Below are 72089 nucleotides of genomic sequence, written 5' to 3'. Positions count from 1 at the left end.
ATGGAACACTCTCACACACTAAAACACCAAAAAGAGAGAGAGAGAGAGAGAGAGAGAGAGAGAGAGAGAGAGAGAGAGAGAGAGAGAGAGATATGGTGTACAACTTAGCTTCAACTTTATATTTTGCACAAAAAGCAACTTAGAGCTTGCGGAATCAAGTGACAAGATTTGGTTATAGCATCACTAGCACATTGTCTTAGGGTTATGGGAGCCCTCTCACCATCCACCCTCTTACAATGGTAGCCAAACAATAGCCAATGAATCACAAGCAACAAAACAACAACCTTCAATGAAACAAGTCACCTTATGAAAATGAATGAGTTTGCCAAGCCAAATTGGAGGAGAAGCGTGAGCCTTTGGACATGAATTGCACCCAAAACTACCAATTCATTGATGTTGGGGTAGATACAACAATGGTAGGAATAATATCTTCTACTCGCACTCACTCAAACTAGCTCAAGCTTTTCTATGCACCAAGGTGATGGTGAATAGAAAGCTTACTCTCTCTTTACAACCATGATAGAACTGGCGTGTGGTACGCTCAATTTAGTGTGCAATGGTATAGTGATGTCTTTTACAAGGAGGAATGGGTTCTATTTATAGGTTTTAGAAGCCTTGATTAGGATTAAGCCTAATCAATTTTATTAGGAAAGATCAAGGATTATGAATTTTTATGAATTTCAAATGAGAATGGGGTCTCTCTTTTCTCTTGAGTCACATGGATGTGGGATCAAGTAAGAGAATTATTGATGTGGTGAAAGGAGAGAAACTTCCATGAGAGTGAGTGAATTTGGTTTACTTGTGCGGTTGCCTACTCCATATGTTGATAGTGTGGGTGCATTTTTACAAGAGAAGTTAGTTGTTAGTGGTAATAATCACTAGAATTGTTAGTGATACATTTACAATGGGTAGGATGAGTTGATTTGATGAAGGAAGAGGGGTAAATTAAAAGAGAATCATTGAGATGGTGAAGCTTTGAAGAAGCTTGAACTCACCCTTGTGTAGATTGTGGAAAAAATGACCGCTGGTCTTCTTCTTCTTCTTCGCTTCTTTACGCCGCCGCCACGGTTGACCACCACGATGAAAAGAGGATTTGTTGATAAAAAATCCTCAATTTTCAGAAGTTATCATGGTTAAGATGCTGAATTTTAGATATTTTTAGGAGAGGTAAATGAAATTGTAACATAGAAGCAATAGAGAGAGACATGGAGAAGGTGTATGTATGTAGAGGTTCATAAAAGAACTATAGGGATGAGAGAGAAGGGTAATGGTGAAGAGGGTGGGAGAAGCCATGGAAATTGCAGGTTTGAGTGAGGGAAGGAGAGGGAGGGATGTGTAAGAGTGAGTAGGTGTGTGGAAGGGTGAGAGAAGACTAAAAGCTACTTGTGAGAAAAGTGGGCAGACTGGGGTCCACTCAAAAAATCATAGCTCACCGTTGGTAGCTCCAAAAATCATGAAAAAATTTAAGGTGATTATTCAGAGCGTGGGCTACATTTTCTCTTTTGACCACCGCTCCAAATTCGGAGTGGAAATAGGTGCCAAAATTCTCACCAAAAAGCCTGTTTTTTATGCCTGCAAAAGTCTTTTAGTGGCCCCCTCCTTTGTCATATTATAATACAAAGCATCCAAGTTTCCCTTGACCCATGCATGGAGGAGGTTTATTGGTGAATAAAAAAATATATACATGGTGGGACTAGTGTATGGACTATTCATGGACTTTAGCTCAATGAGCACATGGTGTTAGAATAATGAGTAAAAATAATAATAAAAATATGTGATGCATGGTTTTTAGGACCCCTTCTGAAGATGCAATAAAGGCACAGTCAGTTGTTGGGGAGATGAGGATACTCTAGTCCAAGGGATCTCGAAAGAGAAGAAAAATCTACTTCACAAGCACCAAAGAGTAAAAAGTGCCATGGACAGAAGATACGTGGGAACGAGCTCTTATGCATGCCTACAACCTATATCTTACAGAATAGCCCATTCTAGGTGTGAATTTCTAGTGAAATTTACACGAGGATGTTCGTGTGGACTCACAGCACAGCATACTCCGTTTTCACTTTTTTACCACAGTAAATATTTTTTACCACAGTAAATATTTTTCACCTACATGGTAAATACAAATCACTTTTTACCTACAGTAACTTTTTTTACCCATGGTAAATATTTTTTACTGCACCATAAGTATTTGGTAGGTAACAGTTCACTGTTACTAGAAGCAGTGATTGGGCATCAACAATGCAGTTACAGGAGGAGAAAAGGGGAAAATCTTATGGTAAAGGTGAGTCAACAGGGATAAAGACTTTCGAGTTGAAAAGAGACATGCTGATTTTTTCAAAGAACACATGTCAAAAGAGGCCATGTTTGAGGATTTTTTTAGAATTTGATATTCAGGAGGACCCAGCTGCCACCTCCCCCCCGCAGGTCCCCCCCTGACATGTGCAGAACCTCCAGTTTCAGCAGCCACCTTACCTGCTCTTAAATGCTGGTCAAGGCCTTATCCCCATGTGTCACAATCAGAAAAATCAGCATTTACCCTCCCCTCTCACATCACTCTAGAGAATATCTTGATGGTGACATATCAGGTGACCTCAATCTGTTGACCACCCTAAGCAAAAAGTAACCCCAATCAGCGGATTTAAGCATGTTTATCCCTAATCCTAAACCCTCTCGGAAACCTATATAAGGAGGCCTTCTCTCACTCAAAACCAACACTTCACCCACTTCACCAAGCAACGAAGCTATGACGACATTGCTCACAACGAGGAGCTATGGATGGAGCTCTACTCTCTCTCCCTCTCCCTCTAGTATGCTACATTACTAGCCCTAAAACCTAAATAAGGAGTCTTCTCTCATGCTCCATGGCCACCATCCTCGCCATCATTCTCTAAGGTATTGATGTGTTGCTAGTAGGATCATACCTACTTGCTGGGTTGATTGTTTTTGACAAGGGATTATGCCATCCTTGGCTTGCTTCTCTATATCCTTGTTATGTATGATCAGATGCCCTTGTATTGTTAAGCTGATGTCTTGTGTATATATATGCTCCATAAGGTCCCTAAGCTTCGTTTCTATGTGTTTTTGCCATATGTTTTGATGCCATCATAATGCCAGAAGTCTCACTTGCCTATGTGCACTATGTGTGAGGTCCCTAAACCTCTTAATTTAGGGTGGTGCCCCCTTTGTTTTGTTCTTTGCTTGTTTGCATGACGCGTGGTTTGTGGAGTGTGCACGAGTACAGAGGCCACCCGATTGCACTGCTCTTTTTCCCGCTATCAATATGGAGGAGTTATGGATATGGAAAGATATTGGAATCATATGATATGGTCCCTCCTTGAATTATTTTGGGTGAAAGAGGAAAAGGTATGCAAGTAAATAATATAATAAACGTAACCAATGAGTAGAAATCAATTTTTTGTTTTCACGAGGGTGAGGGTGAAAATGTGGGAGTGATTTGTATAAAGGAAAAATATGAAGTTAGAGTATGTACATATTGGCAAAAAATATAATTATGGTGTAAGAGGATGAAAGAAGGTGTACATAGGTTTAATAAAACACACACCTAAGTAGAAATATTTAAGTAAAATACCAAAATAATTATAAAAAATCCATATATTTAGGCCATATATACAATGAAATATTTACACACAAAGAGGCCATAATATACCTTTTTTTTTTTTTTTTTTGGTTCAACTAGCCCAGTGACTAGCTAGCTGAGGGTTTTTAAGAAGATATGGGAAAAGCCCCCTAACTCACACACGCCTATTTACAGTGAAATGGTAGGGATAGCTATAGCGTTTGGGTGAATTTGGTAGGGTGGAGTAACTTACTATGGCAATTATGGAGAGCCGAAAAATGGCTATCAGTAGCCCCACCGACTTCCTTCCGCTTGTGGATGCGATTATAGAGAAGTCGATGCAAGTACAAGTCTACATAGACAGTGGAGCGCAGGTTTGTGTCATGACGGAAGCAGCCATGAAAGAGACGGGAGTCAAGGCAGTAGTCAAGTCAAATGTGTGTATGAGGATGGACAACCATACCAAAGCCAGGTGTTTGGGTGTGGCTCAGGATGTGAAGGTCAAGGGGGATGGGCATAGAGTGCCTGCTAGACTTTTTCATGATGAAGGCAGGGGATAATGCTTATCCAATTATTTTGGGTAGGCCATGGCTTTTGGCGATAGGAGCAAAGCAAGATTGGGAGAGCAAAGTGTTCACTTTGCCTGACAAAGAGAAAGGCAGACATGTTTTGCTTGATTTGAAGACCAAAGAGAGCAGTTCTTGTCATATGGCAGTTAAAGGTGAGGGTGACAAGATGAGCTATGAGTATGAGACAGAGACGGGCTATGATGAAGGCTATACTAGCATAGAGGAAGAGGAGAGCGAGAATGACATGTTGAAGATAGATGCAAACTTATTCGGAGTCACCATAGATGACTCCCCGCCTAAAGAAGAAGGTAGGCAACCTCAAGCTCATGGTTTAAGCATAGAGGAGGTTTCAAGCATGATAAGTGAAGACTTAACCAAAAGGGAAAGAAGGTTATGTTCAACGGTGTGAGTCCTATCCAAATCTGTTTGCAATGGAGTACAAGTATTTGCAAGGTGCAAAAGGGGTGGAGCACAAGATTGTTCTTAATGAGGGACATAAGCCTAAAGCACAAAAGCTAAGAAGACTAGGGGAAATCCAAAAAAAGGACCTTTGGCAAGAGATCAATAAGCTACTGGATGCAGGCATCATATTTCCTGTGAAAGAGTCAGAGTGGGTCTCGCCAGTGGTCATAACCCCTAAGAAGAATGGAAATTGGAGAGTGTGTGTCGACTACAAGCCACTAAATGCCGCGATCAAGAGGAATCACTATCCCTTGCCATTTCAAGACAAAATCCTAAACCAGGTGGCTGGGCATGAAAGATACTCAATTATGGATGGATTTTTAGGGTACTTCCAGATAGGGATTGCGCTTGAAGACCAGTTCATATCTCCATGGGGTTGCTTCGCTTATCGTAGGAGGCCATTCAGCTTAGTAATGCATATGCCACCTTTCAAGGCTGGATGAATAGGGTATTTGGTCCATACCTAGGCCGTTTTATTAGGGTCTTCATGGATGATATTGGCTGCTATAGTTCAAGGTTGGAGCACCTATCGAAGCTCCAGTTATGCTTTCAGAGGCTTGATGAAGAAGGAGGTCAGTTAAACCCCAAGAAGTGTAAGGTAGCACAGCCTCGAGCGCAGCTGTTAGGTCATGTGGTGGCGCAAAACGATATAGAGGCTGATCACGAGAAGGTGAAGACATTGGTGTTGATGGAGCCGCCATTAGATGCTCAAGGTTTAGCTTCATTTATTCATAAGTTGAAGTATTTATCACGTTTCTTTTGGATGTTGTTGCAATATGTGCATCCTCTTCAAAAGAGGGCTCAACAAGTGCATGGTTATGAGTGGAATGGGGAAGCTCAGGAGGATTTTGATAGAGTCAAAGAGATTTTGTGTCAATTTCCAGCAGTATGTCCTCCCAATCAACAGGATGACTTCTATGTATCTATGACAGTGGGCACGGTTGCTATTGGAGTGGTTCTACTACAAAAGGTAGGGAGAAGCTACAAGCCGATATACTTTGAGAGCAGGGTGATTAGCCCAAGAGAGGCTACCTACAGCGAAGTAGAGCAATGGGTGATGGCTTTGGTCTTCGCTTGCGGGAATTTCAAAGTCCATTTGATTGTGCGTAATTTTTTTGTGTTGACGGCTAATAAACTATTGCCAAAGGTAGTGCTACATTTGAAGCCAGGAAGGAGGATTATGAAGTGGGTGTTGGAGCTACAAGAGTTCGAGTTCGAGTTCGAGTTCAAGGTAGATCACACGAGTCGGTCTCACCTGGCAGACATTCTTGTCAGCAAGGCCATCGATTTGCCGGACTATCCAAGAGTGGTGCAAGATGAATCTAAGGAGGAACCTGACTTGGAGGATGCTTTTACGATGTGGTTCGATGGAGCGTATTGTAGGGAAGTACAGAAGGCAAGAGGAGGTGTGGTGATACACGACCCACACGGAAAAGCTATATTCTCGAAGGCGTATGATCTGGAGGATGTTCACACCAATAATGAGGCGGAGTATCTCACTATGCATTTGGGTCTTAAGTAGTGCATAGAATTTGGCATTTCAAGGTTGATAGTGAAGGGAGATGCATTGCTAGTCATCAAGCAAGTGTTAGGCCAATGGCAGGTAAAGCACGATTCTTTGAAGCATTGGTTTTTTTCCATAGAAAAGATGTTGAAGTATTTTGAAGAAGTCTAATTCAAGCATGTGAGAAGAGAGCAGAATCAAGAGGTGGATCAGCTAGCTAGAAGCAAAGTATAGGTGCATGTTGCAGGTTTGTATGTGGCCCCAACCACTTATGCAGGCAGGGAGACTCTCAAGGAGATTGAAGGCTTTTTGGGTATAGGGCAATGTTCAGAAGGTTTATCCAAGCTGCAAAAGAGAAGAGTGGTGCAAGAGGCCCGCAAATTCACACTGGTAGGTGAGGGTCTCATGAACTATGAGTGTGCAGAGTGCTTAGAAGGGTGTTGTACAAAGAAGAAATAGGAATGGTGTTGGAGCAATGCCATGAAGAGAGCGGACACCAAGGCAAAGACCACGTTCTGTTTTGAGTGCTTAGAGCAGGCTTTTGGTGGCCTTCCATTGTGAAGGACGTGCATTACTGGTGCAAGACGTGCCATGAGTGTCAGACTATAGGTGAAAGACGACTGGTAGCGGAGTCACAAGGCACCATCATCGCATAAAGTGCTTTCGAGAAGTGGGGTCTGGATGCTATAGGCCTCTCCCACAGTCTACAAGTGGTAAGAAGTACGTGGTGGTAGCCATTAACTACCTTACAAGGTGGGTCGAGGCCAAATCAATGAAGGAAGTAAATGCTAATGTGGTGGCTCAATTTGTGTTTGATGACATCTGTTGCCGTTTTGGTGTTCCATGGGTGCTAGTTTCTGATAGGGGTCAAGGGTTGAGAAGCAAGCTCATCAGCACATTAGTGAAAAAGTTAAAGATTCAGCATCGGTTTTCCTCATTTCGTCACCCTCAATGCAATGGTTTAGTGGAGAGTGCTAATGGTCAAATCATCAAGATGTTAACGAAGTATGTGTACAAGCAAGAAGTTAAGTGGGAAGCAAATCTAGAGAAGTGTTTGTGGGCATATAGGATATCCTATAAGGTGGCTACAAACTTCACTCCATTTGAGCTAGTCTATGGTAAGGAGGCCGTATTACCAGTACATGTACAGCTAGGTGCGTTGAAGGGTATGTGGTGTGTCAATGCCACTCAGCAAGGGGTTCTACAGGATCAGATAGCCAGTTTGGAGGCTTTGTAGATGGACAGAGAGGCAACAGCAGACTACTACATGAAGCAGTGGGAGAAGCGAGTTACCAAGTTCAATCAGAATCTGTCGGACAAGAATATAGAGGAAGGAGACCTGGTCATGAATTACAAAAGGTACTTGGATTTCACATTCCAGAAGAAGTTCAAGAAGAAGTGGACGGGTCCGTATAATGTGTGGAAGGCCTTTTCGAATGGGAACTATTAGCTGGTAAGAGCAACAGGCAAGCTTCTTAGAAACAGGGTAAATGGTGTGCGGCTTAAACTCTATTTTGAGAGGGATCTAGTGCCTGAAGTGCAGTAAATTGTAGTCAAGGGGGGTGGGCAACCCACCTAGAGCATGCAGTGCACGAGAAAAAGGAGATAAAGCTTTTGTGCATAGTCTGTAAATACAATTATGGTTTTGCGAGTTCTTTTCATCATCAGTTTGGTGTGCCAGTTTCAAAGTTTTGTACATATGCTTTTGGTTGAACATAAATGTTTGATGAGGGGGCTGGACAATGATGGTGCAACCAAAGTTGGTCAAAGCTAGGAGATGGTCTATGCTAGGCAGACGTAGCAGTTGAGTGTAGTGCAGAAGGCTAGGGCAGGTGCCAAGGCCCTTGGCAGCCAAAGGATAGCGGGACTGTGTGCTTAAAGCAGTTTTTTAGGCCAAAGTGTTGCGAGATGGTCCGGATGGGATGGCAAGTGAAGGTGTCCAAAATTCCAGTCAGTGTCCTAGAATGTAGTGTTCAGTGTGCTCTAGAAGCCGGTCCAGACGGCACGTCAAACGGAGCCCCGGTGAGCAAGATACTGAAGTTTAAAGCGGGAGTGTGTAGCAGATCCCGACGGATAGGGCAGCTGGGGACAAGTGACCCAGGCGGGTGTCAGTATATACATGTGTGGTGCTCGAGTTGTGGAGCATGCCTATATTTTTGGATTCCGAATCGAAGCTTTGGATAGCAAATTATGGCCGTTAGAACATTTTTCGGGGCCAGGTTTGAGCCCACTTGGTTGCAGTGGAGGGTGTGCCATCTCACGTCTTTTGGGCCTCGCCAATGTTCTCGATGGTAGTGTGCATCATGTGGAGCTAGCACGAATTGGCGGTGCATCAATTGGATACTCGACCGGCTAGATGCGGCAGGACGAAGTCGGAAGGTAATGCCGAGAGAAGAATTGGCAGATGTCTTTCATCATTTTTGTGGCCTCGAATAGCACACTTTAAAGGATCCAAAGGCGGCAAGGTTTTTATGGGCTGGGATCGGCACAACAAAGATTCGGCATGGCTCGACGACACGAAGTTCCAGACCGCGGGCAAGATATGGGGACCGGGTAAAGGAAGGCCAAAAAAAGCTTTTTTTAAAGTTAAAATGGGGATTTTTTTTCAATTTTTCAAAGATCTTGAAGGCCATGGGCCAATAGCAGCCACGTGGCGCTAACAAAGGCCCACATGCATAGAGCAGCATGAAAAAACCTTAGGATATAGCTTCAGGCGCAAGCCCTTGTATTACCGTCTGTGGAATGGGAGCTCCCCTTGATCGCGGATATGGTGGCCCACCAGGGGTGCTGCGTGGGGTTGCACGATGGCGCACTAGGTGGTTTTGGATGAGGAGACTGGCAGAGGCTCCATGCGCCGGTGGCGCGCTGGCGAAGGAGGCGGCACTATTTGATGACATGGCAAGCCCGGTAAGGGGAAATTCCCACGGCCTAGTTGGGCTCTCCAATCTTTTGAAGCAACAAGAGGAGGGCAATAGCAACCTCGCTATTGCCCCCCCCTTGCATGACAGAGGTCGGTCCCACAAAGGTGAAGCTACGGCCGCGTTGGCCAAGGGGTTAGGTGCAAAGGGAGAAGTTCCCATGGCATGGGAGGGGGGCATAGAGAGAGCGAGGATGAACTCAATGGCAGCCAAATGGGCCAAGCTAAGAGCATAAGGTGAAGGAAAAGCCGAGCAAGGCCAATTGGGACCAAGCCAAGGGCTATCCAAGCAAAGTGAAGGCCAAATGGACCAAAGAGCAAAAGGAGCAAAGGAGTCGCATAGAGAGAGGGAAAAAAGTCAAAATCAAGTAGTGCAAGGTTGAGGCCAAAAAGGTGTAAAAAATTAAAGATAAATTTTTTTTAAAAATCTAAGGGGCAATAGCGACACCGCTAAAGCCCCCCACCCCAAGTGCAAAAGAGAGAAGAAGAGAGCAGGTAGAGCAAGGCGGTCCCCCCTTTCCCAAAAATGCCAATTCAAGGTGCCAAGTGGACCAATTAAATTGTAAATTCCCAAATTAAAGACCCCCCCTATAAAAGTAAAAAATGGATCAAATTAAGGGCTTTTTCTTGGCCTTTTGAGTGCCATTTGAAGCCTGCAAAGTGGAGTTCTCTAGCAAGCTATCCCCTTTGTAACTTTTGCTTGAAAATGGCCATGGTGATGGCAGTGCAAGCCAGTGTATATGTTTTTTGAAGTGCAATCAAGCCACAGTTACCTCCTGTGCTGTTGTTTCCCCTCCCCCCTTCTCTTTCTCCTGCTTTCATGTTTCCTCTTGGTGCTGGCTGTGTGGATGTGTGTGCCCCCTCGGACCGACTGTGTCTTGAGTAAGAGAGTGAGATTGAGTGGTTGTGGGTGCGTCTAAGGGTGGAGACAGGCAGTGGTAGCAGGTGTGTTTTATGTGATGGATTTGTGGTGTGTGTAAGCAGTGAAAATTGAGCAGGCGGTGGTCTGCTAGTGTAGAGTGTTTCTTTGAAGGTGTTTTCTGAGAGGATAGGGGTTTTGTGGATACCCTGAGCTATAGAGAGGCCTTTGTGTTGGTGTCGGGTGTGTTCCCCATTCCCCCTCTCCAACGCTCCCTGGCTACCACATTAGTAAGAGCAAGAGACAAGTGATGTCTATGCTATCCTTAAGTGGTGGAGCTCAAAAGAAACATGTCTGTCACACTCTGTAAGGATAAGGATGCAAGATTTTGATTTCCTACATTTTTTGCAGGTTGCTATAACTTTATTTCAATATGAAAGATCTTGGCTTGGATGATGAAGGGAATCAATTTTGATGCTCAAACAATAAGACATACTCTATTGCATCATATCATCAAGCCAAAGGAGTTGGTGGAGCTATTGGATGATCCATCCAATGCTGGCATTGCTAATGTTTTGTGCCAGAAGAATTTCAATGAGCTAAAGAGCATTGTGTTGCCTCAAGAGATGATGGAGATGTGTAGCAACACAGAAATAAGTTTCAAGGCATAAAAATATTTTTACAAAATTATCATATTAGGTCATAGGGCAAAAGTTATGTTTAGGTTGTTGCCAACACCAAGTAGCTACAAATTTCACTCCATTCGAGCTAGTCTAGAGTAAGGAGGTTGTGTTGTCAGTGCATGCATAATTAGGTTCTTTAAAGGGTATGTGGCATGTCAATGCATTTAGGTTCCTAGCCTTTCCAAGGTTCATTTTTACCAAACACGTAAAGGTTTATTTTTTTGTAAGACCAGCGGGTAGATAGGCATGCGAATAACCTCCCAACCATCCTATATATAGGCCCCTGGCCCTCTTCCATATATAGACCCCTTTACTGCATGTGTGTTTGGTACATTTACCGGGCCGTGCCCGTCTAGTCCTACCCTTGGCATGACATTACTCCCCCCTTGGAGAAGCGTTTTCGCCCTCGAAAACACAAGTGGTGGTATCTTCATAAGAACACTAATGTTTTCCACCGTGGCAACCCTCATGGATCCAACGGTTCATTGAATCGGAACCCGGTTCATTGGGAGGTTCAATGAAATCAAGAGTAACATCTTGATTTTCTACATTGTTGTCCCTGTGCAACCATTTTGGTTAACCGACTCATAATCAAACGAGCATGAAGGCTCCATTTAGAACTCACTTGAGAATGCTAAACAAGTTATCACAACTAAGAGGTGTTTAAATGCATACCCAGGGTTTAGACTTTCTGAAGGTACTGGAATGTGCAATATAACCTCGGCTCATCTTTTCATAAAAGTACTATGCTAACCTACTCATCATCAGCAACCAAGTCCTTGACTTGCGGTGGTTTCTTGCCAATAGTCAACCTCATCCAAACTGATGATTAAGGTTGATAACTTGAGAATAACAGGCAGAGACTAGAACTAGCTGTAACATGCCTTTCATCATATGAAGCAAACTCCAAACCAGAAAGGTAACCAATCTACTTGTTTCACTTCTTGCTAACTTATGCACTTAGCATGTCCGTTAGCGTGCTTTACTAACGTATGCACTTTGCATATCCTTTAGTACTAAATAGAAATCTTGTAAGCTGCCCATCCTACGCGGGATGAATAGCCACAGTAAGAGTGAGGTGCTTTCCCCCAACCACTTACAGACAGTCGCCCACAACTGACGACAAACTATGACTCAATCATCGAGTATCTGGCATATACTCGATATGGAATGGAGACAACCAACTAGGTTGAAAGTAGATTGGAGTTTCAAACAGCTAGTCACGGACACCCATACTTAGCCATCACCTTGTAGGGTAGGGTGTAAACTCATACTAAGTCTGCAAGAGAGGTTGCACTGGCATTGCAAAAAATTGCAGAAACAATAATGTCTATGAATTTGCATGCCGCTCCGAATAAACTTGTGGTAAACACTAGGGCCCATAACACCTAGTGTGCATGCATTTAACACAAACATATCCGAACGGCAATTCCATGACGAGACTTTCCACGATACGTACGTGAAAGTTTTGCAACAAATTTGGACCATAATAGAATGTGACAACCCGATCACACAAAGGTACCAACCATGAGACATTCTCATGTACATAGCATACTTAGCTATATGTAGAAATGACCCTCCGTTAAGGTGGTTTCACAGCACTTGGAATCATAACAAGTTTGTACTTAGTACCCGACAATTTCTAGCCACTAAAATTGCTCCTGATACTGTGTGCTTAAAATGGTCGAACCAATGGATGTGACCAGCACCTAGGGACTTCGTCACGACACATTGGTAAAAAGTTGGCGCCAGTGTCAGTCCAAGAGACTCATATTCTCCACAAGTGGAATATGTCTCAAACAAGGATATCAAGAAAAGCGACATCCATCAAGTACGAGCTAGTACTTGTGTGTGGAGGTAACTGCATACACTCCACGACAAGAGTGAGAGGGACCCTCATTATCATGCTCCACACTGGCTAAACTGAACTCCTTGAGTTCCTAGACCATGTTGTATCCCATGTGACAACATGTGCCAAATCGAACCCTACAACTAGGTTCATAACAGCATAAGGTATAGTGAACACTACGGTCCAAAATACTCTGTTCACGTACCCGTAGTCAAATGGAGAGGAGCTTGTCTCCTACCTGAAAAAGCAAACATCATTGCACTGGAAACCGTGGGTGTTGCCTGCGCAATCCAGCCCCTTTGGTTAACATCTACATAGTCAAACCCCTTGGTAAGACCCTCTGTAGAAATTGCTCAACTAGCAGGCAACGGTAACCAACATAGTTAACCATGTACATAATGATTGGAATCAACTCGAAAAGTTGAATTCGTCCCCTACCGGGTGGTAGATTGCGGAATTCTTTCCTTGAAAGTTTAAATGGAAGAGATCAAACTGTGATCCTCAATGCCTATGGGGTGATTTAGCAGTCACCCTCCGGGCCGTTGTCGAGAAATTTGCGGTCTTGCCAGGAAAGACCGGGCTTATGGCTATGAGAGTTTGTGAGAGAACTCAACAAAAACTATATGAAGGAGTTAAACCATAGATGCCATGAAGACTAGGGTTTGGAAAGAAGTGCAATCAAAGAAGACTCACTCTTTCTCTCTTGCATTCACACACACAAAGAAAGAACGCAAAAGAGAATGTCAAAACAATACGAAGATGAAAACATCAAGGCTATGGTCATATCGTATCATGGGTAATATGAAAGGGTTAATAGATGAGTTAATGGCATTCAATCTTGGCTGACCAAATAGGCTACGAATTCTTCTTTGGAATTGTAGCTTTGTGCTTACCATAATACATATATTTTGTCTAGTGATTGGGATTAATTGTGTATACAAATCCTCTTGGTTCATAGCAAGACAACTATGCTTATGTCAAAAGAAAAGTTATAGTCTATGAGAGGTACTATACTGGGATCCGGTGATAGAAGTATTTCATTGAGCCTTTCTGGGCCAAAGAAAAACACTATACGTTTTTGAAAGTGTATTTTACAGCTAATCCATACGTTAATTCTAATAGATCGTACAAAGTGAAAGCGATAGAAATTATCATCATGTGGATTATTCATCTAGGATAATATGTGAGAAATGTAGATATGAGAGAAGTGAAGAGATGAGAAGTTTCCCTCCCAAGCCCTATTCTTGCCCGTAGGCAATAAGGATACTGCGGGGAGAGATGTACCTGTATAGCAAGGAGAACCTAAAATTTGTAGAGAGGATGAATTACAAAGAATAAGAGAGATAGGTTTGGTTAAGGAGATGAGATCAGATACACAAATGTGTATATATATATATATATATATATATGTCGGATTAGAGATGAAAAAGAAAACAACAAGAAATCAAGAAAACATCAATGTAGAATACATCTTACTTGAAACCCTTCGGCACCATTATTGATGGGAGAGAGAAGAAGAGTGGATAATTCCACTTTGATTGATACACCAAGTGCAATACCTTCTTTGACTAGAGTTGATCTTCCAAGGTTAGCTTGTTGCAAGAATGGCTAGTCTCCCTCTAGGAGAAAGTGTAGGCTTGGGCTTATGTTAATGGGGCTAAGTACAATTAGGCATTACTACTCACTCCCTCGAGAATTCCTCTCATCAATGGCTTGAATGCTTGAGTTCCTTCCAAGGAAGAAGAGGTCCTCTTTTATAGGTGAAGGGAACCCACAAGGGTTTACACAAGAAGAGAGGAGCCAGTGTGAACAGGAATTGGAAAAGTTGGAAATGAGCTGTCCCTGCATGATGTGGGTAGACTGGGGTCCAGTATTTTGATCATATCTCCTAAACCGTGGCTCCAAATAAAAAAGTAAAAATATGGACAAAAACTTCAGCTCATTAGCTACGATTTTCATTTTAAAATTGTTTTCCAATTCGGATTGGAACCTTGTGTAAAAATTTCATCAAAATAGGGTCCATTTATGGCAGCAAAAGTCTTCATGTGGTCCCCTTAGCTTAGACTTTCATTTGATTCCAAAGGACACCTCATGCCATATGAAAGCATGACATTGCTCCTTGACAAAGTTTTGTAGTCATACTTGCAATAATGCATTAAAATAAGTGTATCTTTGAAATCATGCCACCTAGTGTCCCACTAGGATATGATTCCCTCCTAGTAGCTATTTAAAAAGAAATATAAGAAAAATATGAAAAATACATAGAATATATATATATTGGAGTTTACCCTAGATATAGGATCTAGCTATGGTGTGAGATGATAATGAGATAGTAGAAATAAAGAATGAATGCCTTTTGCCCCAAGTTAAAGAGGCGGAGCTATTGATGCTTTTCCCATAGTATTTTCTGATGGTAAAGTAAAAATAGGTTACCCTTGAGAAAAATAATAGGATGAGATAGAAGTCTTATTATTATACTTAAATATGCATATGTACATTATAGGAAAGATAATTATGTATCTAAAAAATTACAAGATAACTCTTGTAGCATGCGTTCCCACTATGTACTTGTCACAGCATGACACCGTGCCCCAAACAATATGTCCATAGACACTCCGTAGTGCTATAGAGAGAGCAAGAAATCCACACAAGTGAATTGCCTAGCTCTTGTGGACAGCCATGTTGTCTCAACTGATTGCTGCATCTATACTTTTGTGTAGAGATCAGCTGCTGTGAGTTGAAGATTTATCAAAACTCAACTTGAATGTCGCACTGAAAACATGTAGTGCAAAAATGACATTGTAAACAGCCTGAATGACAAGACCCTTTCTTGTCCCTTAACGTCGATGTATACTTCCCTGGGTAGATCTGTTCACTCTTGAAAAAAATCACCCAAAGAATGCCAATAGTTGGGTCTTACCCTTGGCCTGACAATGGCTCTTAGCATGTGTGGCTCATAGCCCTTGTGCGAATAAGTGTTCAATGGACGAACCGATGAAGACTAATCTGAGTAGCATCTTAGCTACGTGTTAGTTGAGAGTTAGAGCACCTTGGCTCAAGCTGACTCACGAGAAAAACACGTATCAAAAGCTTCTCATAAGATTTTTCATTTCATTTTTCCCTTAAAGAGAGAGAGAACGAGAGAAGAAGAGCATGCTGGGCTGAGGAACTAACCTTAAGTGTTTAGAGTGGGTGCCCAAGCTGTGTGCTCTTACGCATCGTATGCCTGACGTGCAGCTTATCCTATAAGCATTCCACAGTGTTCTGGTATGACGCTCTCATCGAGAGAGGTAACAGAAACACAAAACTCACTCCAACCCACCTACCTTGTAGGGGTCGTGAGTGTATAAGTACGACTGAGCTATGGCACATTGCCCATAAAATAAGTCCTAGATTGAGGTTCCTTTTAGTGTTGTTGTGTATTAATAGCAACCAACAATCATGTTAAACAATCCTGTGAAACAATCCATCACGTATTCTAACAGAGTGACGAGTGTGATAGTGGAACCGTAATCCATGATGGGGTGGAGGTGAGTCCACCTGGCTAACATGCCTTGCATGCAAGCTTGTAAGGCCGTGGCTACTATGACGGCCTCAAGCGTGAGAGCTGAAACCAAAAGTGCCTTGCACAAACTGCAGGTCGTACCAATTCTCCAAACTTGCGTGCCAATACCCTTGATGCCAAAGCAATGGGCAGTAGCATGGCACGCAGGAGAAGCCTTGCTTCATGTCGATTTATCAAAGCATTGTGTTTTCCGCAACAAACAACATGTTCCAAAGTAACCATGAAAACATGCAAAATAAACAAATTTAAAATTTGGCTAACCTGGTTATCCTGCTAGAACCGGTTTTCCTGAACGCGTGATGGAGAAACTCATTCCCATCAGGCTCGTAGCCTATGCTGCTGTACGAGAGAGAGTTGGCATGTGTATCATATACACCTTTTGTGCATGTAATGAAATAACAATGCAAGGAAATTGGTAAATCCTTCCCTAGTTTGTATGCTCTTAGCAAATGCTAAATGTGGGGAGTCTCAATGCAAGATGCATAAATAGAAGCCTTGCTTCACTTAAGGTCATCAAATGGATGAGACAAGAATGTAACCTGAAAGCTCATAGCTAACAGATGCTCTTGGTGACACACATATGTCCGAGCAGAAAAAGATTGACCTTGTCAAAATTGCGTAGAGAATTGGCCTTGCCAAATGTTGCTACTGATTGAGAATCATAAGATTGCTCGGCAGTGAGAGAGATATCAGCTACAACGGAACTATCCATTGTCAGCGACTGTCCAATACTGCTTGATCAAGGCAACCTTTGCTTGACAAGTTGGCAGTGTGAAAATTCATATGGTGGTCAACGTTGCATCTCGCTCCTAGCAGTGAATGTCAATGCTTGTTCTACGATGCTTCATGTACCCATATTGCCTGCTCCTAGCAAGCTGATTAGCGCTATGAATGATAACCGTGATCCTTCATTCCATTGTATACGAGAATTATCAAGCACTTTCTTCAATAATTACTCTACTTGATGTTGTCAAGGGCCTTGCCCAATTCGCAACCAATTTGGAATCTTGTGAGCAACTTCAATGCTCCAGTGGTGGTACACAAAGTGTGCACCGATCATGCCGAGCTCTGTGCACCTTGAACAAGAGCGTTGCTACTGGTCGGCCTTGCCAAATATTGTATTAGGATATGGCACAGGCCCTGCCTTAGTTTCTTTTGTATCAACCTTCAATCTCCGACGAACAGTATACTCAAGCCGTGCTTGATGTTGATCCCGCAACCCAACAGTTGGTCATTGCAAACAAAGCAGGCAACAAAAGTAGAATATGTACCGAGCTGTCACAAGCCGTGCTTGTGCCTGCATGCAATAGCTACATAGCATGTTTGAAAACGTCAGCAAACCCAAAACAAAAACTATTGCATACCTGGTTAATCATGCGATTCGACCCGTGAGTCACTGTGTCCATGGACCTTAGACCGCAACCGAAACTGCAGCCGAGATTACGGAGAAGCCTTTCAGCACCTATCTAGGTTGCAACTCGCCCTAGACTACACCCTTGCCGAGTTCGAGTTGTGTATGCCATTGGCTTCTGTGGTCACGGGATTCAGTCGCTCTTTCTGCCGTGTTGTGGGAAGTTTTCTCCATGGGAGAGAGAGCTCTCGTTCAACGGCTATGGACTCCAAAGCACTGGGCGCTGTGGGCACTTATGGAAGCATTGCTTGGAGGTTTTCTCCATGGGATGGGCCCCTAGGGTTGCCCCTTGGGCACCCTTGGGCGCCCAATTAACTTTGGTATGAAAATAAAAAAGCCTACATAAGGCTATGGCGGGTTGCCGACCTGCGCAAGCAAAGATAACGCCATGCTAGGTGCCTGCGTTGCTGGACACAATGCGCTCATGAAGCGAGCTTTGCTCCTCAGCCCGGCACGCTCCCATCAGGCCAAACAGCACTCGATTCCAAGAAGGTCGACGGATTCCCCAATTCCATGCAAGGTCGGCTTCACACGTGGCCTCCTCGGCTCTGGAGGGACTGCATCCCATAGCCCTGCTTGTTGTCATGTCTCTCATGGTGACCGTTTCTGTCATGCAACTTGATGCACGACCTTACCCTCCTTTGCATGGATTTTCATGAGACCTGAATTTCGCCAAGGCTGTGAGAGAGATCGAGAGATCGAGAGAGAGAGAGAGAGAGAGAGAGAGAGAGAGAGAGAGAGAGAGAGAGAGAATGCATCGAAGTAAAGCTTCCTCCTCCTCCGCAAGGCTTCCTCCTCTCCATAGCTCCTCTCTGCCCCTGAGCTCTGATACCAGTGTAAGACCAGCGGGTAGACAGACATGCGAATAACCTCCCAACCATCCTATATATAGGCCCCTCGCCCTCTTCCATATATAGACCCCTTTACTGCATGTGTGTCTGGCACATTGCCCGGGCCGTGCCCGTCTAGTCCTACCCTTGGCATGACATTAGGCCCCTGGCCCTCTTCCATATATAAACCCCTTTACTACATGTGTGTCTGGAACATTGCCCGGGCCGTGCCCGTCTAGTCCTACCCTTGGCATGACATTTTTACCCCTGTCGGCGTCGCTATGTTACGAATAAATTAGCGACGCCGTGAATTTTCACTTTTAAGCGTCGCACTGCGATCATCGCTAATGTGAAGTACCTCTTGTAGTGTGAAACAATCAAACATTGAAAACACTTGATCCAAAAAACAAGAGCCTTGTAACACAAAAATATATATTGTAATACTCAAATTGTGGGGATCACAAGTGCGTTTTGCCAATGGCTTTTCCATTATCGTAAGATTCCAAGTACTCTACTGCCTCTTCGCCTAGACTTTTCCCACCCTAGTCCTTGATGCTCGCCACACTGCATGTCGTACTGGACCTTGTGAGTATATCAAGCGCTTTGAGGAACAAGCATGGGCTAGTCAACCGGATTATTTTTCCAAGCGTGATGACCTAACACATTCAATTGACACTTTGCATACAAAAGTGGTACGGTAAAACCAATTGAAAATTTTTCGAAGATAGCATGATCACATTGAACCCCCTTCATGTCTTGTATTCTTGAATTAGAAACCCTTGGCATGATAGTGTGACTTCTCTATACCTTGCGTGCTCCAAATGTCCAATGAACCATAAATGTTCATAAAGTATGCACCATGTGCATAGAGGATATGTTTCCCATAAAGCCGCAACACATCAATTATCAAAATTAAAGCATAGAACAAACAAGATATAATGGCAAGCACTCACCATATAGTGTGTAATGTTTGTTTCACCCCATGTTGTGATGACGAATGTCTTTGCGACTCCAGTACCAAAATTTGGAATTATTGTTGTTGCTCATTGGTTGTGCTTGCAAGCCGTAGTATCTCCATCACCTTGTCAAATACCACCCAAACTTGTTGTCGGCTAAGCACAACACTTGCATTGCTATCATTGTCCATTGTATACATGAAAAGATACTTCCACAAGTCCCATCCACCTTCAAATGTTGATGATCTTGCATGTGCACTACTTTCCTTGGGCAAACCCCTCTTCAAAAAATGCATTGTCTTTAGTCCACTCATGGATACTAGTGTTACCACTATATACATGTGGTAGTGATGTGTGTGAACACACTAGGACCTCCCGGGCATTTTTTCCCTCTTTTGGAGGTTTTTTCCCCCGTGCATTGCATATACGCCCATCACTCTAGGGCTATCTATCTTTCCATTGCACACTAAGTAATACACTCTCTATTGTGTGCCTTGAGCTTCCTTCATCTTCTCCAAGCTGTGTGAGTTTCTCTGCAACCCTAATTCCAACAATTGGTATCAGAGCAGGTTACGTCCTCCCGGACTCAGTCACTAGCTGCTCCAGCACACGCCTGCTCACTTTCTCCGATTACAGTGAGGTTTGGGGAGCGTTCATAGCTCAAACTGCTCAGATTTCTGATTCGGGCTCATTTCAGCCTCCATTTCCACTACAGGCAGGTCTGCACATTTTGTCGAGAGATAGGTGTTTCAGTTGGACGGTCCCACATCGTTGTCACTACTCATAGTGAATGTAAAAACCTTATAACCTGAACATAAATTCAATCTTCTATTGGCATCCTCCATCTTCTCTCTCTCTCTCTCTCTCTCTCTCTCTCTCTCTCTCTCTCTCTCTCTCTCTCTCTCAAATCACATTGTAAACTACCTCACATTCTCTAGCCATGTCCAATCCCTGCACACCTCGGTCTAGAGGTGCGTGGAGATCAGAACCATTGGGTTATAATCTTGTCTTTATTGGTCAATGCCTATAGTTGTGGGTACGAGAAATCTACACAACCACGTCTATACGACAATGCATGTAGTGGACAAAACCCCTTTGCCTCTTCTTTAGCTGTAACAAATCACAGCAGCTTAACATCTCTTTACAATAGCTCCTTGTTCGATGGATTATTGTGCACATTACATGTCTGCCTCCAGTCTAAGTATCATGCCGTTGAAAGCTTTCCAACTTAATTCCGCCTCCGTGGAGAGGAAGAGAGGGATCACCATAAACCTAACTCTAAATTTAAATCGTATTCCTGAAGATAAACTTTAATATAAAAACTAAATTCAAAATCTAATCTTAAATCTAGCATAGATCTAACTTAATCTCAAATCTATCCGAAATCTAAATCTAACAGAAACCTAAATCTAATCTAATCTTAAATCTAACCTAATCTTAAATCTAACATAAACCTAAATCTAACATAATCTTAAGTCTAACCTAACCTTAAATCTAACCTAATCTTAAATCTAACTTAGATGTAATCTAACTTAGATGTAATCTAACTTAGATGTAATCTAACTTAGATGTAATCTAACTTAAATCTTAATCTAACCTAATCTTAAATCTAACTTAAATGTAATCTTAAATCTAGAACCTAAACCTAAATCTTAATATAACATTTCATTTCATATTTTCTTTACTTTTCTATATTTTTTCTCTCTCTCTCTCTCTCTCTCTCTCTCTTTGTTTTCTCCCCTCATCTCTCTCTCTCGCTCTCTCTTTGCTTTCTCCCCCCCTCTCTCTCTTTCTCTCTTTGTATTCTCTCTCTCTCTCTCTCTCTCTCTCTCTCTCTCTCTCTCTCTCTCTCTCTGCTTCATATCTCTCTCTCATTCTTTGTTTTTTATATCTCTCTCTCTCTCTTCCTCTCTCAATGTGTATGTGTATGCATTCTTTGTTTATGTATGTGTGTGTACATTCTTTATACATTCAATGTGTGTGTATGTATTTTTTGTTTATGCATGTGTGTACTCTCGCTCTCTCTCTCTCTCTCTCTCTCTCTCTCTCTCTCTCTCTCTCTCTCTCTCTCTCTCTCTGTCTCTGTCTCAAAGACACAATGCGTGTGTGTGTGAGAGAGAGAGAGAGGGAGGGAGAAAGAGAAAGAGGGAAAGGGAACATGAGAGGGAGGAGTGGGAAGGAGCATACCTGGCTCCCCTTCCTCTCCTCGTGTGTGTGTGTGTGGGGGGGGGGGGGGGGGGGGGGGGTAGGGGGAGAGAGAGAGAGAGAGAGAGAGAGAGAGAGAGATGCGGGTATACCTATTTTGCTAGAGCACCAAAACTCAGATCTGAGATCTGAGTTTTTGGTGCTCTCATTTTATTTTTTTACCATGTCAACGTCGCTATGATCATTGCTATGAGCGTCGCTATGCAACAAATAGTATAGTGACAATCATAGCGATGTCGTGGATTTTCACATTTGAGCGTTGCACTGCTAGCATCGCTATTATGAAGAACCTTTTGTAGTGATGCTCAACATTTTGGATCTGCATGTTGCTAAAAATATATTTATTGTGTCTGGAATTTAAATCAATGAAATTTTAAAAGTGAATAGTGCATCTTTGAAAATTTGGGACTTAAGGGATGGAATGCATGTACAAGAGTGTGCAAATGCATAGCCATAGTCAGAGTTTTCAAGAAGTTAGTCATCAACATCTGTGAAAGAAAATTGCAATTTTCTTTTATAGATCTGAACTAGAGACATTTTTGTGCTTAAGAATCCACCTATGTGTTTAACTTGCTTGATTAAGCACATGTATGAATTTTTATTGCAAGTTGATCTTGCAAGTTGATCAATAGAATGTGATAAAGAGCAATCGTAGCAGTGTCAAGAGGACTAACTACTTATTGACTCCAACCTACAAGGCTAAAACAAGTTACAAGCTAGTAGTTTTGATTAGAAGAGAGGTATAAAGACTATACATCTAGAAAAAGGCAAAAAAAGTGCATTCCTATGAGAATCCTAGGGAAAATTGCGATTTTTTCTCTTTTTTCAAATCTGAAGCTCAGAACCTTGCAAGATTGAGGTCGTGCATTCACCTTAGTCCAAAAAGGCCACCCATATGAGTTTAAGCATCAAGAGTGAGTGTAGAGCCAAAAGTTTGCTTTTGGACTTGAAAAAGTGCTAAAAGTGAGATTGAGGTTAAATGAGTTGTCCAAGTAGGGTAAAAATTGGTAAATGTACGCTTGAAGGAGGATAGGACACTTGGGGATTGACCAAAGTTTGAAAAAAGTGGACAATAGCAGGAATGAGAGAAAAAATTGCGATATTCTCTTGAGTTTCTGCTAGAAAGGGAATTTTGGGGTAAGTTTTGTATCAAGATTTTATCTTAAGACAAGAGTGACACCCACTGTGTGAAAATTGAAATTGTGCATTTTTTCAGTCACGATGACAGAAAATGAATTTCCTCTTGTTATTCTACTTGCACCATAGGAAGAACTCAATGCAAGGAACAAACCCATAAAGTCAAATCTTGACTTAAGTTGGTGTGCATGAGATTCAACCAATTCATAGTCGTAAAGTGGACCAAAAGTGTGTTAAGTGGCCACCTTATACCATCAAAAGAGTCCCTTAGAATTGTTGTAGGCTTGAGTTTTTTGGAGTGTGTTGTGTGCCTATCAGAGTGTAGGAGTGAAAAGTATCTCAAAAGCCTCTAGAGAGGAGAAAATCATGATTTTCTCCCACATAGTGCAAAGAACACAAATTTTTGACTAATTTTGGTTCCATCCACTGAAAAGAGACCTATATAACATTAGTAGGCACTGAGATCAAGAAAATTGTGCAATAAGTCTTGTGGTTTGCTAAATTTGTGTAAAGACCATTTGCTATCTTGACATAACTCCATTAGTTCTCTAGTTTGTGTTGAGTCTTGTAAAGGCAAGGAGATTGGCGCATGAGGGGAGTTGAAGCACGGTACAAGTTCCAAGGGATCCAAAGAATTCCAGGTAATAGGTCAGGTTTCAAACTCCCATATTGTTAATGTTCTTGAGATTGGGAGCTTGTTACATGTTAGGTGGTGTCAGACTGCCGAGAGATAAAGTAATTCATGGGTCTACTGATGAAGAGAGTTTCAACCAGGTTAAGTTAGAACACTTATTAGAAGTTCAAGAAGAGGTAGTCTGTAACACTGATTTTGAACAAGCTTTCACTATCCTTATGGCTAAGAGAACACCAGAGGTGAGCTATCATAGTGAGGGTAATGGAGTTGGTACTTCATGGAAGCCAGAGATTCCACCGACCGTGAAGTTGTACTACCATTACACTAATGCTAAGGGAGAAATAATATATGTAGACATATATTATAAGTGCTATTTTTGTGAATACTTGGGAAACCCTGAGTTTTGAGAGCAAGTTGAGTTGTTGACAATGGAGACCAATACACTGACGAGAGAGGGGTTTCCTATCTTAGGATTGATAATCATGATCATGCAGATGCAATGGGTATGACCAGGACTAAAGACAAAATCGACCAAGGAATTGAGAGTCCTCCTTTGGAGAATGATCCGAAAATAAGATGTCACCATATACATGTGGTAGTGATGTGTGTGAACACACTAGGACTGCCAGGGCATTTTTTCCACTCTTTAGGAGGTTTTTTCCCCCGTGCATTGTATATACGCCCATCACTCTAGGGCTATCTATCTTTCCATTACACATTAAGTAACACACTCTCTATTGTGTGACTTGAGCTTCCTTCGTCTTCCAAGCTGTGTGCGTTTCCCTGCAACCCTGATTCCAACAATTGGTATCAGAGCAGCTTGCTCCTCCCGGGCTTAGTCGCCAGCCGCTCCAACACACGCGTGCTCACTTTCTCCGATTTCAACGAGTTTTGGCGAGCGTTTGCAAGTTGACAAATATTTCAGGATGACTCGTAGAGCTCAGACTGCTCAAAATTCTGATTCGGGCTCATTTCGGCCTCCATTTCCACTACAGGTAGGTCTGCATAGGCAATTTTGTCATTTTGTGCAGAATTTTTGTTAGTGCCGTTTTCTACATAACATGTTCCTTACAGTCTTCTATGGTTTGTGCTATATAGCACGTGTTGTTCCCACTCCGTTTCTCCTCTTTTTGGACAGTTTTCATATCAAGTGCAGCATTTACCATGGTTGACAACAACACATATGTGTTCAAGATGTTTGTTGTTGAGGACATGGGGACAATTACCCTATGTGGGCTTATATGATGCAACACGTACTTGTGTTGAAGGGTGTCTGGAATATTGTGCAGGGCATTCATGTACATCCTGGTTCTGAGGATGTTGCAGGTCTTGCTGCAAGGATTGCTGCTATTAGAGTTGTTTTGCCTATGGCAGAACAATCTTGTTGGGATGTAAAGGATACGCATGCTCGTGGATTGATTGCGTTGTCTCTGAAGCGCACCATTGTTCCTCACTTTCGTTTAGCAAAATCTGCAAAACAGTCTGGGATATTTTGGCTGGTCTTTATGCAAGTCGCAATGAGACTGAAATTGCTTTGCTGCGTAAAGAGCTGGAGTCGAAGATTATGCATGAGGAAGATGATATGGACACTTTCCTTGCTAGTGTCAAGGATATCAATGAGAAGCTTATTTCTGCAGGTGGAGTCATTTCAGACAGTTCCCTTGTGCAGACTGTTGTTGATGCCTTACCATATTCTTACCAGACTTTTGCTAGTACTTGGAGACTTATGACCCAAGGAAATCCAGAAGTTGTCAAGTTTGATGCATTATGCACATTACTGTTGCAAGAGTCACTTTCTAGAAAAAACAGGACTAGACAGTGTGTAGTTGAACAGACTTTTATTACTTGTTGATGCACTTTATGTACCTGGGATCAAGAAGAATCTTTTGTCTGTATCTGCACTTGCTAGTATTGGACTTGTAGTCAAATTTGTGGATGACAGATGTACAGTTCATGATCTCAGTTTTGGTGATGAAATTGTTGCATCTGGGCTTTTTGTGTTGTGGGTTGTATAAGCTCACTTTGTATGACAAGTGTGGACAAAATTTTGCAAATGCAGTTGCAGATTCAAGGGCTATTTCACATGAAAAACTTTGGCATGCACATTTTGGTCATCTAAATTTTGCCAGTTTGCTGCGTTTGCAGAAATCTAATATGGTTGCTTCTTTTCCGCCTCTTGATGCACTTGCAAACATGTTTGTGAAGGCTATATTTTGGGTAAAATGCAGCATTCTAAGTTTCCAAAGGATGGTTCAGTTAGGGCCACATGTAGGTTGCAGCTTGTGTATAGTGATGTTTGTGGGCCCATGTAGACTCCGTCATTGATGATCACTCTAGACATACATGGGTATTTCTGCTTAAAGCGAAGTCCAAAGTTTTTATGTGCTTCAAACAATTTCTGGCTATGGCTGAAAATGTCTCGAAATGTACTATGGGCACCCTCCATTCCGATCGAGGGGGGGAGTATATGTCTCATGAATTTAATGCATTTCTGGCTAGTCATGGGATAAAACACCAATGTACATTGCCTTATACGCCTCATTAAAATGGTGTTGCTAAGAGGAAAAACAGGTCACTTACGGAAATGGCACAATGTATGGTCAAAAGTCAAGCTTTGCCGCATTCTTTTTGGCTTGAGGCCATCATGTGTGCCACTTATGTACTAAATAGGTGTCCTATGAATGCTTTGCAGTCTATTACTCCATATGAAGCATGGCATGATAGAAAGCCTTCTATTGAGCACATGTGTGTTTTTGGCTGTTTGGCATATGCTTTGGTGCCACAAACACAGGACAGAAAATTGGATGATAAGGCAGTCGAATGTATTTTTGTTGGTGATAGTGTTGAAAGCAAAGGTTACAGGTTGTATCGTCTGCAAACAAAGCGTATTTTGGTTTCACGGGATGTAGTGTTTGTGGAATATTCTGTTCAACCCTTGTTGTCATGTACTAGAGATAGTAATGTAAGCTCACAAGACATTTATGACACTTTGTTGCATCCTTTTAGTGGTGGAAATACAAATGTAAATTCCAATGAGGCAAATGTACATCCTATGGGGGTTTCCGAAAATGTTATAGATCAACCTGTCTCACTGATGCAGATGTACATGATGTACTTGATGAGGAAAGGGATGAAAATGAGCAGGCTAGAGGTATGCCAAAATGGCCAGTGCATACATTGCGTGACAGTAAATTGGATGCACCTTTGTCTAGTCGTACTCGCTCAGGCTCTCTCCATGCATCTTATGCATCAGATTGTTATGCTTTGGTTGTGTCTAGCTTACATGATGTTGAGGAGCCTCTGTCTTTTGATGAAGCACAGAATTCAGAAAATTGGATGGCTGCCATGCAATTAGAATATGATGCACTTATCAAAAATGACACACGGACTTTATGTGATTTGTCTCCTGTCAAAAAGGCCATTGGTACGAAGTGGGTTTACAAGTTGAAATGCAAACCAGATGGTGAGATCGATCGCCATAAGGCTCGACTTGCTGCAAAGGGTTATGCATAGCAAAAAGGCATAGATTATGAAGAGGCTTTTGCTCCCACTTGTCGTATGACTATTGTGCATTTTCTATGTGCATTGGCAGCTCATTTTGGTTGGGATGTACATCAATCAGACATTGTTACTGCTTTCTTGAATGGTGACATATTTGAGGAAGTTTATGTAACGCAACCTCACGGTTTTGTCAAGAAAGGAGAAGAGGACAAAGTGTGCAAATGTAACAAGGCTTTGTATGGGTTGAAGCAATCTCCTCGTGCTTAGTATAAGAAAGATGACACTCATTTGGTCAAACGAGGCTTTCGTAACAGTCCAATAAAAAGCATATTGTATGTAAAGCGTGAGCGTGATGTACTTTCCATTGTGGTTCTTTATGTAGATGATTTGTTGATCACTAGACCAAATGAGAGACTGAATTTAAGGCCGATTTGGATGCTACTTTCAAGATGAAATATTTGGAGATGTTGCATCATTACTTGGGTATACAGTTTAAGCAGTGTGATGGTGGTATTGCCTTGTGTCAAAAAAGTTACATAGAGACACTGCTATGTAAGTTTGGACTTGAGGATTGCAAACCTATTGCCACTCCCATGGAAACAGGTTTGAAATTGAGTCGCCAAGATGCTGGTGATCGTGCTGATGTCACTCTTTACCAAACTGTTGTTGGATGCCTCATTTACGTATGCAACACGAGGCTAGATATTCAATTTGTAGTCTCACAGGTCAGCAGATTTATGCATAGCCCAGGGTCTAAGCATTGGCAGGCTGTCAAGAGGATTTTTTGCTACCCTAGTGGCACTTTACATCTTGGCTTGTTCCATCCCAAGGGGGGGTCATTGCCGCCAGACTTACATGCTTTTTCGGACTCAGATTGGGCTGGTTGTTCTGACAGGCGAGTGTCCACAAGTGGTTTTTGTTTCATGCTTGGTAGTTCATGTATATCATGGTTGAGCAAGAAGCAACCTATTGTGGCCACTTTGAGTTGTGAGGCTGAGTACAGGGCAATCTTCTCAGCTACGGTTGAGTGTGTATGGCTCAGATGCCTTATGGATGATTTGGGTGTTGGACAGGACACTGCCAACAGTATCTACATTGACAGTTGGAGCGCATTGGCAATTACGAGGAACCCAGTTTTTCATGCTCACACAAAGTACATTGAGGTGCATTACCACTATGTCAAGGAGAGGCTCTCAGCAGGAGAGATCAACTTGGCTTATGTGCCAACACAGGACAACCTTGTATATTTTTTCACAAAAGCATTGTCTCGTGAGAAGCTCGAAGCTTTCCGCAAAGCTTTGGGCTTACTCCCCTTTGTGGACTGATCATGTCCTCACGGCATGGCACTTCACTTTACTCATGTGCCATACCTCGTTCACTGCATCACTCCAGGGGGAATCTGTTACCATATACATGTGGTAGTGATGTGTGTGAACACACTAGGACCGTCGGGGAATTTTTTCCCTCTTTAGGAGGTTTTTTCCCTCATGCATTGTATATACGCCCATCACTCTAGGGCTATCTATCTTTCCATTACACACTAAGTAACAAACTCTCTATTGTGTGCCTTGAGCTTCCTTCATCTTCTCCAAGATGTGTGTTTCCCTTCCGTGCATTGGATATATGCCCATCACTCTAGGGCCATATATATTTCCATTACACACTAAGTAACACACTCTCTATTGTGTGCCTTGAGCTTCCTTCGTCTTCTCCAAACTGTGTGCGTTTCCTGCAACCCTAATTCCAACACAAGATTCGTAGATATTAAAGAGCTTGAGAGAGTGCTTGTAGATCATCCTAGAATGAAGGTATACATGTTAATGACCAAAAAAGGGAAAATTTATTACATCAGGGAAGTCTTGATCCCGATAAAATGTACCAAAGCATATGTGCATGTATGTCTACCAGTTTGAAACAAAGCAACGGCCTATTCTAGTAAACAACAAGGGGCATGAATATAGGTATGCATATATGATAGACATGGAAAATATTTCCTCTTGGGAACAACCTTTTTTTGTCATCTATTTGAATCAAATGGCCCGTAAAAAGACGATTGAGAAAGAATTAAGTTTTATGGACAGAAGCAACAAAATTCCACCCAATGTAGAGAGTACTCGCAGGACAGGATCAGGAGCATCAAAAGTTCCATATCCTTGGATGAGAAGGAGCCACCCTTCAAAACCTGAGCCTAATATATGGCCATTATAGGCTCATCCATGCCACACCATATTGAGCAAGTAATGCCAAATGCAACTATGAGAGAAGTACCAACCCCAAAATGCCAGCACCTCCATATGAGAAAGTTTTTGTGGGAGCTCCAAGAGCGATGAGATATGTCGTTGAGCTGAGACCCATCCATTCGTCAAATTGTGAAATTCATGGCATCAAATTAAGTATAATGGATCCGGGGATCTCCATGCACATTTAGAATCATTCAAGCAAGTATTGAGAGATGAGTACCTTACAAATTTCCACATCTAGTTTGAAGGCTTTCGGTTAACCCATGCATCCATCTCAAGCTGCAAAATGCATGGCGTTGAAGTACAATGGATTCAAAGATCTCTGCACATTTAGCATCATTCAAGTAGATATTGAGATCTGAGTATGGTACAAATTTCCACATCTAGTTTGAAGGCTTTGGGTTAACCCTAGAAGGTACAATCCTTTCTTGGTTCTAGTCCTTGAAAAAGGAAGACTTCGAAGACTATGGAAACATAGAAACATTGTTACACGATTTGTATAGGATTTTCCCATGAGAGGAATCAAGCATAATACGGTGTCATAGATTCACTCTTTCAAATAGAAAGATGGTGAAAAATTACGAGAGGCTATCTTGCAATTCAAGCAATACATTGAGAGGTGCCCACAATAAGAGAAACCTCAGGAAGATCACCGAGAAGTGTTTTTCATTTGGGGGCATAAAAACGAGCACCTTGAGAAAGATTTGCACTTGAAAAAGTGTATGACATTGGACAAGGTCACATAAGAAATTGTCTACTTAGTAGACAATTTTTGCATCTACGAAAAGTATCACAAGATGAGGATGCTATTTCAACAGGTTCTCATTCTGCAAATAATGGATCAAATATACACCACATCAGTAGACACCTATGAATATTTGTGCCGCTTCTAGAGGAGCTTGTGAAAACAATGGCAAAAATTTTGAGAATCCAGAACCAGAGAGTACCATCATTGAGGTGATGCTTGATATGTGGAGGAGACCTTCTGGCGCAATAGTGCTCCATGTTGCCACAATCATATCCTAAGGAGAAGTGATGTGCCATTGAGAACAAGTGGACAAACCATACCATTGAGGAATGATACTACAATTAAGGACAAGTTAGAAAAAGGCGTTATCAGTCTAACCCTTAGTACCAACCAAAGGTGCCAATAAATCCTTAGTATCAACAAAACAGAGTTGCACCACCACCACCGAGGTATGCATCAAACCCACAACCAGGAGTAGAGAGGCCAAGACCAGTGCTAGGCCATCAACCACCATTGCTAGGTGAAGATTAGGCAGTAGTGAGATATGTGTATCCATACTAGCTTCAAGAGGAGAACACTCTAGTACACATACAAATGTATTATGAAGAGAAAAACTACATATCCTACTATTTAAGTGATCTTTATTCATCAAGGGTTATGGATTCATATGAGAAGGAGAATTGTGTTATGTCCTATAGTAATCCTCAATCAATAACAAGAAACATAGCTCAAAGTGAGGGGTTTACTCTCAATCGAGTAAGTGCCAAAGAGGATCTGATGGCCCAACAATGCATAATTGAGAAAATAAAGGCCAAACCTCGACTCTAACCCAACTAGTAGACATTGGTGCCACAACTTATGATGCTAGTGCTAGGATTCTAGAATTGGAAAGAGCTGTTAGAGTTCAAAAAAGTACGCAGAAAGACACCACAGTAGCATGTGCTAGCTGCACTAGCACATGAAGGAGATCTCCAAAAGGAGAATGCAACACTCAAGAATCAAATCAAAGACCTGTGAGCTTTGGTACTTGCCCTTCAAGCAACACTCTGTTATAGGCAGCCAAAATTTACCCAGACAGATGATCATGGTGATGATGAGCATGGTGACCAAGGAGATACACAAAGATATTTTGATGCACAACAAGGAAAACAACAAGCATAACAAACAAAGTAATCATATGAAGTAACCCACACTACTCCTCAAAGTGGTCAAGACACAGAAAAACAACAAGCTGCAATGGATACTACCCAAGAAGCTCCTGCAACAAGTACTGCTCCAAAGACAAAACCAGGGCGTACAAGCAAGTCAAAAGTGCCTAAAACTCTTGTGGAAGAACACATCAATTGACAAAAATGGTCATCACTAAAATGAAGGAACAGATTGCCGATACAGAGGAGGAACACTGGAAAAAAGCAATGGAATGGGAGATTAGAGTTCTCTATTCAGTTAATCTACATCTACTGTAATGGAATTTGCCTATTCAATTTGAGAATAGCGGAATTTAATGAGAGTACTTTCAAGAAATGATTTTGTGAGCATAGCGGTAGACATAATTGAAGATAGCAACATAATCATAGCAATTAGTTAACTTGGCATAGACAATACTTTTGCAAGAGAGAGAGTTTAGAGAACATGACAACAATTGAGGACCGGATTTATGTGGAGCCGGTCCCCCCTCCAATAGGCATTTGTATTATGATTTCTCCCATAAAGAGAGACTTGTTACAATACAGTCTTTGTGTTCCTTGTGACCTAGGTGATGCCATGAAGATGGAAGGCTTCATGCACCACAAACATAACATAAACTTGAAGAAAGCTTTAACTATCCCAAGCCTCAGTCCCAAGACCTCAAACACCTTCGAAGGTGGAGAGAGCTAGCAGGGAATGAGGGTAGGGAAGAGGAAGAAGAAACATTTCGTAGGAGAAAGAATTAGTTCCTCACTTATCATACTCTTGTTGCTAGCATACATAATAGCATAGTAATGAAGAAGAAGGAGATGGCAAGCTTAAGCATTGAAGCATGGCTCTTGGTTGGATTTGCACTCCATAGCCAAGAGTGTTGGTGTAGGCTCTCAACCTCTACTTGCTTGGAGAGGGAGCTCTTGCACTTTGCATAGCACACAATGAGAGTGATTGTGAGTGTGTGTGGGTGAGTATACCCCCTAGGCACCCCCCTAGCTTGCTTGGGTCGACCCCCCCTTGTAGCTCATGCCTGAAGCTCATTGGACCCTTCCAGGCCTAGCCAATCACAAGCAAGAGCCATTACAAGCAACATGGGTAGCCTTGGGACAAGTTTCCCCCTTTCCCCTTTGAGAGAGAGGACTTGATAAATGAAAAATCAATTAGATAATTCAAGTAATTTATCATTGGACCCCTTTGAAGCTTAGCCAATAGGCTTCAAGCAACACATGAAGGTAACATGGGTAGGGGCCTGACATGTGTCCTTGCTGCCTCTTCAAGTTGGGGCTTCCCTTGTGTGTGTGAGTGGGTGTTCTCTCTCTAGCTCCTAGGAAAAGGGCTCGCCCCCCCTCTTGTAGGAATGATTTTGACTTTAGGTGATCAAGCACCTTACTCATCAAGCATGACAAAGCACTTGAACTAGGGGGTGTTCCCACAAGCATCTCAGGCAAGCTTCTCAAGGCACCTCAAGTACTTTAATCATGCAGCGAGTCAAGCACCTCAAGCATGGAGCCAATCAAGCACCTCAAGCATCTTAATCAAGCACCTCAAGCATGAAAAACACCTCAAGCATGACAAGCACCTCAAGCATGACAAGCACCTCGAGCTTGGGCCGGGTTCCCACCTCAAGCTCAGCCCTAGCTTACTTAAGGTCAAAGGACTTTTACACACATTTATTGGAGGTCTTCAATGAAGCTAACCCTAAGGTCTTATGCTCCATTGGTTAGCCTTGCTCTTTGATAGACCATCTCCCTTTTGGGTCCCTTTACCATTGGCCCCGTGTTGAGATAGATCTAAAAGCACATACCTATATCTTAACACTTGTTCCCGTTTATTCTCCCACATTAAGTGATCAATTTAATATGAGAAAATCATTTGGGTGAGTTAGATATTAGATTTTATGACATTACCTCTCTCTTGAAATCATAGTCGTCCTCGACTATGAGGTAGAATAGATAAAGTCTTAGTCATTAGTCAATCGTACTTAGCGGGTAAAGGATCCCTTTTTACCCTACGACATCTTTCCAAGATGGATGACTAATCCATTTGGTGCTTGGGAGACATAGCTGCCGCAAGCATGTCTGCTCTTTTAGTCCATTTCATTCTCCCATAGTAGAGTGACAAATTCTACTTGGTGTTTGAGAGATGTCGTCATCACAAACATGATTCTAAGCATGCATACTAGTTAAATTTGTGCACAATTAAAAAGAGGACTAGTCATATAAGACAAAAACATGAGTTATTTAAAAGAAATTTGTACATTTGCTTACTCTAATGTAGCATTGTAAGCATTGACAAGGTTCATACTATCCTTAAGTTGTACTCCTTGCATCCATTTAGCATCTTCAAAAGGATAATTTTTGAACTTAATAAGATACCGTCGGATAATCTTACCATGTCGTAGTACCTTGTCTTCATGCCGAAGGATAGCTTCGGGTTGTAGCACCTCTTCTTGGTCTTCAACTTCGGGAGGGTCTTCAATAATTGGTTCAATTGGTGGCTCTCCTTTGTAGGGCTTAAGTAAGCTTACATGAAAGGCATTGTGTATAAGCCAATGGTTGGGCAACTTGAGTTGATAAGCCGTCTCATTGATAGGCTTCAAGATTTGGAAAGGACCATAGTATCTTTTTGCTAGTTTAGCATAATACTTTTGATGGCCCGTAGGATTTTTGCCCGTCGTTTGCCTTAATCGAGCCTTAGGAAACTTGAGTAAGACCCAATCATTTTCTTTGAACATTAAGGCTCTTCTGTGCTTATCAGCAGCAGCTTTTAGCCTTTGTTGAGAGATGGCTATAGCCTCCCTAATCTTTTGAAAAGATTCTTGTAGGTCACGGCTATACTCATCGGCGGCGAAGATCTTCCCATGTACTTTCAGTAGCAAGGGACTTTTAGGTCTTCCTTCTATGATCTCGAAAGGTGCTTTGCCCGTAGAAGTATGTACAGTATTATTGTAGGCATACTCTACTAGCGGTAAATACTTTTCCCATTGTGAGCATTGATCTACTTCGGTAACATAAGTCTTGAGTAGATCGAGTATCGTAAGATTGGCTATCTCACTTTGGCCATCCGTTTGTGGGTGATAGGCCGAAGAGAAATTCAATCTTGTTCCTAGATTTTCAAAGAGACCTTTCCAGAAATTACTGGTCATTCTAGGATCTCTATCTGACACGATGGATGTGGGTAATCCATGGTGTTTGAAAATCTGAGATATGAAGAGAGTTGCCATTTGATGTGCCTTAATAGTCTTTTTGACAGGAATAAAATGTGCTTGCTTGCTAAACCTGTCGACTATTGTCCATATTCCTGTATTCCCATGGATAGACTTGGGTAATCCAAAGATGAAATCCATGGATATACTCTCCCATGGTGAATTTGGAATAGGCAATGGCTGGAGTAATCCAGGTTGCTTCCCTCTATCATACTTGGTCTTTTGGCATACTACACATTTTGAAACATACTCTTGTATGTCCACTTTCATGGTAGGCCAATAGAAATACGTCTCTACTCCTTGGAGAGTAGGTTGAATACCTCTATGCCCTGCATATGGGGGAGCATGGGATTCATACATAACCTTTTCACGAAGGGAATGGGTAACACATAGCCTATTGCCGTGGAGAAGATAACCATCCTGCAAGGTGAATGGTTCCTCTTTCTTCCCCAAAGCAAGGGCTGACATTATGTCTCTAAAGTCAGGGTCAGTAGCATACTCATCTATCATAGAGGATAGATCATTGTGAGTAGCTATAGACACCGCATTAACTTTTGGTCGTCGTGAAAGTGCATCGGCAACTTGATTGTGCTTACCAGCTATGTGAGCAATATGGAAATTAAATTGCGAAAGAAAATTTGCCCACCTCATTTGTTTGTCGGAAAGCTTGGTTTGCGTCATGAAATACTTGAGACTTTGGTGGTCGGTTCGTAGGATAAATGGAGTCCCCAATAGGTAGTGCTTCCATGTGTCTAGGGCATGTAGAACAGCTAAAAGCTCTTTCTCATAAATGCCCAAGACTCGTTCATCACCATTGAGCCTTCGGCTCTCATATGCTATGGCATGCCCTTCTTGAAGCAAAACCGCTCCAAGGCAATCACCACAAGCATCACATTGGACCTCAAATGGCTTTGAGAGATCCGGAAACACGAGGACTGGTTGGGAAGTAAGCTTCTCTTTGAGTTTTTCAAAAGCATTTTGCTCCTTAGCAGTCCATACAAACTTAACGTTCTTCTTGGTTAAGTCGTGTAGTGGTCCTGCTACTTGAGAGAATTTTTCTATGAATCGTCTATAGTATGCACACATACCAATAAAGCTTCTTAGCTCATGTAGATTCCTTGGGTTAGGCCATGATTTTATTACCTCTAACTTTGATGGATCCATACGAATACCATCGTGAGAGATAATATGGCCTAGGTATTGAATCTCTTGAAGGAAGAATTCACTTTTCTTTTGGTTCATAAAAAGTTTGTTCTCCCTCAAGGCTTGAAAAATCACTTGGAGATGTTGCTTATGTTCCTCCAAAGACTTGGAGTAGATGATGATATCATCGAAGAAAACTCCAGTGAATTTTCGATATGGTCTAAAAAATTTCTCCATCAAACGATTGAACGTAGCTGGTGCATTAGTCAAGCCAAAAGGCATGACTAGATATTCATAAAGACCAAATGTTGTGCGAAACGCGGTCTTTAAGATATCCTCATCCACTATCCTTATTTGATGATAGCCACTCTTAAGGTCAATCCTACTGAAGTAGGTAGAGCCTTGTAGCTTATCAAACAGATCTTCTACCCGAGGTACGGGAAATCTGTTTTTGATAGTGATATGGTTTAGTGCTCGATAGTCCACACACATACGGTATGTACCATCTTTCTTTTGCACTAAAAGGACTGGAGAACAAAAGGGAGAGGAACTAGGCCTCACCATCCCTTTGTGTACCAGCTCTTGTACTTGCCTCATGATCTCCTCTTGTTGAGCTTGTGAGACTCGATAAGGAGGTTTGTTAGGCGGTGAGCTTCCTGGAAGGAGCTCAATACGATGGTCATCATCCCCTCGTTTTGGAGGTAGGTCCATAGGGATATCATCGATGAACACATCTTGGAATCCTTTTAGAAAAGTAGACAAGTCTAACTCTTCTTGATTCCTTTTTCATTTGATGAAACATTATTAGCTTTTAGAGACTCTTTGACATAAATCATGTACGCAGAAACTGAGCTCTTCATTGATTTATCAAAAGAAAGAGGATTTACAAGTGGAATAGTGCGACCACGCTCACTAGCATCTATATACATGTTCTTTCCCCTGTAGGTGAAGTAAATTCTCCTTTCAGGGAACTTCATGTTGGCAGCCATGCGATCAAACCATGGTGCCCCTAGGATAACATCCTGATGTTGGAGGGGAGAGATGAAGAAGTCTTCTTTGTCGACATATCTTTGGACATGAAGCCTCAACTTCCCAATCAAGGGAGTAACGGAGGCTTGTTGTCCCTTGAAAGCTGCATCAGCTGTTACTATATCTCCCATCTCAAAAGCTTGAATGCCCAACTTGGTGGCCAACTCTATTGATATGAAGTTGAGAGTAGAGCCAGGGTCAAACAAGATGAAGGCATCATGCTCTCTTACCTTTCCCCAAGCATAGGAGAGTGATGATCCTTTGCAATGAGCATCCTCTTTTGGAGCTTCGATGGTGGAAGCCCTAGGGGTCTCATTGCGAGTATTCTTCTTGGGGCAAGAACGATAGCCATGTCCTTGCTCCCCACACTTGAAACACTTATGGTCCTTGCGAAAAGCTTCAAGCTCTTCAGGAGAGAGTTTGTTTTTACCTTTGTAAACTCCCTTCTCCTTGGACCGATTGTTGTTGTTGTTGTTGGAAGTGCCTTGGGAATTATTTTGAGCATTGGATTTCCCCTTTGCATCATTTTTATCTTTGTTTTCCATGGGCTTGACATTACGTCTAGCCCCTTGATGGAAATTGATGCGTGAAGCAACCATGGTGTGGTGGATTACTTCGGTAATAGTACCGGGCCGTTGAGAGTTGATATATTCGGCCATCTCTTCAGGTAATCCCGCACAGAATTGTTGTCTTTGCTCGGCAAAGTCTATCTTTTGAAAGACAGTAGCTTTGAGATGTAAATCCCAAAACTTATCTACATACTTGTTGATAGACTCATGAGAGAGGAGCTTCAAGCCGCGCCATTCGGTAAGAACTTTATCTTTAGTATCACTTGGAAGAAATTGCTTCATGATGGAAACTCGTAGAGTTTTCCATGTCTTTGGGGCTTCTCCATTGCCACGAAGGCTAGCCCACCATTGACGAGCTGATTTTTGGAAGTGCATAGCTACATGGCGTAGCTTGGAGGACTCTGTGAAGCCCTCGTCCCCAAAGGCCGCATCAAATTGCTGGATGAAGGCCAACACTTTGTCGGTAGCACCAAAGGTGCCATCGTAGGTGAGAAAAGAGATACTCTTTCCTCCCTCCTTGAACTTCTTTAGCTTTTGTGACCTTCGCCATGCAGGAAATGATTTGCGATGCCCTCCCCTCTTGTATTCTCTAGGAGAATAGCCATAACTTTCATCGGAAGAGAAGGAAGGTGAAGAAGAAGGAGAAGAGGGTGACCTCTTCCTAGCCCTTTTCTTCCTTTGTTTCCTCTCTTGCCTTTGAGAGTGATGAGGAGAAGGACTATGGGTTGCTCTTTTCCTCTTGGGAGGAGTAGGCGATCGTCTAGACCGCCTTCTTCGTGGAGCCACATCTTCAGAAGAACTTAGACTTTCATTGCTTTCTTTCTCTTTGGATTCCTCCTCTCGAATGGGAGAGAGTCTTCTTTTGGGGGTCTCTTCAAGAGGCCTCCTAAGCTCTCTCTCCTCTTGGAGAGGAAGGGAAATTCCATAGGCACGAAGTTGTTGAGTAACTTCGGCTTGCAAGGTAGGGTTGCCCATAGCTTGTTGCAACCTAGTCACAAGATAATTCACAAACATGGGAGCATCATCATTAGCACCTTCATGTGCAAAATCAAAGCTATCAATGTTCATTCTACTCTCTTGATTATTGTCAGCCATGTTAACAAAATTTTATGTATGTACTTAGTGTATGCTTTGGCAATTCAAAACCTTAGTTGCCACTCCTCTTAGCCTTTGAAAATCGGCTCTTAAGTATTTACACCCACGGCTCAAAGTGGTTAATTATAGAGAGTAGAGGAGTAGGTCTAACATAGCAGAGTTGCCAAGGGCTAGCTCCTTTCGGACTTCTTATGGCTCAATAATGGTAAAGCCGTAGGCAAGTCTAAAAAGACTCCATTATTAAGTCCAAAGCTCCCGAGGTGTGCACCATCCCCCACATAGTGGGCTTAACAAAACCGGTATTAGATCCCAATTCCACTTACTCTATTATATTTAACAACATCAACCATTTATAGGCTACTTAAGGACCTCTCTTCTTAAGCAAGAAAAGAGAAACCAAATGCTCTGATACCAATGTAATGGAATTTGCCTATTCAATTTGAGAATAGCGGAATTTAATGAGAGTACTTTCAAGAAATGATTTTGTGAGCATAGCGGTAGACATAATTGAAGATAGCAACATAATCATAGCAATTAGTTAACTTGGCATAGACAATACTTTTGCAAGAGAGAGAGTTTAGAGAACATGACAACAATTGAGGACCGGATTTATGTGGAGCCGGTCCCCCCTCCAATAGGCATTTGTATTATGATTTCTCCCATAAAGAGAGACTTGTTACAATACAGTCTTTGTGTTCCTTGTGACCTAGGTGATGCCATGAAGATGGAAGGCTTCATGCACCACAAACATAACATAAACTTGAAGAAAGCTTTAACTATCCCAAGCCTCAGTCCCAAGACCTCAAACACCTTCGAAGGTGGAGAGAGCTAGCAGGGAATGAGGGTAGGGAAGAGGAAGAAGAAACATTTCGTAGGAGAAAGAATTAGTTCCTCACTTATCATACTCTTGTTGCTAGCATACATAATAGCATAGTAATGAAGAAGAAGGAGATGGCAAGCTTAAGCATTGAAGCATGGCTCTTGGTTGGATTTGCACTCCATAGCCAAGAGTGTTGGTGTAGGCTCTCAACCTCTACTTGCTTGGAGAGGGAGCTCTTGCACTTTGCATAGCACACAATGAGAGTGATTGTGAGTGTGTGTGGGTGAGTATACCCCCTAGGCACCCCCCTAGCTTGCTTGGGTCGACCCCCCCTTGTAGCTCATGCCTGAAGCTCATTGGACCCTTCCAGGCCTAGCCAATCACAAGCAAGAGCCATTACAAGCAACATGGGTAGCCTTGGGACAAGTGTCCCCCTTTCCCCTTTGAGAGAGAGGACTTGATAAATGAAAAATTAATTAGATAATTCAAGTAATTTATCATTGGACCCCTTTGAAGCTTAGCCAATAGGCTTCAAGCAACACATGAAGGTAACATGGATAGGGGCCTGACATGTGTCCTTGCTGCCTCTTCAAGTTGGGGCTTCCCTTGTGTGTGTGAGTGGGTGTTCTCTCTCTAGCTCCTAGGAAAATGGCTCGCCCCCCCTCTTGTAGGAATGATTTTGACTTTAGGTGATCAAGCACCTTACTCATCAAGCATGACAAAGCACTTGAACTAGGGGGTGTTCCCACAAGCATCTCAGGCAAGCTTCTCAAGGCACCTCAAGTACTTTAATCATGCAGCGAGTCAAGCACCTCAAGCATGGAGCCAATCAAGCACCTCAAGCATCTTAATCAAGCACCTCAAGCATGAAAAACACCTCAAGCATGACAAGCACCTCGAGCTTGGGCCGGGTTCCCACCTCAAGCTCAGCCCTAGCTTACTTAAGGTCAAAGGACTTTTACACACATTTATTGGAGGTCTTCAATGAAGCTAACCCTAAGGTCTTATGCTCCATTGGTTAGCCTTGCTCTTTGATAGACCATCTCCCTTTTGGGTCCCTTTACCATTGGCCCCGTGTTGAGATAGATCTAAAAGCACATACCTATATCTTAACACTTTGTTCCCGTTTATTCTCCCACATTAAGTGATCAATTTAATATGAGAAAATCATTTGGGTGAGTTAGATATTAGATTTTATGACATCTACTACATCCAATGACAATCAAAGAAGATTAGTATACTCGCTCACTCCACTTACTCTGATCCAATATGAGTGTCTTTGTAGGAAAGCTTCCATTGAGTAGGAAATGTTTGAAGTTGAGTGCGATAATCAAAACGGAGAATGGCATGGATTGAAAAGCATCATGGGTGGAGAATTCACATGATGAGGGCACCCACTCCATCAAGAAGTATATCACTTTCTGCCCAGTTCCAAGAGTCAAGACTTGGATTTAGCATGGAGCACTACAAAAAAGACACCACAACTAGCTTAATTACCCAACTCTGCCAGGTCTTGGAGATAAGCAAGGATTAGACGAGAAGTATATGCTCAGCACTCTCACCGCAAATGTAAAACAATATGAAGGCTTGCCAGAATTGTCTTGTTAGATGCTTAGGAAAATATGCAAGATGATGGCTGCTTGCATCACAATGTACCATAAACCATGGATCTCCGAAACTACATGGCTATCATTCTTGGAGGGAAACAAGGGTTTGGTCTACGACCTCAGTAAGTAGTTGGACAAGAAAATTCTACATGGATTCTTTACACACCTAATGTTCATGCCATCCTACTTCATGAAAACACTTAAAGTAGCATTCATATAGGTTTTTTCACAATGAATGCCACTCTTTTTGGACTAAAGGTCAATGACATTTAGGAAAGGTTTGTGAGTTACCACGCTATGGAACTAATACCATCAGACCCTTTTCCCCTAAAGATAGAGAGCTATCCAGAGCATATCAAGAAGGATTACAAGAGCAAGCAACGTGCTACATTTGACAACTGCCTTGATTTTGACTCATATCGAGCACGACATGAAATGGGAGGTGGGGAGTGTTGGAAGATTCCAACAACAATAAAAGCTAACTGTGTACCAAGAGAATTTTTAATGCCAATTGATTGTAAATATTTTTTTCCCAAAACTTGTATCCCATTAGCATTTTGTAGCTCTGAATAAATCAACGTTATGAGGTAACCCTTGTTAATAGTGCGACAAATTCAGCCTTTGTACATAGAATGCAGAGCCAGGGTATAAAAGGAAACTTTATAAAGTTTTGACGATCATCATTATTATGAATGAAATGAGCAGATAAGGTTTGCACGTTGTGTGCTTCTTCTTTTTATTGTAAGCTTATCTCTTTGCATTGCACCACACAGTTGTCGCATTGAAATTTTGAGGGCACCATTGTGCTCGTCTCTTTGAGCTCTACGCGTGGATATCACTCCTTGCAAGTGCTTTGCGAGGACTGAGCATCAACTTCCACGACCTTCTAGGTGACATATCTCACCACCTGAGTGTTGTATTGTGATTCCGTCGACTATATGAGGTTCCTGACACTAAGGAGAACCTACTAGGCTTGTCTCATGTCTAAGTTGGTGACCTACAAGTAGCTTGCAAGAAAGAATTGTGTTTTTCTCCAATGCTCAAATTGTGAGTTTGATGACCTAGCCTATGTTCCGTATAGTGTAAGTATGTTGCCTATTGATATTAAGTTGTTTGAAGTTGATATGATATTTACATGTGGGTGTGTGAAGGAATTAGAGGGAAGATTCTAGGTTTTTAGTAGATACAATTCACATTGAATGTCAAAGTGGAATGTATTGTGTTTAGACGAGCAATTGACAACCTCTTGGCATGCCTCTATGCCTTAGTCAAGTCGCTTGCTTCCCAAGATTGACAATTTAGTCTTGGTTTTGTCTCTTTTTGAGATGTGATAGGTGTTGACTGCTGGGTCTCGAGACACACCCTACTTGAATGCTCAAGTTTTGATCCCAAGATCTTGATTTCCACACATTTTCAAGCATGAGCTCTCCCTAAACACGTTCCTCTCCCAACCACGATGCAAACCATTTATTGTGATGGTCATTTTCACAAGTTTTGAGCATTGTGAGCCACTCAATGACATTTAATTGATATGAATAGGTTCTATACATTTCAAAAATAAAAAGTTAAAGAGAATATCCTTTGACTGGGAGAATTGAATTGATATAATTAGTGTAAAAATTTAATTGGCAAGAAAGTCTTAAACCTTGAGAGACACAATTATAAACTTTGTAGCATGGCAACCATTGTCACTGTAAACGATTGCAATGCGATGCAATCGGCCCCTCTTGAACATAGGTACAAACTAAAGGGGCACTAAGAAGTTCATGCAAATGTAGACACCAACCACACCCAAAACCTATATGAACCAACAAGTCTAAATGGAACTAACACACGTTAGGCTACACAAACTTGCTTTGTGAAGCATGAAAGAGTAAGGGAGCGTCCGCACAGCGGGGTGGAACACCAACCCACGTTGTCAGCTTTTTTGTCTACATGTGGAACTGATGCCGACACTTTTTTGTGTGGTTCTTCAATGCGGTTGGGGTAGAAGAACGATTTTCCAACTCTGCCGATTAAACCTGGGCATAGTTTGTTGACGAAAGCAGGCTGGGATAGCACCTCCGCCTGTGCGAAACTGCTCTAATGGGAAAGGGCTCTTGAGTCTTCACTTGACCTAGAGGCTAGAAGGCTAGAAGTCTTCTCAAACTTCAAGCATATGATGAAAGCAACGACATCAATGACATTTAATTGATATGAGTAGGTTGTACACATTTAGAAAAAAGATTATGAGGGCGAATCATTGAAGATCCGCAAGATGCAAATGTTGGGCTGGTCTGACTCTGGGCAGGTGGCGAGTGCGAGGAGCACGGGAGGCAAACACACGACAGTGGGGGAGCGCACGATGCTGAGCAGTAGATGTGAACCACGACATGCCCGCATGCATAGGAGAAGAGACATGATTTTTTTTTTTGTATTAAAATTGTGGGCGGTTCATGAGTGACGACAAACTGACCTAATGGTTAGCGCCCGCATTTCAACTCTGTCCAGGCTCCTAGAGTTCGAATCTCATGATTGGGGTGATCAAAATGCGAAAGTGCGAAGTGAAGAGGTTGGAAGCGGGAGGAATCTGGTTAATGATTGAATAAAATCGAAATAGAACCAATAGGAGTATGTGAATATGTTCTACACATTCCAAAAATAAAAAGTTAAAGAGAATATCCTTAGGCCAGGAGAATTTAATTGATATGATTAGTGTGAGTGAGAAAAGAGATTGGGTAAAACAGATCGAGCACAAATTAAATAGCGAACGCCTTGAACACAAATTAAATAACGAACGTTTTGAGCACAAATTAAATAGCGAGTGACTTGACCAAAGCACCGACCCAAAAGCAAGCCCGACCGTCGTAGTGGGACATCGTGCTACAGTGACGTCGTGATAACATTATTATAACATTTCATGCTTTACTGTTTTCTGTGGCGATTGTTTTTTGACCTGTCCAAAGAGCTAAGGCCATAGTGATGTGTTCCTTTTTGGCCTGCCCAAAGGGCAAGGCTATAGAGATGCCTTATCTTTTTGCTGACTAAAATTGAAAAAAAGTTGAGTTGTATTTTGAAGCATTTTTCCATAGGCAAAAAATGCTGGTTGGCTGCAATAACACTCATTTAAATGAAGAGAGAGTAAATTTAATGATGGACATGTCTTGAGACAAGTGAGAGATGATACTCCATAATCACCCATAGAAAAAAGATGCTCTAAAAGCTTTGATTGAAAATGTGATCATGAATAAATTAAGATATTGAAACTTGTTTTTGAAAAAAAAGAAAAGCTCCTTTCGAGATGGTGAGTTTCTTGGAAGCGTTCTAGTCATCATGAATAGAGGTTGTAGATTGACTCTTTGCAGAATTTTTGCTGGCTCTCTCATAGTCTATTTTTGGAGCCCAAGACAGAAGTCATTGCTACGATTGCTCTCTCTCTCTCTCTCTCTCTCTCTCTCTCTCTCTCTCTCTCTCTCTCTCTCTCTCTCTCTCATTCTCATTAGGCACCGTGGGCACCAATATTGTCAGACTGCGAAGCTGAGTGTCATTCTGAACCACGTTCTTTTCTGCACCACGGAATTCATCACCAGGCTCTGCATCATCGCCCGTGGGATTCGTCATCAAGGAAAATTACCGCAGGGATTCCTTGGAACATGGAAGAAGAGGCGCGAGACAGGGCTGTTTCTGAGGCAAGGGTAGGGGGTCGCACTTGAGGAGGAGTTGCAGCTGCTGAGGCGGGAGTAGACGGGGGAGACCTACGAGGTGCCAAGATGTCACAAGGGAGGAAACGAGCACGAGACATAGCCGAGAGGGGCAGCAGATGAAGCGCGGCTCTTGGTGAATGTCGTCTCTCTCTCTCTCTCTCTCTCTCTCTCTGTGTCTCTCTCTCTCTCTCTCTCTCTCTCTCTCTCTCTCTCTCTCTCTCTCTCTCTCTCTCTCTCCCCCCTCCCGGCCGAGAAGAAGAATCGCCTCTCTCTGGCTTATTTTTTTCTTATTGCTGCAGTTATGCCTCATGCACATAGCCTGAGAGAGGGAGTATGGGCTTGCAAAGGGATATTGTTTTTTGTGTCTATTTGTTTTGCTATCATGCGGGCCTACTATTATTCACAGGCGTAGGCGGCAGATACGACACGGGAGGAGGGTGGCAGGACCTGCGTGAGAGATGAGGGGCTAAGAAGGGACACTGTTTTTTAATTGCGTGGGTTCGCCAGTCAGAGGAGCAGCCACTCGCACTAGCTTGGCTCACAGCGAATACCCCATTGGGGTCGATCTCAACCGTTGCTCAAGTGACTGGATAAATCGTTTGGAATCGCAGTAGATTCCATGTAATGTAATGAAAGGGGACCGAGTAGCATTCTGTGTGCGGCAGACCTGTTCAATGCGGGGTGTGTGCGCTGAAGAACCTGAAGTGTGCGCTAGAGCCAGGGCGGAAACTGGGCGGGTCCCCATGAGAGAGAGAGAGAGAGAGAGAGAGAGAGAGAGAGAGAGAGAGAGAGAGAGAGAGAGAGAGAGAGAGAGAGAGAGAGAGAGAGAGAGAGAGAGAGAGAGAGAGAGGGAGGGTTGTCTATGCGCTCACCTGGTGTGTGTGTGTGTGTGTGTGGGAGAACTTTGCCAAGAAGTACCGGCTGCCGTACACGCTGCTGAGCGACGCTCTGCTGCAAGGTTGGATTCTTTAATGGAGGTTCTATCTAGGGGTTCTGTGGGTCCTGGCATGCAAGAAGCAATGGCAATACCTGCAGTCAAAGAAAGAGAAGCTGAACCATCAATTACAGAGTTGTTGACCCCATCTGCATCACAGGAAAATATGGAAATGTTCAGCAAGAAGCAACAGATGTAGCCACACATAAGCAGGAAAACCGAAAGTCTGAATTTGAATTTGAAAAGTCTAAGGAGCTCAAATGGATAACATCACTCGGATAGCTTGGCAGTCCCACCCTCGACTGTGCGCAGGCAAGGTGGAAACACATGAACTCAGAGCGTCCTCTGTTCTTCATGTGTATGCAAAATCCCTCAGGGGTGACGAGAAAATTAGAGAGGAGGAGCTGAGAAGAGCCGACAAGCGGCGTAAGAGATACAGAGCGAGCGTTGGCGAGCAAGAAGTGTTGGTTACTGAGCTGCAGAAGCAACCACTCGCACTGGCTTGGCTCACAGCGAATACCCCATTGGGGTCAACCTCAACCGTTGCTCAAGTGATTTATCATTGAATAAATCGTTGGGAATCAAAGAGCCTGAAGTGTGTGCGCACGTTGCAGTGCCTGACAGAAAACGGCAGGCGGAGACAGGAATAGTGGTAGTGTGTGTGAGAAGAATGAGGATAGAGAGGGGAAGGTGGAGACATAGGGGGAGTATATGTGGTTGTATGTTGCTTGAGATGGACAAGGTGAGTGAGTATATTGATGAGGCCAAGGTAGGCATCGAGGGCAATGGACATGGAAAGGGTTCTTGTGAAGTACGATGCTGCTGATAGGCCCCAAGGTGGGTGTGAAGCAAGGCGCAAGCAAGGCATAGCATGATAGGAAGGAGACGACGACTGGTGCACAAGAGTGCTACTCGGAGGAGCATGCAAACGGAGATGGAGATGAGTGTGCACGACAATGGTATTGGGAGCTAAGTGTGGAGAGGAATCTGAATTTGAAGATTCCTCCTAATGAAAGCAAAAGCGAGTGATGGGCTTCCGACAGTCTCTCTCTCTCTCTCTCTCTCTCTCTCTCTCTCTCTCTCTCTCTCTCTCTCTCTCTCTCGTAGGTGAATTGGGCAGTTCGTGGATGTATGATGCTAGGCAGGTAGTGATTGAGTGAAGGCAAGAATGCAAGGAGCAGGGACGACGAGGCCAGCGGGAGCATCCTGCAGTTGAAGGGGGATGGGGTTCTGTGAGGGTTTGTCTGCATCTTGCATCGGAAAAAACAAGGCGTGCGATGAGGGCTTCTTTCCATTGCGTGCGGTCAAAGCAAAGGTGGGTGCAACCATGATGCGGTGTTGTTTTGTGTGTAACCGTGACGAGGGGGTTGGGAGCACCATGCAGGTGAAGGGGATGTACTTCAGGCGGAGCCTTGAGGAGGTGGTGTGAGTGTGACGAGGGCTGTGGGAACATCTGCAGGCTGAAGTGTTGAGGCTTGCCAAAGGGATGGAATATGATCACAAGCTCCCTTCAAAGCAATGTAGGACATATCTTCATGTTGATGTTAGCTGTGCCACTATTCTCTACTCTACTAATCAAACTCTCTAAACTCTGATGCTAACCATGTCTATCCACTTCTCCTCTCTATTCACTCCTACCTACCTTTGTCTCCTCCAGTGGAGACAACGCATTTGTATTGACGTCCACCTTCAACGCGGCACGGTCACACACACCACTACCTCCCCACCGAAGCCTGCGCGTATGCTCGTTATGCTTTCGGCTCTCATGCCCAATGCTATCACCTCTTTGCCTTCTCTTTTCCAACACTTTCTTGTGTGAATTTGAGTGCACACTCTCTACAAATGCAGGACTTGCAGCTGGCCTATATTCGTCGCAAAGCCTTCCCGACTTGTACTGCACTCCATATGCATTCACGCATTGCATAGCGTCTTTGGCCCCATCGGTCCCGCCCTCCATTGTGGCGTCTTCTGCGTAGCACAATGAAGACGCTTCCTTACTGGGGTAGCATCCTCCACCTTGGTTTTCTTAGGCTTGGGGGCTTGGGGTTGAAGTGTTTGGTAGAAGGACTCTTTGCCTTACTGAAGGAGGAGTTTTTCACTTTCATGGCAGAATTCTTCATTCTCTGATTGCTATGTTTGCAAAAAAAGTCTTCATCTTCGACATCGCTGTCATCATCGAAGTTGTGGTATGTGTTGTACATATTGGACTCAGATGTATTCCAGAATCAAACAGCAGTGCGGCAGCGTTTGCTATGCCCACGACCAGGAACAGGGGACATGTCAGGGCTGAAGTTGAAGGATGCGCAATGCTTTCCTCTTGAAAAAGTGTTGCTTTCTAGCACACAAACAGGGCTTGTGGTTCGAAAAGACTTGTCGCTGCTCCGCCGACGGTGTTCGCCCTTGTCATCACCACCTAAGTTGCCATGAGTGCCCCAGCCAAGGCAAGCAGAGCATCACCGGAGGAGGAGGAGGACTCTACAAAATTGGAGAATTCAAGCTCTGCTACATCATCACACTCGGCAAAAACCAATAAGAGACAGCCAAGTTAGTATTGCCCAAATATTGCAAACTGAATTTCCAAGGACAATCAAACCATAAGCTTAAAAATCATTGCCTGAATTTCCATTTAGTTTTTATTAAGAAAACCTTCTTTTCAGCTTTTGTAATTAGTGCAAATTAAATGGTGATTGTCAGAAAAACTTTGTTAGAGAAGGAAGTATACAGGCACACAGAGCGGGTCGGAGTCAAAACGGCACGGTTGCGACAGCTTTCTATCAACGGCAGATAAGAGAAGTGGCTCAATCTTAAGCTCACAGGAGGTGGCATTTCTAAGGCAGGGCTCAATGGAGCCACCTATGTCCTCATTTGAAAAATCCAAGAGGTCGTCAATCGCCAAGAAATCGGAGTGCTCGATATCTGCTGCTATTTGCGCCGCATTGGACTTGCCGGTGGGCTTAGTAGGTCGGGGCGCATAACCACCATGAGCGGGTGGTAGAGGACAATGTCCATTTCCAGGCCAAATTAGGAAGAGGAAGGATGAGAGAGTGGGCTATGGAAGAGATGGTGTGATTGATAGCCTTCATGTGTGTGTGTGTGTGTGTGTGTGTGTGTGAGAGAGAGAGAGAGAGAGAGAGAGAGAGAGAGAGAGAGAGAGAAGCTATTGGCACACGAATTCAGCACAAAGAATGGCTTCTGTTGACTCCTATCAATGGGGAAGTTGCTTATTGACGAATTGGATGGAGAGAGAGAGAGAGAGAGAGAGAGAGAGAGAGAGAGAGAGATCATGTTTGTGTGTGGGCCCTGGGGTGTGTGTGTGTGTGAGAGAGAGAGAGAGAGTAGACACGGTGCAACATAGATATATTTAAATTAAGATTGTATATTTAAATATAAATATCTCAAGCTTAGAAGGTAGTTAATGGATTAACTAAGTACTTCAAAAATCATGAAAAGAGACATGCTATGTCATAAACATGGATATAAGTATGAACTTGGTGATTATCTTGTCTAGTTTAATAATAATGTTTCTTATTTACATAGAAGTTTAAATATAGTGTTTGTATCTTAGATAATTTGAAGAAATTATGACGACATGGTTTTTTATTATTAAATACATTTTTTCTTTCTATTATATCTACTTGAAAGCGCAGGCCTTGTGATTTTATCACTTGTTTGCTAACGAAAAAAGAGAGATTAAATTTTTATAAATACACAATTTTTGATTGGTTAGAGGAGGCAAGAAATACTCATGGCAAAGACAAAGAGAAGCTGGAAATATATATATTGAGATCTCTAATGAATCATTGAAAGGATAGTCACCCACGTGGTCACAAAAACTTTATTGCTAATTCTTCATCCACCGTGGCTGCAACACGCACAACAGCGCCAAAGTGGGCGCCATCCATTGCCAGCAGAGCATGCAGTGCATGCACGGGAGGCAGCTTCCCCTGTTAATCTTGGTTGGTGTAGATGCAGAGGTGAGGACTCCAGAAAGGCAAAGATCTTTGACAGGGATGGTGGGGACGCGAGAAGTCCTACAAGAGCTTTGAGGCTACCACAGGTGCTGCAACAACAAGAGGTAGGAATGGCATCCACTCTGTAGTCTGTGTTTGTGTGTGTGCAAAATATCTCTACTTAGTTACTGCTGATACATCCACAATGCTCTGAGTCGATTCCAGTTGAGACTCTGTCTCAAAAGGCAAGGTTTTGATCCTGTTCTGTTTGTGTTTGCTCATGCTTATAGAACGAGGACACAAAGTCTCAAGGAGATAAATCCACAGGAAGCTGAGAGCAACCGAGCCCCATTTTTGTGCTGGAAGGCCCCTTCTACGAGGACGACGTTGCGTCTCCACCAACTAACACTAAGTTCGTTCTCAAACTCGAAGGTAAAACACCTTCACGACATTTGTTTGGACTTTGGGTTTCTTCTTCTTCAAATCTTTTGCAAAATGATTGAGGTGAGGGCTGAGCCCCACTTAATTAAAAGCCTGCAACTCTATGGTTGTGTGTTTGCACGGCATTCTACACGTGTTTCAATATTTTTACCCACTTAGAGGGAATAATGGTTAGAGAAGAGAAGACAAGATCGATGTGATTGAAAAAATCTCACGCTCGAGAGGGGGTTATTCTTACTTAACCCCTCTCATGGAGGCCCCCTATAAGTTCCTTGAATTCAAGCTCATGGAATGGAGACAACAAACCCATTTCAGGCTTCAGCTAGAGTTAAGCTCTTTTTTGGAACTTTAACTTTTGCCTACACTGAGCCCTAGAGGTTTAGCTATGCCTCTGGCATCGGCTCTCCTTCATTGGGAGCAATCAACAGCGAGACTTGAGCACAGCCTTTTCCTTGGAGGATTCGACTTCAAGCTCATATAACCTAGACGCCAAACTTATTTCGGCAAAAGGTAAGTCCCTTTTTGGCATGACCGTCTTGCTTAGATCGTGAGCTTTTCATGGAAATGATGCATAGTTGAGTCCAAAGGACAAAAGTAAATCCAAATCAATCATGTCATGTTTCTTCATACTAACACATTATTATGTCATGTCTCTTCACTTGTAGGACACATTTTGTGCATTGAAGCCCTCCTGCTTATAGTGTTTGAGTTGCTAGTAATTGGTATCATTCATTTACTTCAAAGGCTTCAACAATTTATCTGAGACATGAATAAGATTGTGTGTTTTCCAGAGCTCGAGAAGAGACAAAAGAAGAAGCAAGCAAAGGAAGCTCTTTGCAGCATCTTTCCCCTCTGTTGATGCGTTGCGGCCACCCACAGAATGTAGCACTTACAGATTTCAGCTATGTGAAGCATCTTTTGGAGGTCTCATGTTCGCCACAGCGCAGTGATGGCGACGAGAATTCACATGATGCTACCGGCATATGGAAGCTGAGGCCCCCTGGATTCCCACTACTTTTTGCAGCTAGAAGAGGAGGTAGCAGCTTGTAAAACAGAACCAGGAAGTAGCAATTGGAGAAGAATGCTTTTTGACAGCAAAAATGGCAGCATGGAGAGAGGATGCACACATGGCGCCTTTGCCAGCATCAGCCCTGGCTCCTATCTTGTGAATGTGACCTCCATGGCACGATCACGAATGGATGGTCGGTGGCAATAGTGCAAAGCAAAGAGCCAAGGTTAATGGGAGCATAGGAACAATTATTGGTGAGGGTGAAGAGGAGGAGGGAGATGGCCCACATGCTTGAGGAGGACATACTTGGCGGACGCCAAGATGCTTGGGCGGACTTCCTTGTAGAAAGGGGGGAGTTGGGTTTAGATCTAGAGCGCCTAATTTTCAAAGACCTCATAGACCCCAACACGATCCGAGACCTCAGTCTCCTACTCCACCCTCCTCTCCCTCACCACCAAAAGGCAACTCTTCAAACTGCACAAGTGAGAGTGGCCCATTTTGTACATTCATGTAACTGCTGATGGCACTTTTTTGCGTGGTTCTTCAATGCGGCTGGGGTAGAAGAAGGATTTTCCAACTCTGCCGATTTTGGCAGAGTTGAGAAACTTGCGACAAAGTATCTGGCCGAAGTAAAATATGTTCCAGCTGAGTCTTTTTCTGATACGTTTCTTCAATAGTTTTCTCTTGCCTCCCTGCTCCAATGTTGGCATTAGAGGTGGACTGAAGAGGATTTGCAGCAGGCACAGTGTCCTTTGCAGCCTTTGCCTATTACAAAAAGATTAAAAAGATGAAGCTATTACAATGCTCAAATAAACACAATTTTTCTTTTATTAGAACAAGAGGCAATAGTTATGAAACTAAATAAAACAACACTTTTTGCAAGTACTGAGACGATTACCAATAGAAATTGGCGTAGTGAGGCGTTAGTGAATAATCATCCATGGCAGCAGATGTCATCTGTTATTTGCCAGGATTATACAAGATCTTTGATGAAATTCTTGTCAATGCTGCCGACAATAAGCAACGGGACCGTACCATGGATTCACTAAAAGTTAACATAGATGTGGTGCAAAACACAATCAGTGTCTATAATAATGGTGATGGAGTTCCTGTTGAGATTCGTGAAGAAGGAGTGTATGTACCAGACCTTGCCAAATTCGGGATGACGTCGCTTGAGGATGATGTGGTTGGTCTTATGAGTAAGAGAGCTCTTGACCTTGCAGGCTGCTTAGGAAAGACGGTCAAAGTAAAATTTTAATGGTCAGAGGTTACCGATCAAGTCGTTTCAGGACTATGTTGGTTTCTACCTTGACACTGTCAACAACAACAGAGAAGAACCTCTTCCTGGTAAAGTACAAATGTCTCCTTAGCCTTTTATACTATGCAATTGATTATTTCATGGTTGATTTGTGCCTCCTGCATTGTCTGCCTGCATTGTTTCCATTTGCAGGTATACTACATTAGTAAGGTCTTATGTTTGGGTACACTTCTGGTACATCACTTGCTAGCTTCTGACATTTTGCTTGCATCAACATTCCATTGCAGGTTTTGTCTTATAAAAGAAATTCCATTTTAGATTTAAAGAGTTGTTCAACTTTACCAGCTATTGTTTCTCTTTGTAGAGCAAAGGCCATTCTTAATAGTGTGTTTATGCATCTTCAGGATCTATGAACGTGTGAATGATCGATGGGAAGTTTGTGTTAGCCTTAGTGATGGCCAATTTCAGCAGGTAAACATGGTTTCTTGGCAATACCCTGTTTCATTCTAGGTCAGAAAATTGTGGTAATGTTTCTGTCACTTTGCATGCTTTTAGGTGAGCTTTGTGAATTCAATTGCAACAATCAGGGGAGGCACTCATGTTCATTACGTAACAGAGCAAGTAGCAAACCATGTCATAACCATGTCATGGGTATTGTAAATAAGAAAAACAAGAATGCAGGAGTGAAGGCATTTCAAATCGAGAATCACATGTGGGTATTTGTCAATGCTCTCATTGACAACCCTGCATTCGGGTCATCAACTTGTCAAGGTTATTTTCTAATTTCATTCTGCCAAAAGAGAAAACAGCACACTTGACAAGTCACCTCAAAGTTGCGATGCCATGTCTTTCGGGCATCAATCTTCTTCTTAGTGAATGCCATCGAGCAATAGCTTCACCATCTTCCATGGTCTCCCATGCAAAGTCTTTCTTATTCTTATCAAGGTTTCTGAAGTACTTTTTACCCTCCTTTGCAGTACTTGTACCCAGACCCTGAAATCCTACTAAGTATTGGAAAAGTCTCAAGCATGATTTACCACAGACCTCAATCAAAACAGCAAACCTTATAGTACTTGATACTCCAACCACTTGTGTACCCATCCAGCGATTGTTTCCAAGCTTCATATTCAGGCGTAGTGTAGAATGACGAAAACCTTCCAACCTTATGTGTGGCTCTTATGTGGCTCCTTATGTGTGGCCTGGCATTATGCAAAGCACATTTTCTCAGCATTTAATAATGTAGTCTGGAATCAAAAACTAGTGGATTGGCACAATCAAACCTTGACGATTGGGGTAATGAATTCCAGGAGAAATGAAGGAATCTTCAACAGAGACGGCCAGAAGGAATGGATAAAGTTGATTAGCAAGCCTTTGATGTGAGATCCATCATGATCCTGCAGAGTTAAGAGGCCCTTAAGACGTGCATTATAGTCAGGGAATCACTCATGCACCCACACACAGCTGCACGCACATATGACCACAGTCACACCCCTGATTGGTCATTATCATTAGGTGGCCATATCGAAGTGTTTTGGCATTTGTATACTCTTGCCCATGTTGTAGGCCTAATATCTGCTTGATGTGATTAATTTCCCGATTTTCCATTATTTGCTTGTGGTTAGCTTCATGTCCATTCAAGAGTTTTCCTCGGAGTGGAAAAAGTTCCTACCGACAACACTAATACCGCTCATCTGCATGTCATAACAACAAGAAAGAGATTTGTGTGGGATTTCATCAAAGACAATCGTTGGTTTGGGCATGTCAAGGCTACTTACAGCAAGAGCTTTTGCAGAATCTCCTTCAGTCAGGATGAGAGTACAGTCTTCAGAATACCTGCCACCTGCATCATTGGCATCATCCAGTTTGGTTATTCCAGTTAACCGTTGTCTCTTCATCCCATCATTTTTCTTCAATTCTTTGCTTTGCTTGAAGTCAGCCCAGGACAGAATACTCTCAACCACTCCACACTTTGCAACTGAAAAAATAACACAAGTCAGCCTCGCCTCTCTAGTTTGAAATGGGAACATAGCAGACCAGCCAACAAATGCAGAGTACCTTTCTTCATAAATTCCTGCGAAAGCTCACACTTGGGAGCCAAAGCTGCCCTGTCTTGTAGTCGATGTTTCTTTTTGTTTGAGAGTATTATATTTTGGCAGCCTGGGACATTCCTGGACCAATCAGCCAAAATTATCAAGTACAGCGATTTTGTCAACAGAGAACTGATATTGTTCTCAATGGCTGATTTAGTGAGGTCCATCCCTTCGATGGTGGATGGGTTAAAATCAGGCCAAAGAAAGATATTGTTCTGCTCCTTCAAGCGAAATTTTGTCTCTCAAGCAAAGGTGTGTTCCCTTCTTATAGGCTTATAGGCTCCACTGTCATAGCATGGAACGAAAAAAACTTCACAAAAGTGCTTTTTGTCCAGGTTGCACAGTTTTCAGGTTACGTCTCGGAGCACTCTGCGTACCACCATGGTGAGCAAAGTCTGGTGAGCACCATCATATCATAGGAATGGCACAGAATTATGTGGGAAGCAACAACATCAACTTGCTTTCTCCATTAGGGCAGTTCGGCATAAGAAGCCAGGTAATGTGGACCTTCGGTGCCATATAGTAGAAAGGGTAAACTGACTCAGAAACAGCTTGATTATGTCAATCTTCTTGTAGGGTGTAAAAGATCACGCAAGTGGTCGATACATCTTCACATGCTTATCCCCTATAACACGCTATATCTTTCCCAAAGATGATGACATTCTCCTGGGGTACCTAAAGGAAGATGGGCAACAGATTGAACTGACCTTGTTGGTGTCTTGAGATGCAGCTAGTCTCTCCTAACATTAACGAAGATCTAATTAGAATAGCTTTCTCGAGCTGACAATGACTGGGTTTCAACGATTCAGGTACTGTCCTATATTACCCATGGTGCTTGTTAATGGAAGTGAAGGGATTGGAACTGGTTGGAGTACATTTGTTCCCAATTATAATCCCCCGGATATTGTGGCAAATATTTATCGTCTGCTTAATGATGAACCAATGGAATCTATGGATCCGTGGTACTCAGAAAGTGGATTATGTTGTGCTAACAATGCCTTGTTGATGAGATGATGTTGATCCTATACAATATCAGGTGTATATGAACTAGTTGATGAGACGACATTGAGAATCACGGAGCTTCCAGTGAGGAAATGGACCCAGGATTACAAAGAGTTCCTTGAAAGCATGATGAACCCCACTGATAAAAATAAAAGAGCCATTTATCAAGGTCCGTTGACATCCTCCTTTTCTCTGATTCTTCTGCTTTTGTATTAAGAAGATGGATGACACATGCTTTCTTGCCACTATAGGATTATCGAGAACACAACACGGACACCCTTGTGAATTTTGAAGTGCAACTTTCAGAGAACAACATGGCTGTGGCTCTTGCTGAGGGAATGCCCAAGAACTCCAAGCTAACAACAACCATCAGTACAAGCAACATGCACCTCTTTAATGCCAGAGGCCACATAAGGAATTTTGAGTCACCTGAGGAGAGTATCCTCCATTTTTGGCATTACTGTCTCTAGATTTCGGTTCCACTTCTCAGATTTCCTTCTTGATTTTCAAGTCAATTAGATAAACTGTATGTGTCAAACTTAACTAAGCACAGTTCTGAAGGCATTTTTCTTCATCCGCTTGAAGCTTTATGTAAAACGGAAGGTGAGTTTGAGATAATAAAAATGATGAAAGCTAGGCCAAAAGAATGCCTTGAATGCGAATTCATATTCCCATCTTTATTTGTGCAGGAGGTGCAACTCCAGAATTTGGAGCTAGAGCTTCTCAAGCTCGACAACAAAGTCCGTTTTGTCCTTGGCGTTATAACAGGGGATATAATTGTCAACAACAGAAAGCGGGCTGAGCTTCTGCTGGAATTAAAGCTTAAAGGCTTCACACCCTTCCCCAAGAAATCCAAGACTGGTGAGCCCTGTGGTGCTGGGACTGAAAACCCTGAAGGAGAGGAGGGCAATGAGGCAGAGGATGTGGGCAAGGGGGTCAAAGCTGGCGACTACGAGTATTTACTGTCAATGCCGGTAGGTACTCTAACCTTAGAGAAATTTCAAAGCCTGTGCAACGACAGGGACAAGCTGGAGAGAGATGTCGAAGAGCTCAAGAGAGCAACTCCTAAGTCCCTGTGGCTTAAAGACCTTGACGAATTTCTTGTCCAACTCAACGTATGCACCTCACACCTCCGTATGTGTTGCGGTTGGCAGGGTCATGCGTAGATTTTCTCTTATCGTTGGTTTTGGCTGCAGGCACAATAGTTGGAAGAGGCCAAAGAAGAGGAGTACGAAATGAAGCATGCTTCCAAAGAGGGAGGGCGGCCAATGAAACGTGCTCCGGCCAAGAAAGCTATCCCTGCAGGTGTGGAACCTTTTCCTATTGAGAATGCTGAGAACCTTAGTACCTTACCCTTTGGCCTTTCTAAAGCTTATGCAATTGTTGAGTGCAGAAAAAGCAACCTCCAAGGCAGCATCCCAGGTCAAGCTACCATCGAAGAAGGCAGCACCAGCCAAACCTCCTACTCCAGTGGTACGTAAAGTTCAAGGTAGTGGTCAGTGTTGCATTTATCACTTTAACAGGTTCTATGAATTTCTGCTACAGAATGTTGACAGCGACTATGAAGACCTTGGAGTTAGTCTTAGAGAACGCTTAGCTGTGTACTCTAAGTCTGTAAATGGTAAGCATGCAGTCCAAATTAAGCCAAGCAATTTGACATGCAACTGTCTAATTTCGAAGCTCCTTGTTGATCACAGTGTCTCCCCTTGAGAAGACGGATGAAGAGCAGTGAGAGCGAGCATCAATGGAAATGGTAAGCATGCAGTCCAAATTAGGCCAAGCAATTTGACATGCAACTGTCTAATTTCGAAGCTCCTTGTTGATCACAGTGCCTCCCCTTGAGAAGACTGATGAAGAGCAGCGAGAGTGAGCATCAGTGGAAGATGAAGGACAAGTCATGAGTGAAGATGAGATACCGAAGCCTAGAAAGAAGCTGGAGGCAGGCTGAGAAAGGTGATTGTGGATAGTGACAATGATAGTGGCTCTGATGCGGATGATAACTCAGATTGGGATATGGAGGAAAAACCAAAGAAAGGGAAGAAAGCGGTCATTCCGGCTGCTAAAAAAGGAGGTGCAGCAGCTGGGAGGAAGACAAAAGCTGCATCTGTAGCATCAAGGGCAGTGGCAGTGGCAGTGGCAGTGTCAAAGCTGGAAGAAGTTGAGGGTGGTGCAGCTGTGGGTAAGAAGAGAGGAAACAGCACTAAAGCAAAAGGGCAGAAGCTTATGGAGGAGATGATTGCGCAAGAGAGTTCTCCAGTGCAGAAATCTCCTGCTCAGAAAGTGAGGCAGGCATATCCGCCCTTCCGATCCACAGGAAGAGTGGTTCAATTGCGGCCAAACTGGCAGCCGAGGAGCAGCATCAGGAAGATGATGTAGAGAAAGAAGTGGAGGTGTCTGCCGGCCCTGCTGCAGCCCGACCTAACAGGGCAAACCGTGCGGTTGTGCAGTATGTAATCAGCGACGATGACGAGAGGAGGTAAGTGGAGGAGGAGACGATTTCTCTGACTTTGAAGCTGAGGAGTCTGAATAGATGCCACATCAGTGGCTTTATGGATAGAGCACCTGTGTCAGTTACTTGTTGACACGGCCGATGCAAAGCTGTAAATATTTACCATTGTGGTTAAAAATTGGCCTTATTACCCATTTAAGGTCTATCCATCCTGTGCTTTTCTGTCTTCAGGCAGAACACTGGCACCGACGAATTGTTTTTCATAGTAGCAGAGCATCTGAAGTGCAGGTGCATTTGTTAGTGTTATTACTTGAATAGATTCCTTTTCAAAATTATATATGGAATTGCAGATGCTGTGTGCATGTTGCTAGCTGAAAAATGACATAAAAATGTCATGAACATTGCATGCATCTTGAGAGAGTTAACAATCGGCAGGGGCTAACATTTTGGATGAGGTTTCAAGGCAAAGGTGGAACATGATATCATGGTCCTCTTGTGGGTGTGTATACTGTCCCGACAACTGTGATGCATTTCCTCCAAGCCAAAGTGTCCTCAGAATTGTCCCATCTTGCAACATTGTCTCTTGGAATGCTATGACCGTAGGTTGCTCTCAAACTGGGCAAGAATGTGTATGCAGTGCAAGAACAACTTCAACTTCCATGATGGACATGTTGAGAAACTTCAAATTTCTGATGGATCACGGTCTTCCGTGAGTGGTGCTTTTGGGTACTCTATTTAAGGGAGGTGTCGTCCTAGAGAAGCATTGTTTGAAAGCTCATCTCTTGTGGTTAAAATGGGTAGGTACGGTCAACCAGCTCTAGAATGCATCTGTCAACATGACACGTTGGACTGCTACCAGTCCAACATGATTGATGTTAATCTGTGGATGTCTTGTTACAGTCTATAGCAATGCCCACCAAGCAAGACTAGTTTTCAAAAGCTAAAGCTGCAAAATCTCAAATAGATTCCAAGCTTGCCTTAAAGTGGACCGGGAATATTCTACATGTTTTAATCCAACATGTTTTAATTCTGCACCCTAAAACCTTGGCTATACCATATGAGATAAAACATAAAACAACAGCGAACCCAATGTCAGATGGAAAAGAAGAACACAACACCAGCTCTTTTATTGATGTATTTTACGAGGAGCCACATGGAAATGACCATTAACATTTGTTTGCTATCCTGGTATAGGAAGATTGAGATAAGAAAGCACGCTAGGTTCACAAGTACACACAAAACACACATATTTTTTGGCTTTAGAAGGGTCATAGATGAGAAGTAGAATTTTGCAATCGTCCCTTTCCAAAACACTTTAGAAAAGCCATCAGGAGCTAGCAGGCAAGGTCACAGACCTCTCATATATACATGTACGTGACACTGAAAATTGAAGTGTTGTTTGGACCAGGACAGCATTGCCACAAAAGGGCTGTATGATTCGGCTATATATAGACAATCATTAGAAAGAACTCACCACAGCCACTCACAAGGTCCCATTGACCCCTTGCCAAAATGCACAACAACAAAGATACTATTGTTCCACTGTAAAATATAGTCTCAGGTGAACATCAAATCCAGTATTTCCCCTACCATCTTCAGAGGTGTCATAACTCATACCTTGACAGTAGAGAAACATTCCTAATATGCAGTCCAAGCCATTATCTTGGCAGATCTCAGATACAAGCTGTCAACTACTGTAAAAATCACATTTGCTTTCGAATCATAAAAAACAATCAGACAACCTGCTCCTTGATCATGAGTCCCTGCGAACTTTTTGTCCACAATCATTTGAGAAAGCTTCGACTCAACGGTATCCATCGGCAGACGTATAAGCTCTGAAATGTGACTGATCTTCACTCGTGAAAATGGCTCTATTAACTTGCAAAGGTTCTGCTCCAAAAGGGGATAGATATATGACGGTGAACAATTGGATCTTCTCCCAGTTGATCCAGTGACTGACAGGGCGAGGGTAATGGCAACCCATATGAACAACAACAGCAGGAGGAGGAGGAGCATCAAGCAGTTGGAGCAGGAGGAGTAGCAGCAGCAGGCAGAGGAGTAGGAGCATATATCCCCTCCTTTATGCAAAGGCTTGACCCAATTAGTACTCCAATCATAAGGCATACCATGTTGAAGTGCAAGGCTGAACATATCATAAATCCACTCATGGGTAAAATCTTCCGTCCATTTGATCATCTCTGACTTGATATCTTGAAGATCTCTCGCTTTGCGAGTGGCCAACTTTTTAAGCCCATCGCATACATCATCAATAGTTAAAAAAGAGGACATACATAGGAGTGAACCATAAAATAGCACTGTTGCAGCATTTGGTTGCTCATATAATTGCCTACAATGTGTGTACATATCCACAATACTCAAGTTACCAAAATTCTCAACCCACTTGTTTCTCAAGTTTCTCCAAAATCTTCCACATGCATGTACCTTTTTTTGAACTTGAAAAAGTTGTTGCTTTACTTCCCATCTTCTTCTCTTCTTTTGAATCAATGTCTTTTATGTATGCAAATGACTTTGATAGTTGTCTTTGTCTATAATTGCATCAAGCTTTAAAAAGGACTTTCGAGCATGTTGACATTCTTTATCAAACCACCTTTTGTGTGACCTATCTTTGTTGAAAACATGGAGATGCTTTATGGCAAAGCATTGCTCGGCACAAGAACAAATAACTTTCTTGAAAGCTTCCCTTTTAGTTGTCAATGGTGCATCATATTGAAGCTTTGTCATCCATAACTTTTTCTCAACCATTTCAATGTGCATTGGTGTCCGTTTGAAATTCATGCATAGTGATATCTTCTCTTCCCCTTGGCTGAGATTATCATGCTTAGTTGCTTCTCCACATGCAAGGTCAATACATAAGGTCCGATGGTCTTATTGCGGGGTCCATTGTCCAAACCTAAAACTCTTTATGTGATACATGATGGCTTGAAAGAGCATCATATAGTCAATCACACTATCCCCATTATATTTTCTACATGTACATCCATTGATTCCACTTCACGACGGTACAGCATTGGCAATGAGCATACCCGTGCTATTGGGTAAAAGCATGTATTGGTGGTACCACTTTTTGTACCTTTTGGTGGTATCCTTTAAAAAAAGTTGGGACCGGTAATTTTTTTGCAAAAAAATCAAAACTTGTCGGACTTTATACTTTTAGATTCTACATAAAAAAATCTATCCATTGATATATAACATGCTAGTTTATTTTACATGTGACTCATATAGATGGGGCTTGTAAAGTGCTACCAAAGGAGTGTCCAAGACACCCATTTTTGGTACCACCAATATATTCTTTGGCTCTATTACACATGTGTAAAAGTAACTTTCCATAGTGATCCGGCTCTTTCTCATCCATTGAAGTATGTTCATACAAGTGAACTTCCTTCAGCTCCCTTGAAATGTATCGCATATCAACTTGTTGAGTATCATGTTGCAATGTTTTTGTGTGAGCATTCATATCCTCAAATACAAGAACATCACCTTCTCCTTTGAAATAAGAAATGTCCTCTTCTAAACCCAAAAATGGCTGATCTCTATCCATGCAAGCATAAAAGGGGAAATCATGACGAGGAATGTAGCAATTGGCTACAAAAATGGACGCTCTTTTTGGTACCATAATTTTCAACCATATATAACGTTGGAGAGGGGAAATGAGGTCCACACCCGACACACAACACAAAGCCTCCCTACAACTTAGGGTAACCACAGCACCCCTAACCTCTCAATTACCACCTTCAAATTGGCTAATTTTCAATAACAGACCCACCTTGGCACACAAAACAACTATCTTATACCCTGCAGAAACACCTTTGAGCACAAATGCACCCACACTGCTCAACTCACCCTTTCCGGCTCGAAAAACACCCCGATTATGCCCTCTTGGTAACACGCTTCAAGCTCCAAGCATACCTTCCGCAAGCATTGACAAGTACACAAAGAGCGAGAGAAAAGGAGGGGGATGGGGAGAAGCAACACGAGAAAGAGGAGAGAAGGCTTAGTAGTATTGCATAAGGAGATAGTACAACCAAGTCTGCAGCTCCAATGGGACGCCTTCAATACACAGACTTGCAGGCCTTCAACAACTCTCTCTGGCAAAAAAGCCCTTAAAAATTCACTTCTATTCCCTTTTATAGGGCTCGGCTAAGGATAAAAAAGAAAAAAAGGAGCTATCTAGCTCGTGCAATCATCTTTAGCTTCATTTAGAATTCTCTTGCATTGCTACCACTTGGCACATTTGATTTTTTTTGTAACTCTTACATGGTACCCCTCTCTGTCCAATTTGGCCGCCCGTTCTCCTTTGCACCTGTCCCTTGGGAATGCCCTTGAATACCTTCTTTCTCTCTCTCACTTGATTGTCCTTGTGGCGGGATACGCCCCTTGGCCGTCTTTGAACTTCTCTCTCTCTCTCTTTCTCTTGCTCCACTTGCACTGCCGCGGAACCCCTTCCCTACACTAGCACAAGCGACATCGCTATTGGGAGGGGCCTTTTGCCTTCAAAAATGTTAGCGCATGTGAATCTGGCCCGAACCGGGCACGCTATGCCACGGCAACACTTGCCATTACCGGCCACTACCGCGCCGCCCTTCACAATCTTAATCCGCAACCTGGGCAGTAGCGCCGCTGTGCGAGGCGAGGCACCACCAGCAGTGCCCCAGTGGGCACACCATAGCTGGCGCTCATAGGTGCTCTCTCTCCCTTGCACGTGCCTTAAACTGGTTTGCCATCCTAGCCTTATACCTTGTTTTACTGACTTGAACATGGTCTATGGGGCTATTTACTGCCACGTGGCAGCCCTTGGGCTCTTGAGCTCTCAAGCTCACAAAAAATCCTCCACAAACAATACATATCAAACTTCCTTCTTGGGCCTTCTTCCCCCGGCTCCCATATACTGCTTCGAAGTTGGATCTACAAGCCTCAAAGCCTGGATGAGACTTTGTTGTGCCGACTCCAACATAGGCAAGCTTCATTTCTTTTGGCCTTCTTCGAGCTCGCCATCCGAGGTTGTAAAAAACCGAGAAAAGATGTCTGCATCCCTTTCTCTAGCATCTGTCGCCAGTTTCAACTCGTCGTATCTTGCTGACCAAGCATCCAATTGATGAGCCATCAATTTGTGCTACCTTCACATGATGTACTCCACCTGCCAGAGCCTTGTCCAAGCTTAAAAGACGCCAAATGGCCCAATTTCCAATGCGGTCAGGTGGGCATCAACCTAGTCCCCGGCAAAACTTCAAATGGCCATATCTTGCAATACGTATCTCTGATCTGCAATCTGAAAGGACGGGTGAGCTCCATAAATTGAGCACTGCACGTCTATACCTTGACATCCACTTCGGCCACCTGTCCCTAGTTGCCCTATCTGGCAAGAATCTGCAACGCATTGAACTTTCAAACTTCAATATCTTGGGCTTCATAGCTCTCTTTGATGAGCCATCTGGACCTACTCCTTCAACACTTCAAACTCAAAATTCTTAGACCCAAATACTGCACCTTGAATCTCCTTCACCTACTCCCCAAATTAGCTCCTCTTCAAACCTTCCTTGGCCTGTAAACCACATCAACCATACATCTCTGCTACTACCTGTCAACCCAATCTCCGCTGCTAGCTGTCAACCCATGATCTTTACAGCTGCTCCATCCTTTTGCCATGCCTCTGCTAGCCTACACATATATGTCCATGCCTTCTTCTATGGTCAACACACTTTGGCTATACCAATGTCTGTACTTGTCATCTTTCACAATTGATACAAAATCTTTCAGTCCTTTCTTAACCATACATGCTACCCCTCCTTGCCCTCTTCTTTGCTTGAGATTATTTGACCACATCAATGAATGCACATTGTAATCCTCCAAGCCGTTAATACATTGTGTATCATGCTCCCAAGTTTCAACAAGAAGTACATAAGTCTTCACCTTGTTTGTTTACGATCTCTTGTAACGATATCAAGTACTCCATGATCATGGTTTCTGAAGTGGTTGGTTGAGTTATTACATTGCTATCTCCACACTTAGGAGATTTTGGATCATTTAATACAATGGTTGTGGACCTTTTTGTACAAGAAGAACCCTTGCATGTGCAGGAAGACATTGTATGTGGAATAAGAGATGAGACTCAACTTTCCTACACCTGTTCACTTTGGAAATGCTGCTACAAAAACTCCTTCCATAACTTTGAAATTTGTTGTCTTTACATCAATTTGTAGAGGGCTTTGTGCTCTTCAATTGAGGCTATAGATCGTCCAAATCGAAGTTCGGATAAAGAAGTTATGATCAAACGAGTGAATTGCTATCTACTAGGTCAAAAACATGGAGAGAGAGAGAGAGAGAGAGAGAGAGAGAGAGAGAGAGAGAGAGAGAGAGAGAGAGAGAGAGATCCCCTTCTTGACCTAGGTAAATTCTGAAGACTATTGAGATATACAGAGTGTGGAATGGCATGCCAACTTAATAGCAGTTTGGGATAGACTGACAGCCAAAGTTCCATGCTAAAATAGTAGCTTAATCAAGGAATTGAAGTAGAAGTCTACGGTTGCTTTGACGGTTGTAGGCTACCAATGTGAAGGTAAGATATAAGAGGTAACTACTTAGAAGTCATAGATGGTTTCACCATCAAGCAACCTATTACCATGCATGCTCTCTCTATCAAAGCAAGCGGGAAAAGGATGTATTGTTGCTTTGTGGATTTTCGGAAAGCTTTTGATACAGTACCAAGGGCCAGATTGATACGCAGAATGCAAGAGTTAGGGGTCCCCAAAGAGATTATCTGGGGGATCATGGCCTTATACGGGTTAGTAACTGGTTATGTACGTACTCCAGAAGGGGATTCTGACATTGTTCATTCCACCGCTGGAGTAAAGCAGGGATGCCCACTGTCCCCTACTTTATTTGGTATGTATATATATGAGGTATCAGATTACATTGATAGAGAGGGTGACAGAGGTTCTCCACTTGGAGGGTCATGGATCCCTTTGTTGTTGTATGCAGATGATATTGTATTGATAGCAGAATCACCAGATGGAATGCAGAGGCCGTTAGATGCATTACATAAATTTGCGGAGGACAGCGGATTGCCGGTAAATTTGGGTAAAACCAAAGTTAGGGTGTTTAATACCACATCGCAGTGGGTTAGGAGATCGGCACCTACATTTGCATATGGCCAGGATACAGTAGAGTACACAGATGCATACACATACCTTGGTGTGGTATTTACAGGACCGAAGTTTACTATTAAGAAAGCAGCGGATGCTAGATTGTCCAGAGCCTCTGTGGCCTTGGGAGGGTTGGAGAGGATGTGTTCACAAGTGCAGTTTCAGGAACCACGAACAAAACTTTGGCTCTTTGATACTGTGGTGGCTTCGGCTATGCTTTATGGGGTCTAGATTTGGGGACCATCTGTGGATCAGGATAATTGGAAGTCAATGGAGAGACCTTTGGTATCTATGATTTCCCGAATGATTAGAGCCAAGGCCTCCATACCACACGCGATTACCCAAGCGGAACTAGCTGCCCCTCCGATAGAAATTGAAGCTCTTACCAGATCAGTGTCCTTTATACATGGTTTGTGGGATACAAATAATTGCCGATATACTAGATTGGCCCTCGAATCCTCTCGACAATTAGCAATGAAAGGAGATACATCATGCTGGTATGCGCAACTGTCCTCGTGGTTTCAGAGACACGGGTTCACCATGGAAAGATTACCCCCCTTCCAATACTCTCTTGAGGCTCCATCATTGGCAATCACACGAACGGAGATTAATAAAATCATCCGCCAGGATCTTATACAGCTGGACACTAAGAGGACATGGGTAGACCCTACACAAGAATTGGGCACGAAGATGGCCGACTACAAAGAAAACTTCCTACAGCTATCTGAAGATGGTTTTGTGATTCGCCCGAGCTACATGGATACCCACCCGTCTCATGGTTTGAGATGTGCTATTGGTCAGATTCGTACATCCTCACACCATCTGGAAATTGAATTTGGCAGATTTAGGGGAATCCCACCTGAGAGCAGAATTTGCAAGTTATGCGGAATGGAGCCGGAGACAGAATTACACTACATATGCCATTGCACCGTATACTATGAGATACGTGGGCGTTTCCATTGCCTATTTAAAGAAGGCTTTGGACCTCTAGATAGAGTCATGAAATACCAGGATCAAAGATGCTTAGGCCTGTACCTACTAGAACTACATCGGCACAGGGATAATCTCACGAGAAGACAAAGAGCACTACAACCTCAGAGGCAGATCACAGATTTCTTCGGATCGAGAGAAGCAGGAATGGAAGGAGAAGCAAGAGGCCAGCAGCGAGCACAAAGGAGTACCCACATTCATACCAAAGGCACCCTCATTGACAGGGCGATTGAGCTTAGGAAATCGAGACGACCACGATCGAGATGCAGAAGCACACTTCACCGGAGGAGACTACAACAAAGGATTAGAAGCATTCTAGCCAGACACCCCGAATGCTCCTAAGAAGTTTATTTAATACTTTGTATTTAGTTTTCACATTTATTTTCACACTGTCACACTTTTCACACTTAGTACTTTAGTACTAAGGTACCCAGACATTGTAACAGATTCACCACTTTTGTATCAGTTTGGTCTCATAGGTCATCCTGGCCTTTTTCAAGACGTCAATATAACATTTCATTTCATTTCTCTCTCTCTCTCTCTCTCTCTCTCTCTCTCTCTCTCTCTCTCTCTCTCTCTACACTTGTTGGAGATGAGGTGAGCCTTATCTTTGGGTGGATACTTTTTTTCATGCTCCCAAAAATTTCTCCTTACCATGTAAAGTTCGCCTTCAATGGCCTCTTCTTGAAGCTATTTTCCAATGCCTCTTCTATAAGACAAGGGGAAACTAGGGTCTGCAAGTCCACCACCCAACCATCCATTATATAGGCTAGCTCCTGGCCATTTTCCCTAGTTGGACACCCCGTTCCACACCGCTAGCCCGGCCCTGTCCTTGTCTAGTCCGGCCTTGCCGGTGTCCTGACATTACTCCCCCCTTAAGAAGAGTTTTTGTCCTCGAAAACAAAAGTGGAGAACTTCTTGTTAAGAACACTAATGTTTTTCCAAGTGACATCCCTCATGGATCTAGCTGTTTGGTTGCCCGGAACACGGTTCCGTAGGAGGTTCAATGAAACCAAGAGTAGTATCTTGATTTTTCCATTGTTGTCCATTTGCAATCATCTAGTGTGTAGACTCCATTTAGAATGCACATGAGCATGCTAAACGAGTTATCACGACAAAGATGCACCTGAAAGAGTACCTCTTTTCACTTTCTGTGAAAGTAACTTGCTGACCTAAATCATCAGCCAAGTGTAAGTCCTTGACTTGTTCTCAAATTTCATCAATAAATAACCCCACTATAACTAGTGTTCAAGGTTGAGAACTTGATTTAAACATGAAGAGACTACCCCTAGTCGCAAACATGCTTAAACTGATGGTAAGCAAATTGGATCATGTGGTGCTAACATATGCACTTGCATATCCTTTAGCACAACGTTACCTTTGTAATCTACATATCCCCTTGGATAAGTGACAATATTGAGATGTGTGTTCCCCACGATTTATAGCTAGACTTTCCAGATGGCTGGTAAACGGGAAAACAATATCGTACCACATTGCTGAAGAATCAACAATGGAATGAATAACCCTCGTGGTTAACTTGAAAAATCTACAAGCATCCAAACCGAGCCATGACCTCTATTGGTGATTGGTAGACCTAAAAAGTAATCTCATAGAGATATTGCACTTAGAGTGCGAAATGCTTCATAAGAAACAACTTGAGGAATATACATGCCATTCCAAATCAGCCTTTGCTAAACACTAGGACCCATAACACCTAGTGTGCATGCATTTAGCAAAAAACAGATCCGAACTTGTATATCCATGGTGATCCTTGCCAATACTTATGGCAAATGTGATGCGCCTAGCACACAAAAAAAAGGAATGTAAATAGTTCTGAAAAGAAAGTAAATACTTTCCGTTGCAATCTCTTGCAAGCCTTGCTGAAATGTTTGGATCACGATAGAAGGTGAAACATTGATCACTTCTTGGTAATATTGCTCCTGATACGTCGTGCTGAAAATGGTCTAGAAAATAGATTTGACCAGCACCTAGTTGGACTTTGTTGTGACACATAATTGAAATAATGGCACCAGTGTTAGTTCAGAGACTCATATTCTCCACATGTGGAATATGTCTCATGTGAGGATGTATAAAAAAGAACATCCGTCAAGTACAAGATGTACTTGTGTGTGGAGGTAACTCTAAACACTCTGCGACAAGAGTGAGAGGGACCCTCATTCATTGCTCCACACTGGCTAAACCGAACTCCTTGAGTACGTAGACCATGTTGTATCCCATGTGACAACATGTGCCAAATCGAATCCTACAAGTGGACTCATAACAACATAATGTACATTGGACATTATGGCCCGAAATACTTGTGTTGACATGCCCTTGGCATGGCCCTGAAATATTCAAGCGTATTTAAATGACTTGAAAAAACCAAGAAATGCGTACTAAAAACTGGAATGACACCAAATCAATAGATGTGTACCTGGAGATTGAACTGAATGTTCTGTTACCCGTATTCATATACCGAGCAACACGTCGTCCACGTGTGAAAAAACAAGCAACATTGCACTAGAAACCCTGGGTGTCGCCTTTGCAAACAAACCCGTTGGGTAGAAGCTACGTAGTCAAACGCCTTGGTAAGACCTTTTGTAGAACTGCGTAATCAGCAGGTAACGGTAACCAACCTAGTTAACCGTGTACAGAATGATGAGAATCAATTTAAAAAGTTGAATTTTTCCGCTACCGTGTGGTAGATTGCGGAATTCTTTCCTTGAAAGTATAAAAGATCAAACTGTGATCCTCAATGCATATGGGGTGATTTAGTAAGCACTCGTTGGGTCGTACCCCAAAACTGTGATGCCATAGATAGTCGTAGTGCTGTAGAGAGAGCAAGAAATCCACACAAGTGAGATGCCTAGCTCATATCAACAGCCATGCTATCTCAACTGTTTGCTGCCTCTAGACTCCATGGTATAGATCAGCTGATGTAAGTGCAAGACTATCAAAACTCAACTTGAGCGTCGCACTAGAAACATATAGTGCAAAAATGACACCCTAATCCTCCAAAATGACAAGACTCTTGCTCGTCCATTGACGTCGATATGTTCGATGTGTACTCCACTGGACAAATCTGTTGGATACTAAGAACAATCACCCAAGGAATGCCAATAGTTGAGTCTTACCCAAGATCTGACAATGGCTCTTGGCCAGCCTGTGTGTGGCTCCTAGCTCTTACGGCAATTAATTATCAATCGATAAACCGATGAAAACTAATGTGAATGGCATCTTGGCCCATTTCTAGCTGAGAGTTAGAGCACCTTGGCTCATACTGACTCCCAAATAAAACATGTATGAAAAGCTTCTTAGAAAGTTTTCATTATTCTTGAGAGAAATAAGAAAAAGAGAGAGAAGAAGAGCATGCTGGGCTGAGGAACTTTCCTTAAATTTGTAGAGTGTGTGTCCAGAATGTGTATTCGTAGACATCTTATGCCTGAATTGTTGCTTATCCTATATGTTGAGAGAGAAAGAGAGAGCACAGAAATAGGACCCCAAAGTGTGTAGAATACACACATGAGATGATGTATATATAGAGGGAACCTGGATGCCCTATATAGAGAAGCCATATATTGAGTAGCTTCACATATAAGCTCAACACCCCCGCTCAAATAAGGGTCCCTAATTGTGGATGAAAAAACCCTTGGGGGATCAAGGGAAAAACCCACAGCTCTATATACACCCACCGTTATATTATAAAAATCATTGAATATACAAATGTTCATGAGGAGCTACATCACTCCTTTTACAATGAATATGTTATGAGGAGCTACATCACTCCTTTTACAATGAATGTTTTATGCGGAGTTACATTAATCTTATCCTATCAAATACAATAATGAATACAAAGGTTCAATAAAGATGTGTAAAGGCTATCGATTAGCTCGTAATCAGAAGTGTCTCCGTGAATCTGCTGTGTAGCTTGTCATCACTATCGCATCACCAAACATATCAAGTCATGTTGTCATCAATATGGCTTCGCCAAATATGTCTTCATAAATCTTTTATTGTCACCAAGTTTGTCTTCATGAAATCAATTCTTTGATCAATCCTACATAGATCATAGACTCAAAAAACATAGTCATGAAAATTATTAGCATCGTTAGTGAAATAATTACGTTTACATAGCCATAAGAGATGGTTCGCGACGCCACTCTTTTGACCACATATATACGCACGACAACATATGTGGACATAAAGTATGAACATAAAAAGTACAAGATGCATGATACGTGATGCAAATGACATGTGTATATACTACATAAAACGACATTTATCAACGTAGTGATATCAATGAGTAACATCAAAGTATTAACAAAATATCATCATTGTATCAATAAAAATGAATAAATCATCATGGTATCAACAAAAAGCATCATAGGATAATCATTGTATCAATGAAACAACATCATGGTATCAACGAGAATAACCATGGTATCAACGAAACAACATCATGATATCACCAAGAATAATCATTGTATAAACGAAACAACATCATGACATCACCGAGAATAACCATGGTATCAACGAAACAACATCATGGTATCACTGAGAATAACCATGGTATCAACGAAACATCATCATGGTATCAACAAAAATCACCATGGAATCAACGAAATATCATCATGGCATCATCGAGGATAACCATGGTATCAACGAAAACAACATCATGATATCATCGAGAATAACCGTGGTATCAACAAAACATCATCATAGTATCAACAAAAATCACCATGGAATCAACGAAATATGATAATGGCATCACCGAGAATAACCATGGCATCAACGAAATATCATCATGGCAACACCGAGAATAACCATGGTATCAATGAAATATTATCATGGTATCAACGAAAATCACCATGACCAAAGTACTAACAAAACATCATCATGGTACCATCAAAATCACTATGGTATCAACGAAAAATTATCAATAAAACGACATAAACTATATCTCTAGAAGAATAATTATACGAGAATCAATGAACGAGTATATTATATAACAAAAGATCATGTACCAACAATAGCTCGATAGAATTTGGACGATCATCAACGGCTCGACTGAATCAGAACGATATGTAACTGGCTTCTGCAACAAAGTTACATCAGTAACAAATATATGATTAATGAAGAAAAAATATAATTGAGAAGTTTTCAATTATGAGGAAAATCAAAAGCAAAAAGTAAAATTTTACTTTTCAAACATGTACGCAGTCCGACACGATAACCTAAAATTGGTGCAGAATTTAGAGAAACTTTCATCTGCAAAGTTGTAGACCACATCGATTCTGAAGGCCTATGCGAATAGTTTCTGTAAAATCGTTCTTAATTAGGAGAAAAATCAATAAACAAAAAAAGAAAGTTGCTTTTCAGACCTGTACGCAGTCCGCCAACGATAATTCAAAATCAGTGCAGAATTTGGAAAATTTTTCTTCTGCCAAGTTGTAGACCACATCGATTCCGATGCCTAGGCAGCCTAGTTTCTGCAAAATAGTTTTCAATCAGGAGAAAAATCAAAATTAAAAAGAGAAGTTGCTTTTTCAGGCATGTACACAGTTTGCAAACGATAAGTTAAAATCGGTGCAGAATTTGAAAAAACTTTCTCTGCAATGTTGTAGATCACATCGATTCTGGTGCCTCACGTGGATAGTTTTTGCAAAATCGTTTTTAATTAAGAGAAAAATCAAAAACATAAAATGAAAGTTGCTTTTCAGGTATGTACGCAGTCCGCAAACGATAACTCAAAATCGGTGTAGAATTTGAAAAGAACTTTCTTCTGCAAAGTTGTAGACCACATTGATTCCGGTCCCTCATGCGGGTAGTTTTTGCAAAATCATTTTTAATTAGCAGAAAAATAAAAAACAAAAAACGAAAGTTGCTTTCCAAGTTTGTACGCAGTCCGCGAACGATAACTTAAAATCGGTGCAGAATTTGAAAAAACTTTCTTCTGCAAAGTTATAGACCACATCACTATAAGCATACCAAAATCTGTCGGTATGAAGCTCTCATCGAGAGAGGCAACAAAAAACACAAGTCAAATCTTGACCATCTACCATGTATGGGTCGTGAATGTGGATGACTTGAATAGGACACTTTGCCGGTGAATCTAGTGGAACTTTCAGGTTCTTTTTAGTGTTGGTGTGTGTTGATAGCAACCAACAATCATATGAAACAAGCCATCCTTAGTCTATCCTTGACAGAGTTGCGAGTGTGTTAACGGAAGCGTAATGCATGAAGCGGTAGAATTGAATCCACTTCACTAGCATGCCTTGCATGAAGAATTGTAAGCCCTTGCGGAGAGTGATGGCCTCAACCGTGAGAACCAAAACTATAAGTACCTTGCACCTGTTTAGAGTGGTAGGGATTCTGAAGTGCCTTGCACAATTTAGACTGGTAGGGATTCTGAAGTTCCTTGCACAGTTTAGACTGGTAGGGATGTTGTGAGCTGATATTCCCTATTGTGCCAGTTCCCTGAATCCCTGTTTCCTATAAATTTGCCAAAGCACTTTGCTTTGCACAATTACAGTAATTGCCAAGTAAAGTTTAAACAGGGAAAAACAAAAAAAAACTTAAACTTGGCTAACCTGGTCGTTTTTGCTGCAACCAGTTGTCATGAAATTTGGAAGGAAAAACTCGTTCCAAAACGGCTTATAGCCATATCTGCACAGACACCATCGTATATCCTATACACTTGTCTGGTACATAATTGAATAACCTGCAATATGAATTAATCTGCAAACACATTGCCTACGTCTTCCCAATTTTGTATGGTCATATCACATCCCAAACATGCACACTCTCAATACAAAATTGGGCAATT

The 72089-nt window shown here is 42.5% G+C and overlaps 2 protein-coding genes and 2 pseudogenes across 3 annotated transcripts; 3 read left to right on the top strand and 1 right to left on the bottom strand.

The window, feature by feature from the left end:
* Positions 1 to 46538: 46538 nt before the first annotated feature.
* Positions 46539 to 48816, bottom strand: LOC147453214 (GATA transcription factor 9-like; annotated as a pseudogene).
* A 64-nt stretch (positions 48817 to 48880) lies between these two features.
* LOC147453213 (uncharacterized) lies at positions 48881 to 51235 on the top strand. Its single transcript, XM_086519352.1, has 4 exons — positions 48881 to 48888; positions 48972 to 48989; positions 49155 to 49296; positions 50097 to 51235. The coding sequence occupies exons 1-4, from the start codon at positions 48881 to 48883 to the stop codon at positions 50253 to 50255; spliced, it is 327 nt and encodes a 108-aa protein (XP_086375478.1). The 3' UTR covers positions 50256 to 51235.
* Positions 51236 to 51254: 19 nt separating this feature from the next.
* Positions 51255 to 53706, top strand: LOC147453212 (DNA topoisomerase 2-like). The gene is made up of 6 exons (XM_086518684.1): positions 51255 to 51560; positions 51765 to 51859; positions 51977 to 52043; positions 52128 to 52193; positions 52238 to 52343; positions 52466 to 53706. The coding sequence occupies exons 1-6, from the start codon at positions 51255 to 51257 to the stop codon at positions 52567 to 52569; spliced, it is 744 nt and encodes a 247-aa protein (XP_086374810.1). The 3' UTR covers positions 52570 to 53706.
* LOC147453211 (DNA topoisomerase 2-like) lies at positions 53571 to 57621 on the top strand (annotated as a pseudogene). The gene is made up of 11 exons (XR_015188956.1): positions 53571 to 53914; positions 53998 to 54158; positions 54239 to 54372; positions 54472 to 54833; positions 54916 to 55102; positions 55218 to 55267; positions 55354 to 55779; positions 55861 to 55969; positions 56058 to 56137; positions 56210 to 56285; positions 56494 to 57621. The product of XR_015188956.1 is annotated as a DNA topoisomerase 2-like (transcript).
* Positions 57622 to 72089: the final 14468 nt, after the last annotated feature.

The sequence above is a fragment of the Adiantum capillus-veneris genome, chromosome 8 (assembly GCF_014529385.1).
Source record: "Adiantum capillus-veneris isolate H3 chromosome 8, ASM1452938v2, whole genome shotgun sequence".
In the NCBI taxonomy this organism is placed as follows: domain Eukaryota; kingdom Viridiplantae; phylum Streptophyta; class Polypodiopsida; order Polypodiales; family Pteridaceae; genus Adiantum; species Adiantum capillus-veneris.
Note: the sequence above shows the minus strand (reverse complement) of the source record. Positions and strands in the feature narration are given on the sequence as shown.

Excerpts from the sequence above, each read along its gene's own strand:
- LOC147453213 (XM_086519352.1), top strand. Across the intron at positions 49,297-50,096 it reads GTTCGTTCTCAAACTCGAAG|AGCTCGAGAAGAGACAAAAG; the intron begins GTAAAACACCTT and ends TGTGTTTTCCAG.
- LOC147453212 (XM_086518684.1), top strand. The coding sequence starts at position 51,255 with ATGGCAGCAGATGTCATCTGTTATTTGCCAGGATTATACAAGATCTTT. Across the intron at positions 51,860-51,976 it reads GCATCAACATTCCATTGCAG|GATCTATGAACGTGTGAATG; the intron begins GTTTTGTCTTAT and ends ATGCATCTTCAG. Across the intron at positions 52,344-52,465 it reads CGGGTCATCAACTTGTCAAG|CTTCACCATCTTCCATGGTC; the intron begins GTTATTTTCTAA and ends ATCGAGCAATAG.